This window comes from Anolis sagrei, chromosome 5 (genome assembly GCF_037176765.1).
Source record: "Anolis sagrei isolate rAnoSag1 chromosome 5, rAnoSag1.mat, whole genome shotgun sequence".
Taxonomy (NCBI): Eukaryota; Metazoa; Chordata; class Lepidosauria; order Squamata; family Dactyloidae; genus Anolis; species Anolis sagrei.
Genome location: NC_090025.1, coordinates 116,755,959 through 116,828,047, shown reverse-complemented (window position 1 = coordinate 116,828,047; position 72,089 = coordinate 116,755,959).

Here is a 72,089-nt window from a genome sequence, read left to right as displayed (position 1 = left end):
CCAAAAGTGTAATTCCCAGGGTTCCATAGAAGAAAATATGTCAGTTAAAGTAGAATCATAACGCTATAATTTCATAGTGTGAAAGAACCAAAGGACAGATTGGACTCTTAGAAATATTATCAGTTGTTAAGGATCAACCAAAGTATGAAAAACTTTTTACACCTAGAAATCAAATCTTCAGTCCAAGATTTAAGCACTTGTGGCACCACAGATGATTAATAAGCCCTTGGATAATATATATTCTGTCAAGGGGGAAAATTGAAACAGCTCTGTATCTTCCTAAAACATAATACATGATATGAGAAGTTCACAAAACTAAACTCAAAAGTGATGGATAAGAGTAATGAATCAAGACTCGACAGTATGTCACATGTATGCATATAAATCATTTCATCATTATAAATGCAACCATCTAAGTAGTGCATACATACAGTGGAGGTAAGCAAACTGTGTTATGAAACTTTAAAAGTTTTGTGCACTAAACTTCAAAATTTATAGAATCTGATACCTATAATTAACATTTTCTTATTCATTCTCACCCTTTTCAATGTAAATATACTGTTGCTTTTTAAGTGCAGAAATAAAAATGTATATGTCAAAAAGTTTTACTAGCTCTGCTCAAAATTCTATATAATGCTGAATAAAACCCCATAAATATACCTATGTTGGATCTTGATGAAACCACATCAGTTTTCTTGATGGTCTGTCTTCCTCTATTCCGATAATCATCTTTTCCAAATGATCATGTAGGAGACCCTCATGGCAATTTCACCTACATTCCTATCTTGCTGGAGGCAACAGGAAGGAGAATGGGGGAAGGAAAAAAGAGAAGTTGCAGTTCAATCATATCTTCTGTATCAGTGGAATGTATGTCATGCCCATTTAATACTAAAGTAGCATTGTGACCTGTCTCTTAGAAAATTTCCAAGACCTGGAATCTCAAGAGACAACTCAATAAGATCCAAGTAGGATAATCAGGGCCTGATCAAATAATCGCCCTTGGACAGGTTAAAGCCTAATGGCTAAACATTGGCTGCCAAACCTTGAGTCCTTTACTCTGAATACTTTCAAAGTAAAGACCACACAATTAAACAGAAAATAACATTTTCAAAGAAGAAACATATTTTCTTTATTATTAACAATGTGTTTATAAAAAAAAAACTTGTGAAATGACCAAATCTGGTGGGCTAAGAGTGGTAAATGTGCTCTACCGTGGTAGAAAATTTCACCTCAATAGTTTTAAAAATGAGGAAGATAGGAGCCCTGAAGTTTCCCTAATTACAATCATTTAATTATTTGCAATTACTATAACAAAATAGTAATAAAATTTCATTACTCTCATTATAGTAATGAATGTTTCACTAAGTATACTTTAGAAACACTTTAGAAATGAAGCACACACACACACACACACCCTCGGTTTTGTAATGACTTTTGAACCATTTTTAATGTATTGCACATCCCTATAGTTACTGGCCCTATATGTATTGGAATAGGCAGTACAGATCCACCTCTCCAGATCAAGTTCCATGACCTGCTGTCTGGGACAACTTATTGTAATCAGAGGCTAAACCCAGGTTACCTGTACCAATGCCAGGGCCACAATCCTGCAGCAATTAGTTACGTTTGGTATCTAAAGCCAGCACTAATGGCAAAAACAGCATGCTCTAACATTTCCCTGTGTGTAGGAATGAGATCCTGAAAAGTCCTACTGACACAAATCTTCAACTCCAATAGCAATTGAGTTGGTAGTGTTGGTCATATCATGGGAATCCTTGCTACATGTAATGAAGGCAATGGAATGATATTCAAAAGGGGACAGATCCCATTAACTCTGTTTTTTCATAAAGCATGATAAAGAAGTTGGCAGTCACATAGGGCTCAAACTGTTTCATGTTAGGAGTCAATTATCTTCTTCTGGAAGTGACTGCTCATTTCAACAATGACACAATACTATAATAATTACCAAATAAATAAGTATTTCAGCTTCCTCCCAGTTTGAGTCCCAATAAAATTTTGTAGATTCTGGTTTTGTTTGGAAATTGCTCTGACTTAACCAGAATATACATAAATCTCACAGATGCTGGTCTGTTTCTGGGAACAATGGGATATTTGTGGGCAAAGAATAATGCCAATCTATTCCAACAAGTACGATCTATGAAAACTATTAAGAACAGAACCAATTGGTTCAGTATGATTCTTATATGAAATAATTATAGATTTATTTCTTATGACTACTTCATTAGTTCTTAAAAGTGCTAGTAGATAATTAAGGGAAATAATATGTTATTTTAGTAGAAAGTATTATGATTCCCATTCTAAATGACTCTCTCTCTCTCTCTCTCTCTCTCTCTCTGTGTGTGTGTGTGTGTGTATGTATGTGTGTGTGTGTGTGTGTGTATGTTGGTGTCTTACATCTTTTAAATCTTCAGAAATATTAAGTAAAATATTTATATATACAAGAATTGTACTTGAGGAGAAGGTTGCTAGAAGTCATATATGCCTTCATGGTAACTGCCATTTTTTTCATTGTATGATGTTTATCAGTAACCCCTTGAAAAGCTTTCAGTTGTAATAGAGAAGGTTCTTGTTGGAAGCAAGAACAGTATGTTCCCCCTTGAGCTTCTGATCTTAACACAGTTTCTTAGAAAAAGTACTTCAAGGGCTTTGGGTTCAGAAGCCTCAATCTTTCTCTTGATATTCCTCAGTTTATAGGCTAGAGAATCTCTTTTCTGCAAGCTTTATCTCAAAACATATTTTTTTCAACCTTTTCTCTCTTTGTAAATGCCAGTAATAGCCTTTAAATAAAATGATACCATGCCATGTATTATTGGAATTAAACGTGCTGTAATAATTAAAACAGTCATACTGAATTCAGTAGTGACAAACATAATGTTTATTAGATATCAGAAATCACAACAGTTTGCCAAAAATTATGAGATTCAATAGAAATGGTATAACTGACTAGCTTCAAGGTTTATTTGAAAGGAAATTTGCACATAAACATTTAAAGAGTATGTGGTTACCAATAAAGAATTATATATGTTGAGAGAGCCTGAGTTAGCACATAAACTGTCTTTCAATTTAAACCAAAAGATTATCAGTAACATATTTTGTCATGCATATTTTATATATGTTGTAAGTACTATATATATATCAATCTCAAACTGACTACAGTGTAACCCCAATATCCAAATAATGTGCAATTTCACTTATCAGTGGATTCACTGACTCACATTCTTCTGTACAGGATACATCCTCTTTGTGGTACCTCATTGAAATTCTCGCCACATTCTCCTGATCACTTCAGATATTTTAGGCTTGGTGACCTCTCCTCCCCTACCAATCCAGAAACGAATTTCAATCATTTCCAGCTACCTATGCGTAGTCTGTTTTTAATGTGCTTAATAAGTCATATGGGCTGATTCACATTATTCCCTAAAAGCAGTCTGAGAGCCTGTCTATATAATGACAAAATCTGGCATAGGAAACAGATTAGCCTGTCCAAACAATGCTCTGTAAACCTTGGTTTATTCAAACTGGAATCAAACTGAGTATCCAAGTTTATTCCAGATTTCCCTCCAAAGTTCTGTAGTTTCATTTTCAAGCCCTATGAAGCTAAGGTAGGCCTCATGCCACCAAATGGAGGCTTTGTCTCTATTTTTAAAGGTTAAACAGAGAGCTGGGAGGGGTTTAATGCCCATGCCCACCAGTGTCAATTGTGAATTCATCTGAAATTTTGGGCTGTGCAGAAGGGCCCTAGGACAGGATTGAGACACTACACTATGGTGGGTAATTTTCCCACTACACCTCATACTACAGGCATGCAGTATACACATCTAACTATATATGCATAGTGGTCACTAAGGAAGATACATACACACATACATGCACGCATACATCTGATCACTTTGGGGCAATGCATACACAGCATCCATTAGTAAATGAAATTGCCATCCAGCTAGAAACAAAAGCTTTTTTGTGCCCATAGTCGCTGGCTGGATCAAGCAAATATTAGTGAAGGCAGTCATATTTTCCTGAAGTAATACAAGATTCTCATGTGGTGGTAAATGATTTACATATCAGACAAGAGTGGGAAAGGGAGATTCATTTGAAATTAGGGAGAAGGAAAACAAGCATTTTAAAATTTAAAACATGGATTCTGAAGATGTTATAAATCATCATTAAACAAAAAAAGACACCATCTGTTGTGGCTCAGCAGGAGCGTCAGGAAGAGCAGGAAGAGGATGATGGGTTTCAGATTCCTGAACATGTTCCTATTGTTGATACAGATGATGTTTATGCTGAAGACGAGGAGTTCCAGTTTGCCATGGGAAGGGATGTAGTCTTAGAAGATGTTTCTGATCTTAGTAAAACTTCACAGGCGCGGGTGGAGGAGGCGAGCCAGCCTGTGAGTTCTCTGCCTGCTGATTCTCAGGCTGCCGATTCCCAGCTCCAGGATAATGAGTTATTCGACCTTGAAGGCTCTGCAGATTTAGATAGGGCAGATCGCTTGCAATTCAGGGTTTGCCGTAGCATAAGGCTTACAAACAAGAGAGAGGTTAGAGGTCAAAGGAATGCTTTCATGTTGGGAAAGTATATTTAGTGAGCTGATTGAAGGCAACCTTTTGTCAGTGCAACTTCAGTGAACACCCTGATAACTTCTTTGGATTGCCTGGGCTTTTGGGTAATGCTTTTGGTTTCTTGGGACTTTGATTTTGATCTTGGCTTCTGGGGATTCTGTCATGCTGCCATGGAATCTTGTTCGATCAATGCTTATGGATTATGCTTCACGTTATTTGCCTTTGGACTTTGGAATGCCTTTGCATTTAAGACTATGTTTGGCTATTGAACATTTGCAACTTTACTTTTGTGTTTAAGACTTTGCCTTTTCTTTAATAAACTACAAAACCTACAGCCTTGGTGTGTGTGGTGTTCTGAGCAAGCTGAATCTATCCTGAGCTGCGATATTATCCGAGAATTCTGGCCTCTAATAATAAAGGTTTTATAAATAGGGTTGCCAGTGGAATCCACAATAGAATCCTCTGATACTAGATTTTCCTTCTATGGGGGAGCAGCAGCCTCAACTATGTTTTTTTTTCAACAGACATGGGAATGATTCACAACTCTTGAAATGCACATTCTTGTAGGATTATTTCCTACAGGCATATACAAGTATTATCTATATTCTTGTAGGAAATGTTTTGTTTCTCTTTAAAGTGATGGATGATCATGAAAGAAATGAAAATGATTTCATTTCTTTCAATGATTCCTCATCCTGGAAAGAAATGAGGAGTGGAGTGCCGCAGGGTTCTGTCCTTGGCCCAGTCCTGTTCAACATCTTTATTAATGACTTAGATGAAGGGTTAGAAGGCATGATCATCAAGTTTGCAGACGACACCAAATTGGGAGGGATAGCCAATACTCCAGAGAACAGGAGCAGGATTCAAAACGATCTTGACAGATTAGAGAGATGGGCCAAAACTAACCAAATGATGTTCAACAGGGACAAATGCAAGATACTACACTTTGGCAGGAAAAACGAAATGAAAAGATACAGAATAGAGGACGCCTGGCTTGAGAGCAGTATGTGTGAAAAAAGATCTTGGAGTCCTCGTGGATAACACGTTAAACATGAGCCAACAATGTGATGTGGTGGCAAAAAAGCCAATGGGATTTTGGCCTGCATCAATAGGAGCATAGTGTCTAGATCTAGGGAAGTAATGCTTACCCCTCTGTTCCACCTTGGTTAGACCACACCTGGAATACTGTGTCCAGTTCTGGCCATCACAATGAAGAGAGATGTTGACAAGCTGGAATGTGTCCAGAGGAGGGCAACTAAAATGATCAAGGGTCTGGAGAACAAGCCCTATGAGGAGCAGCTTAAGGAGCTGGGCATGTTTAGCCTGAAGAAGAGAAAGCTGAGATGAGATATGATAGCCATGTACAAATATGTGAGAGGAAGTCACAGGGAGGCAGTAGCAAGCTTGTTTTCTGCTTCCCTGGAGACTAGAACGCGGAACAATGGCTTCAAACTACAGGAAAGGAAATTCCATCTGAACATGAGGTAGAACTTCCTGACTGTGATAGCCATTCAGCAGTGGAACACTCTTCCCCGGAGTGTGGTGGAGGCTCCTTCTCTGGAGGTTTTTAAACAGAGGCGAGATGGCCATCTGTCAGGGGTGCTTTGAATGCAATATTCCTGCTTCTTGGCAGGGGGTTGGACTGGATGGCCCATGAGGTCTCTTCCAACTCTATGATTCTGATTCTATGATTCTATGATAAAGAGGAGAGAAGCACATTGTAGTGTGTATAAATACACATAAATGACATTATTTTAGCATGTGTGCATTGAGTATTATTTATTGCCCCAAATTCACTAGAATGAGGAAGAAAAAGATGTTCTGTGGATGAAGAGTGCTTGAAGTGCTGAAACACTGTTGTGAGTGGATTATGTCTGATTTGGACAACACGTATCAATCTGTTTCTGTGTATTAAGGCAGTGTCTCATTAAGAATGAGAAATTTTGTAAATACAACATGACCCCTGTGTCCATGCAACTAGTATCTTCGGTTTCATCTATCCACATTTAACAAAATTTACCTTTTGAAGAATTTTCTAAGTCTTATGGTATTCTTGGGGTTTGAGTCCTTTATTTAAGTAGGTTTCTCTATTATCTACAGTTTTGAATATCTCTGACAAGTTCTGGAATGCATCCCCTGAGGATATAGGGATTGTTCTGTATTATTAACATACGTAATATTCACATGCATGTGTTCCATTTCTCTATTGTCTCTGATGTCTGGTATCTTTTTTCACCAGTCATAGTGAGAGCAAGGAACTAAATGATAAATCTTCCTCTTCCTCTATTTTCTATAAAACTCAAAAGCAACTAGAAATCCAAATTTTATAATGGCTATCAAAAGAAGAAGCAGCTATGAAGCCAAAATAGTGAAGACTTCCCAATATCTTTCAACCAAGAGTTTTTCAGAAGAGCAAAAGTATTTTATATATTTTATTCTGACACATGAGTTGTGGTTCTTTTATATAAGAATGAGAATATGTTTGTTATTCTAATATTAACAGCCTCTAAGGAAAGTATTTGGTGAAACAGTTTAGGCAATCTTCTCCATGTAATAAATTCTTTTTTCACACACCCCCCCCCCCCCAAATGTTTCAGGTCTATTTCTTGTTTTGTCCAAGTCTTGCTAACCAACCATATTCTGTGATTCTAACCAACTGTACTGTTGTGTGGTCCATTGAGAACTTAATGAAAAAGAACATATTTCCTATTCCATCTTGGACAATAAGGATAAGTGCTACCTTGAGAAATGTGAATATTTAATCTTATGGGCTCATCCAGTGGAATATTTGCCTGCCCTATGTTCTCTCTGTATCCCTACACTCCTGAGATCTCCTCTGTAGAGTCTAACAAGAAACTGGAGAAAATTAGGAATATGTTAAGACGACAACTCCATAATCCTTTGGGATAGCATAAGAACACTATTGCATGTAGCTTTTATTTAGGAATCCTTGATTATAGTAATTTAAAATGACACCAGTATCTACATAAGTACTTAAACCATTTTCTTATAGTGCAATCTAAAAACACAGTTATATTTTCTGAAATGACTCCTTCTTAATGTGTTAATGCTACATACTATCAGTATTATGTTCATTTTCTTCTATAAAAATACAGTCTATTGATTGATGGACTTTAAGGATTTATTCTTTATTCCAGTATGCTGTTTTAGGAGAACTCATCCAAGTATTCAAAACTAGTTTTTTAAGAAATGCGCAGTGAAGAGAGCAATAATGTACTTGTTCATAAAGGTTTTATGTTACATATAAAATGTTATTGCTTTTAGTACTTAGTGGCAATGTGAATAGCAGACTAGATCAGAAATCTATGGTATAATGCAATGGAAAAAAGAATATAAACATAATTGAGAGCAAACTTTTTTTAAAAAAAATTGTATTCTTAATTTCATGAACAAATTAGATAATTCAATGAAAAACAAATGTGTGTTTAAACTAGGGTCTTTTTGTTTAAACTAGGGTGTTTTGGGGTTTTCTTTTCATTTCATCTAAACATGAAGGATAAGTTAAATCCAGACAATGTCTAAAACTTTCTACATTGTAACTCTAACTATGTGTGACTAGTTCTCTGTAACTTTAATGGGATTTTTAAAAAAAAATCACCAAGGAAAAGAATAGGAGAATTTAAAAAAAATTATCAATTATATTTACATCAAAAACAAAATATTACTATTCTTTGATTCATTCAGTTTTTGAGGTTAAGATTATGGTACATTACTTTGCTGGGATAAAGATGTATATAGAAATAGTGAGAAAAGATACAGGAAACAACAGGCATCTTAGGAAATGGTGTAACAATAAAAGATGTAAGAGTAGGAAAGCTCTCATACTAGTAGTAATCACAATCATATCTAAAGTAAAAGCCTTCCAAATTACAAGCAATTAAATTCAGATCTAGTAATGAGAAAATACCAGTTTAGACTGATAGTGTTCTTAGAAGAGATTCCAACAACACATGGAAAAACAACCAGAACTCCAATAATAAAAACTACGCCTCTGGAAGGGCAGATGGGCTGCATGACTGAATGGTAGCATGAAAAGGGGTGGAGAAAGTGCAGATATGGGGCTTAGTTAGTTAATTAATTAATTAATTTCATATACTTGTACCCCACCCTTCTCATCCCCGATAGGGGACTCAGGGCGGCCTCACAGCAAATTTGGTGCCATCATAATGATAAAAACAATCAACAAATTCATTAAAACAAAACATTAAATAAACAGTTGTTAAAACATGCCAATTAAAATCCAGGTCTGGGTCAATTCATTGTCACTTCAAAATTGCTTATGTCTTCTTCATACAAGCCGCTATTCATTCGTCAAATGCAAGGTCCCACAGCCTAATCTTGAGTTGCCTTCTAAAGGACAGGAGGAATATGGCCAATCTGATGTCTTTGGGGAAAGATTTCCACAGACGGGGCCACTGTTGAGAAGGTTTTGTCTCTCGTCTCCACCAATCGTGTTTGTGACAGCGGTGGCATTGAGAGCAGGGCCTTTCTAGATGATCTTAAACTTCATTATGATTCATAGCAGGAGATATGTTCAGACATGTAGTCTGGGCCAGAACCGTTTAGAGCTTTAAAGGTTGAAACCAGCACTTTGAATTGTGCTCAGTAGCAGATCGGCAGCCAGTGGAGTTGGCATAACATGAGAGTTGTATGCTCCCTAAACGCCGCTCTGGTGAGCAACCTGGCTGCTGACCGTTGGACTAATTGAAGCTTCTGGGCAGTCTTCAAAGGCAACCACACGTCGAGCACATTGCAGTATTCTAATTGGGATGTAACAAGAGCATGGACCACTGTGGCCAAGTCAGACTTCCAAAGGTATGGGCGCAGCTGGCGCACAAGTTTTAAAGGCGCAAAAGCTCCCCTGGCCACCGCCACCACTAGAACTTTGCCCAAAAAAGGGGAGATTGGAAACTGGCCGAAAGTTGTTCAATTGGGTAGGGTCTAGTGATGGTTTTTTCAACAGTGGTTTTATAACAGCCTCTTTTTTTGCAGACACAATATTGGCTGCGAACGAAGATTTCTTTGCAGCTTCTATTGCTGCGGCATATGCCTTTAGATAGGCATTCAGCTGTGTTCGATTTGACTCGCTAGGCTTTTTCTACCATATGCCCTCTAGTCTCCTCTTTGTTCGCTCCACGTTGAACCAAGGCTACTTGAGAGGAGATATTATGGAGCGATCGTGTATATAGTCCTATTCCAGTGAGTGACGAGAGCATCGACAGAATCACTTACTGAGGTGGCAGTAAGATCTCCAAGAGCCACCAGGAAACCGTCTGGATGTATAAGCCATCTTGGACCCTTCACCCCTGCAGAGATTAAAGGGTTCAGTGAGCCTAAACTTAATCAGGAAGTGGTCGGTCCATGGCAATAGAGAGATGATTAACTTTTCAACCCCACCACCTTCCTCTCATCCCTGACAGAAAACCAGATCTAATGTGTGTCCAGCACAATGAGTGGGGCCTGATATCAGTTGGTTGCAATGGAAGACATGAAGTCCTGAGCCGCTCGTGACAGGACAGACTCTGGATGGACATTGAAGTCCCCCAGCAGTATATGCTGTTGGGACTCCAATGCCAGGCCCGAGACTACCCCAGCTAGCTCAGGTAAGGAGACTGTAGTGTAGCGGGTTGGTTGGTACTCTGTCCACAAACTGGAACCAGCTACCTTGAAATGCAAGCTTTAAAATTTAGACTAAAATCCAGAATATATTCAGCACCCTTCACCATCCTGCACGTATAGCAGCATGCTCAGAACACATCGTTGTTCTTTCCTCCACAATTGTTCTTTTCTGTTCTTACTGTTCTTTCCTCCACAATTTAACTTTCTTCTCAAGAGGAATATTAATGGAGCCCCAAGAAATGTATGTGTGCGTGTGTGTGTGTGTGTGTGTGTGTGTATCAGGCATGGGCAAATGTTTTGATGCAAAGCACCTCCAACTGATTGCTATCCAGTCTTTGTAATAATAATTGAAAATACATCACACAATCCTAGACACTTGGGAAGTGTTCAACTTGTGATTTTGTGATATGAAATCCAGCATATATATCTCATTTGCTGTGACATACTGTGTTTCGTGTCAGTAAAAAAATAACAACAACAATAATAATTACCCAAAACCTCTGAGGCCATCCAGTTCAACCCCCTTCTGACATGCAGGAAAAACACAATCAAAGCACCCTCAACAGATGGCCACCCAGCCTCCTTCTGGGGGAAGTGGGAGGAGCAGTAAAGAGGAGGGAACTTTTGGAGGGGGGAGGGAAGAGGAGGAGGGAAGAGTGGAGCCCCTCATTATGCTTCACGGAGCCCCAAGGGCACCACAGAGCACACTTTGTGGACTGCTGATATAGAGATTTACATTGGGCAAATGTTATTCTTGCTGCCAATTCTATCCTTGCAAGAGTGACATTTGATTTATTTGAGGATGTACTAACTAGGTTGGACAGATAAGCAGAGTGGAAAATTCAGATGAAAAGTTGTGAGAAAGGCCTCAATGTTGCTATGACTGCAAAAAGAAAATTGCTAATGTCCGGAAGTAGAAGTTATATTATTTTGCCTTCTCAGCAGCCTCAGATAGTATAGCAATTAGCCAAGTTTTCTCCCTCTTTGACCAGCTCTACAAAGCACTCAGTTACTGCTATAAGGCAGAAAGTATAAAAATGGACTGCTTCTTCTAGGTCCCAGCTTTCTTCTACCTTGAGCATGTAGGACAATTGGACATTATGCTAGTCTGAGGGTGGAGTAAAACTTTTCAATTTGAAGATAAGCTATATACTCAATCACTGAAGTGCCTCATCTGTTTGTTTCCTTTGAATATGTTATATGTGAAATTGGTGATTGACTACCAATATGAGGACACACAGTGAGGAAAGAAAATCTTTTTTTAGTTTTTCCCTCCAAATTCCTCAGATGTTTACCATATGAAGCAACCTTAAAATTTGTTTTGAATTCAGTAAAATTTATGTGACAAAAATATGAGTAAGAGAACAAGAAAGGAGGAGAAACTTTCTGAAGAATATATCAAACAGCTACAGGAGTTTTCAATCAATAAAGTTCTACTGATAGAAAGTAAACATCCCTGGTGTGCATCAAAGAAAATATACAAATGCATGAAGTTGCTTTATAGTGATCACTGGTCTATCTAGCTCAACATTATCAAGTCTGGCAAGAAGTAGTTCTCTAAGGACTCAAGCAGTTTTTCCCAGCCGTGCTACTTAAGAGTAAAACTTTTGTTGGTTGATTGGTTGGGTTTTTCACTTGGAGATAAGCATGTGAGCCCATGATTTTAACTGGGACTGTCATACACAAGATGTGAACATTTAACTAAGTTCTCTGCTTCCTTCTCCCAAATCTTCCACACGTGGTGTTTAGCAATCACTATAATAAAAGAATAGCAAAGGAACAATAATCTTGTCTAACATCAGTAGAGACCTTAGGCACCTTTTATAATCTGTCTGCAAGTGGAAGAAAATATCAGGAAATAAGTAGTGATGGCAAATATTGCATTTAAACTCCTTTGATACAATATTCTTTATTTGGAATAGGTTTCTCAGTGCTTGCTTTCAAGGGTTGATTTATTTTATAAAGGAAGAAGTTCGGTTACATGCCACAAAATGAACCAAATGCAGGATACAAAAACCAACATATGGTAATAGAATGCAAATCCCAAACTCATGATTCAAAGTTGATAGGGTAGGCCTGCCAGAAGAAAATGCTCTTCAGTTGTGTCTTAAATTCTGATAGCTCGTTTAGCTGTTGCATCTCTTCTGTAGGTCATTCCACAGTCTTGGGTGGCTGATGAAAAGATCCTCTGGGTGACGGTTGACAGTTGGGTTCTGGCTGGATGGAGTAGGCATCTTCAAGAGGATCTCAGTGTCCTAAGGGGCAGATTATGTGGGAGAAGGCAGTCCTATAGGTAACCTGGACTCTAACTGCATAGGACTTTAAAGGTTATAGCCAACACTTTGTAATTTGCCTGGAAACTAACTGGCAATCAGTGGAGTAACTTTAGTATGGGTGTGATATGCTCAATTCTAGAAATTTCTGTAACCAATCTGGCTGCTATGTTTTCAACTAACTGGAGAGTTCGAATTTGGTACAGAGGTAGCCTAATGTACAGTGCATTTCAGAAGTCCAGTGTGTGTGCCACCATCTTTTGGTCCTTCAATTCTAGGAAGGTGTATCAGCCAAAGCTGGTAGTAAGCATTCCTGACTGTCACATCTATCTGGGTTGACATTTGGAGAGACGGATCCAGAAGAACTCCCAAGCTGCAAACTGCAAAGTCTTTCAGGGAGGAGTGTAATCCCATCCAGAACTGGTTGCCAAATCTCCACCCCCAGTTTAGGACCCTATACACTTCTGTCTTACCTAGATTAAGTTTCAATTCTTTTTTCTTCATCCAGCCCATTATCTCCTCCATGCATTCATTTAGATGAGACACACGATCCTTATTGCAGGTTATCACCTATAAAGCCCTATATTAGGCCTGGGTAACAACGGAAAAATTTGTTTCTAAAATCGATTTGTATTTGGGGGGGTTTTTTGTTTCGATATTTAAAATAATTACAAAATTTTCCTTTTAAAAAGTTCGATATTTATGAAATTTCGTAAATGTGAAAAAAATTACAAAACATTAACGAATCAATTTCCGAAACAATAACGAATCGATTCGTTAATGGCGTACGCGACCGTGAAATACGCTAAAAAACCTCCAAAAACTTCTGAAGCTTCCCTCTCCCTCCGTTGTTGACTGTTGGTGTGATATTATAATTTTTTTTCACTAATTAAACAAAAAACTTGCCCCAGACATGCGGAAATAATAACGAAACGACCTCAGAACAATAACGAAACGAATACAATAACGAAATACGAAGCATTTACAAAACGTGTTTAAAAATTCGTTTTTTAAAAAAATTGCTCCAGAATGGTTCGTTATCGTTTTGTAATTGGAAAAATTAACGAATTATTAACGAATTATGAATTAACGAAACGAAACCGCCCAGCCCTACCCTATATGATTCGGGTCCAACCTATCTTCAAGACTGCATCCCCTTCTATGAACTGGCACTGGCTTTGAGATCTACAGGAAGGCCCTTCTCTTAGTCCCACCACCGGCTCAAGGTTAGTGGGGATGAGAAAGAGGCCCTTCTGGTTCTAGAATGCTCTCCCTAGAGAGATTAGGTTAGCCCCCACTCTCCAAGCCTTTCAGGCTAGTTTAAAAACACGGCTTTTTAGACAGGCCTTTGGCTTTATGTAATTTATGGCCAGATTTGAAGACTTAGCAATTGCTTCTACTTGGTAATTTAGATTGTAGACAGCAAGTCTTATTCATAGATTTTACTGATTTTATAAAGTGATATCCAGATGGCACTAGACGTGTGTAATTCAGTGCAAAGGCATCCTGTTTTGGGGTCCATTGTTTGCTGATATCTAATTTTGTTTATCGGGAAGTTATTTGAAAGGCGAGGGGTGTTTCTGTTTTCATTTAGCAAAAGTTGGGCCCATTACTACAATAGGAAATTCTCAGTCATTTTAAGGCCTATCTGCATGAAACCCACCTCAGTTTTAGACCTCATTTACAATTGCAAGCCTGTCAAGTTTCAAAACAATCCACCAATCTAGTGATTTTTTGGAATTATTTCATGTTTTAACCATAAGATTTTTTTAAAATAAGACAAATCGCAGGAGAGGGCTCTGGGAATTGTAGTCACCAGTTGTGTCCATTCTCAGCCAATCGAACCATCAACACAACCAGGCTTTTTATTGGCTGAGAAACAGAGAGAAATAAAAACTTCAACTCCCATCATGCTCCGAGAGGAGACTTTTCAATGCCCACCCTATGCAACTGCTGCTGGGAAAGTGAGCTCCCAGCAGGGCCCTCTCTGGGGAAGGCGCCAAGGAAACTTTCCAAACAGAACACTGCTGCTACTGGGGAGGGAGAAAAGGCATGGCAGATCCCTGCCTCAGGTATATTGCAAATTTAACCTCTTTGGGAACTGAATAAAATCTTGCTCCCTTAATCTGTTTTGCAAGGCTTTTGGCTCTCTTCTCCCCATTCTGTTTTCGGAGATTATATAAAACAGCTCACCAAATACTACAAATCATTTTAGTTCAAACTGATTTGGGTCCAAGCCTAGATGGTACACTTCATCACTTTCCTCAGATGGCCCTGGAAACATATGGCTACTGCTGCATCTTGCTAATGCTCTTGTGAATATTGCATTCAGCGATGTTGATCATAATTTTTAATCCAGGGAAGTTCTTCTGTATAAATGGACTAAGCAAGGGTTCTTTTACTAACAGTATTCTCTAGGAAGCTCAGAGGGGTAAAAAAGTGAGGTGGGGGAGAGGAAAAAGAGAATTCTTAGTAATACAAACAGAATACTTTTACTTTTAGAATATGTTAACTGTATTCCCCAAAATATTATAGAAAACATACCATACTGAACATAGAGAAGCTTTGCTCTCAGAAACGTGTTCCATTAATCGAAGTGGGTGAATTCAGAGGTCTTGGAGCATTATGTTAATTCTTTATATCTTTAGAAAGTCTGCATTGTTATCATGGTTTATACCTGTAATATTCTATAATTTACAGGCAAAGTAACTCCATAAGATGTCACTGTAGATCCAAGACTTGAAATACAAATGAATTCTTATCCAAAGAACCTAACCAAATGGGAAACAATACAAAGCAGAGAAACTTCTCCATCATAAAATCTTTAACATTACAGCATCTGCAATAGCCTACCAGCTTTAAGACCCTTATTAAACCAAAACATGTAGCTAATTTGATTTTAATGATGCCTTATTTAGTGAGCACCATTTATGTTTGTCATAAGTCCTTCAATGATTTCCATGGCAGAGTTCTTCCTCTACAGGTTTTATTACTTTATAATTTATTATTCCATATATAGTTCAAGAGAGGGACTTTATTAACTTTTGTCAATCTTTTGCTGCCTATAGCTACCTAACAATTTTTTTTGTATATTATTGCTCACAAAGTATTTTAAACTAGGGTAAAGACTATGCACTCTAGAGATCTCCTATTGGTCTCAACTAGATCTTTGCAATAGATTAATAGATGACCCAGGAAGGTACAGAGTTGATGCATCCATGACATTTTATACATTATGTCCAGGCTGCTTTAATATATAAAAATATTTGCATAAAAGACAAATTTCTAAACAGTTTCATGGGTTTTTTTCCATTCACACAGGGAGAGTTTTCCCTTGCATGCACAGAAGAGAAGAAGTGGTAATAAAGAGATGTGGGTAACCCTGGTTATCCTCTGCATTCTTACACCTTTTACTGAGTAAGAAACTGTCACACTCCACATGCTTCTATCCAAAGACCGGCTCCATGCCAAGTGACCCGTTTTTTTTCCAGTGCTTGACTGTTCATAGTCATCAGAGTCAAGGCATTATAGCAGGGGTGTCAAACATATCTCACCAGGGTGCACATCAGCCTTATGGTTGTCTTCAAAGGGTTGCTTGTAATTGTGGAGTGTCTAAGTGTAACTATTTTGCTCTGGCATTAAATACCTCATGAGCCACATAAAGTGGCATGGCAGGCCAGATTCAGCCCATGAATCTTGCATGTGACACATGTGCAGTATAGAAAGAACAGCTTAGAACCTGGCCTGTGCTTCCTTAAGAGGCCATTTTACAAGAGGTTTTTTTTGGCTTGTTTATATGACACCTTTCTCCAGGAGTGTGGCCCAAGGCAGCTCACAAATGAAATTAGTTATGAAATTAGAGTGAGGCTAAAACTGAACTGTGACATGGTCATTATTTCAGTGCTACCAAACTTTGTTATTTCAAATAACTTAAATTTGTTTTCAATTACACAGAAACACACACACCACAAAGTGTCAAAATGGAGAAGGAAGAGGAAATTTTAGAGTGCTTGGCAAAGCTTTCCTATACTGTTCCCAGTTCTCTATTAACGATGGTTAATTCGTTTCCAGAGTGATCACTAGTTTGACAAACTAGTCTTTATTTACCACTGCACCCAACTAAATCTGGATTAGGAATGTATTCTTCAAAACTTATTGGAAATAGGGAAAAACTGCTCCCACAGTTTTGTAAAATGTCTCTATTACCCTAAATCCTCAAAAACCTATGGCAAATTTAATTTGCCAATCACAATCTAATATATGTATCAGTTTAAGATTGCATACAAGATTGTAGCAAAGATTGTAGATAAATGAATAACTCCTACATAAGGTTCTGCATGTATCTTTTTGAAATTGTCCACTTTCGTTACCTACATTTTGAAAGAAGAAGAAAACATGCTTTGTAGTGCATAATAGTGAATAAACCACAGAGTAAAAGAATAGGTAAAGGTAAAGGTTTTCCCCTGACATTAAGTCCAGTCGTGTCTGACTCTTGGGGTTGGTGCTCATCTCCATTTTTAAGCCGAAGAGCCTGCATTGTCCATAGACACCTACAAGGTCATGTGCCTGGCATGACTGCATGAACCACCATCAGCTTCCCGCTGGAGTGGTACCTATTGATTTACTCACATTTGCATGTTTTTGAACCTCTAGGTTGGCAGAAGCTGTGGCTGACAGCAGGAGCTCATGCCGCTCCCTGGATTCAAACCTGCAATCTTTCAGTTAGCAAGTTCAGCAGCTCAGTGGTTTAACCCACTGAAGCACTGGGGGCTCCCCCGAGTAAAAGAATATTACATGATATTTGAATACTGGGGAAAATATTTCATAAGTCTCCAGAAGCCTTGATAAAGAGAATCCTGAAGTGTTTACAACCTTTCCAATTATGAACATATTTGCATGCAAAATTTGTGAATGTCTCTTTTTGCACAAGAAATAACATTTTCTGGACAAAAACCAGCATTTTGTGCATAAAATGATATTTACATACAGGAAATGTTTTAACATACACATACAATTGTTTTCTCTGAAAAGAGAATTTATATATACATTTCATACAGCATATGTGCTGTATGAAACATTTTCATACAGCACATATGCTGTATGAAAATTTTTCTACAACATTTTTCTGCATGGAAAGAAGGAATATTTTGTAAAAAGAATATCCTGCACAGATTATGTTTTTTTTCCCTCTGTTTGAAAATACTGTCTGATACTTTTGCTCAAACCTGCACAGTTTTCAAATATTTTCTTGCATTGGAAAAACAATGATTGATTATTCATTTTTTTGTGAACAAAATTTGCCAAGCATAACATCATTAGAGCGAGCACCTCAGAATACAAGCACTTAAAAACAAAGCAGTGTTTCTAGACTGCAAAAATATTCCAGAGTCAAAGGAGAAGAAAGTGGGCCAGACAACAAATATTAATTTAAGTGGCATACATGATGTAATGGATTATGTAAAGTCCTTAAATACCATTCTTTATAAGTGCAATTATGACCAGAATGGCTCTTGGACTATGGTTTTGGATTGTGTTGTTTTAATAAATGGTTTTAATGTGTAGATGTTTTAAACTTTATGATTTTTAATGTCAATGTTTTTCTATTTGTATGTCTGTTTATGCAACAGTGAATTGTTGCCTGTTTGTAAGCCACTATGAGTCCCCTTCGGGGTGAGATAGCATGGGGTATAAATATAGTAAATAATAATAAAAATGCTGGATGCATTGAACAAAACTATATCATAAATGCAAGTAAAAACAATCTGAAATGTCTTTCTACCATAATCAGATTCAAAGCACAGTTCATGACATTTGTTATAACCCATTTGATCTGTTTATGTTTTTGTCACAAGATATGCACCATATTGTATTTTTTAATGTAAAAATCCTAGCACTAGATAGAAATGAGTGAAAACAAAGCCTCCTCCTTCCCATTTTATAACACAGTTGGCAAAAATCCATCATGCTATCACTCTTTTTTTCAGGTGTGAAGATATGAACATGTGCTCAGTTATCCCTTTGAAATCCCTGTCTACCTATGCCAATAGCATACCTCCATAAGCCTAACATGGGGAATTCAATAATCAGATGTCAGTTTCCACTAGTTTCATTATCGCAGTGTGAATGTTTTCACTTTTCCTGGTGTGAGGCCTTTTTAGACTGCCTTGGCAGATGGTGAGATGCAGCATGTGACTTGGCTTGTCATTTTGCATCAGCCTGTAGTAATCCTTAGGCATTGTTCCTTCCTGAAGGAAGCAACAGTGACTCCAAGCACAACATGTGTTCACATGGGGACATAGCCAGATTCTCTCTCACACTGATGCAGTAGAAGAAATTGTAATATGGGCCACAATTATTAGCATTTTTTCTGGATTTTGGCAGTGTTGAAACAGCATGAGATTTCTCCTTGGGTGCTCTGCCTTTTTCTCATTATATTCATGATATGTGAAAAGTGATAGCCCATCTGCATTTCCACATGATTCTCATGATTTTCAGAATTAAGAATTTTGGAAAACAGAACTGGCCTATTCAGGCTGAAGAACTAAGACAAATAGCAGTGAACAGCATAATACTATGGAATGTGTTCAGTACCAAATTCCCCCTCCTCTCTCTCTCTCTCTCTCTCTCTCTCTCTCTCTGTGTGTAGGGCTAATGTATAGCTCAAAATGTGATTCTCTTTTGGAATTTTCACTTGAAGAATCCAAATGATGTTTTTTTTAAAACAGCAGAAGCAACAACGACAACTACAAAATGATAAAAGATATTCTGAGCAGCTAGGAAACCAACCTAATGCTATAGATAGCATGATAAACATTATTCACGAGGCTCCAAATGACTCTTGGAGCAAAAGAATCATGGTGATGTGCTATCATTTCTAATGACATTGTCATCCCAACAGGGATATGAAGATGAGAGAACAAAATTGGATATAAAAATGGGCTTAATTTAAATGAAATCAATCTGCAATTAGGAAACTCTAAAGCCCCAAAAGCCATTCTTAAAGTAATTTTGGGTGAAACGTATCAACCTCAAAACATTGATGGGTCAGTGTCCCATCACATACAACCTCAGCCAGATTCCCATATCTGGTAAACAAAACTGTGATGTTGATCAGTGAGTAACAGTAGGGTGAGTTATCCCTTGTTAGTCCTTCTAGGAAATACCTCCAATTGAGGATTCCTTGCTGGATGAATGAGAAGGCATCATGATTTTTTTTATCATGCCGTGTCTCAAAGGTGTTCACCAGGAACTCTAAAAATTAATATTTGCCTTGGCCTGTACTATAAGGCTTGATTTCAAATAAAAGACAAGTGAGTCAAAAAGTTCCTTCACAAAGACCTACTTGGCCTTAAACAGATTTGACTAATTGAACATATACTACAACCTCAAAGATATGAGAACATAGCTGTAGGAAAAGATATAGATCTGTACCTGTGTGATGAATGGCACTAGAGGAAAAGTTTGCATTTGATAGCCTCCAGGAATAGAGGCTAGAGATCAAGGCATCTGGATCTGTACATCAAGATGCTGTACATGATAGCGGAAGATACAGAGTCTATTCAAGGCCTCACCAAACCATCACAGGCTCTCTGTGGAGCTTCATTTTGCAGGCCTCTGGGTGATGATAGGAGCAGTTACTGGATCAGACTATTTCTTGGTTTGTGTTTTTTGGGAAGGGAAACCGATCAGAACAGATCATAGATGCACAAATAGTTAGGGAACAGGGAAAAGGGGAGGCTAAAAATCTATGTTAAGATATGCAACTACCTTGTGTCCTTTTATTGGCATTCTTTGTTTTACACTCGACTAAGAACCAAGAGGAATCTGGAATGATTTTCCCCCTTAAGCGTGTTACACCTGTCCTGAAGGAATCAAAGGAAGCATGTTAATCTACTTCTGCACATAGCCAGATGTTTGCTCTTGTAGCAAGTCATTAACTTTCAAAATGAAGAATCTAAATATAAAACATCTGCTCCATTGATTTTGATTTTCTTCTTTGGACCACAACCTAGATAAGAAAGCATAAGTGAGATGAAAACAAAAAAGTATTTCTCTTCTAATGCAAAATGTGAGATAACCATCCAGGAAGATGGTGTATTTCAGGATTGTAAAACCACAATAAGCAATTGTAAGTAACAGAATTTTTGTAGTCAACTGGATTCTCAAAGTGTTCACTTGTATTTTAGTTTACTATTGGCTTAAAGTATTATAATTTCCAAACTAGACTGTATATTAACATATTTGCACACAAAAATATCAATAAGAACAGTTTCTTGAAGTACACAATGTGACGTTGAGTAAATCATTGCCATGTATGGAAGGTAGTAAATAATATTTAATTAGTATCAATGTATTTCAGAAATACATACATGCAAAAGTACAACTCCAACACCCTTATACCAAAAAAATGTTTTAAAAGACATTTCTTTATTATTAAATGTTGATTCATATGTTTATATTATATCCCCGAAGTCATGTAAAAATTTCTCCCACAAAAGAGGCCATGAATAAAAAAGTTGTCAAAGGCTTGATCTAGATCTTTTGAAAGCCCCCTGCTTGAGGAAAGGAGGATATTGAAATTATAATTTTATGACCCCCTTATCCACAGAGTTGTTATCCATAGTTACTGTACATTTATCTATGCTCAATAAATTATGCACTCTGAAAGTGTTTGTAGGCCTTTCTAGGTTCTTCAGTGTGATTCTATGATATATTATTTCAAACTAGAATACTCAAAATATAGGGTATGCAACCATCTACAGTTTCAATTATCCATGGGGGTGGGGGATAATTGTCTTTGAATGTATCCCACACAGATACATTTTATATTTACTTTGTATCATGGCTGAATCAGATGTGCTATATCTTCATGTTTATCACTCTCTGTGAAATAATTTTTAATAAGCTATATACTTTCTTGGCTTTCATTCTATCAACCTTGGTGTGCAACTTTCAACAGGTGTCTACAATGGATTGTGAAACTTATGCACAAGTACGAAATGAATCAGAGGGTGGACTCTATCCCTATAGAGATGACACTCACAGTCTGTTCTCCAGGCTGTCAATGTAAACATTGCTTTCCCTGTTGTCTCCTACCAAAGTACCAATGAATGTACACATATGTCAATATAACAGGTGGAGAAGACTGTGCACAGAACGTGTGTGTGTGTGTGAGCCTGTATATGCATGTATGGTGAGTCCCAGCAGGAAACCACTGTCAAGAAAAAAATAACATTTGTTGCCAGTTTGAAATCTACTTACATCTCTATGAATAGCAGAAAAGATGGCAAAACAGAGTTTGTCAATGAACAGAGAAATTCCATTGTAAAGGAAAGAGGCAAATATTTAGCAAACCAAATATTTTGAAGCAGTAAGCATTATCTTTTAACATATATATTAAAGTTCTTTCGTCATTTATTTTAGAAACACGGCATGAATCCCAGGAAAGAATGTAACCGCTCAAATCCTTCTATCAGCCAAGACCATGAAATAATGGAGTTAATTCTGCATAACAAAAGGGGACCTTGGATCTCATCATACTTACTGAAATTAGTGGGTGCTTCCACATCATCTTCAGGATGGAGCCCCACTCCGATCATCACTTAATAATAATAATAATAATAATAATAATAATAATAATAATAATAATTTTATTTGAGTAGTCATATGACCATTTCAAAATACAACATGAATAAAATGCAAGGCATCACTTGATGTCGTGTGACTTCCAGCGGAGACTCTGCCCCCAACTGGGGTGGAGGTGTTATTGGATGCTTCCCCAGAACACAGGAGGCTTCCCAGGAGGGTGACACTTTCTTTGATAAGGAAAGCATTGCTCTAAGGGAGCTGCTAGCAGAGTGATGGATTCAACCTTGCTGCCCTTCTCTTTTGTCCCGCTTTGCCTGGCCTTTCTGACGGGACCCCTTGTGTTTGTTTTGTTGTTGAGTTCAGGTTCCAGGAAAACTTATGAAATCTCCCTGTACTGGACACAACATTGTTGCCATTCCCACTACCTCCATCAGACTTGCAAAATAGAGAACAGATAAAGGTAGCTCAGCAGGTATTGTACCATATTGTCTATTGGCATTTAGAGCTTGGAGAGAAAGTAAGTATTATCAGCAAAGACTGTAAATGTAATATGTTACCTTATCAGGTAATGACAAACCAGAAATATCCCTTGCATAAATTAATATAATGATGTATAATGGGGAATATTTTATCATGTAATGGATAACATTTACTAATCGCTTTTTCTCATTATCTTTAAGGTCATTTTTAAGTTTCTCCCTCCCCACCACAAAATAAATAACCTCTCCTCTCCTTTAGATTGATTTCTCTTTAAAAAAAGTGGGGAGGGTCAGAAAAGTAAAAGGAGAGCAATTATTAAAATATTGCGTAACATGTAATGGACTACATATCATATTGTTAATGATAATAATAAAATGCTATTTTCTGGTGGAACAGGCAAATAATAATAATAATAATAATAAGAAGAAGAAGAAGAAGAACCACAACAACAACAACAACAATTTTATTTATACCCTGCCCCATCTCCCAACAGTGAATTACAGACATAAACATAGTAAATAAAAAATATAATTAATAACATAACCAATTACACAATCAAAAATAACACAAGACAGATAAGCCACTATAATAAAACAAGAAACAATTTAAACAATTAGACAATAAAAACAATTTAAACAATTTAAACTGCTGTTAACATCCAATCCATTGCATTAATCAAAATATGCCATAAATCCATTTTAAAAGTTAGAGCAACGTTCTTATATAGCACCTTTGTCAAAGGTCTGTTTGAACAGCCAAGTTTTCAGCTCCTTCCTGAAAGACATCAGTGTGGGTGCTTGCCTAATATCCCTGGGGAGGGTGTTTCAAAGCTGAGGACCAATACTAAGAAGGCCTTCTCCCTCATCCCCACCAACTGTGCTTGTGAAGGAGGTGTGGCCATGAGGAGGGCCTTCCTGGTAGATTTTAAGGCCCACACAGGTTCATTGGGGGAGATGTGGTTGCATAAGTAGGCTGGATCCGAACAGTGTAGGGCTTTGTAGGTAATAACCTTCATTTTGAATTGGGCCTAGACTCATATAGGCAGCCAGTGAAGCTACTTTAATGGGAGCAGGGTATGTTCCCTATTACTCATTCCTGTGAGCATCCTGGCCGCAGATCTTTTTACCAATTGTAGCTTCTGATCCATTTTGAAAGGCACCCCCCCCCCCATGTAGAGTGCATTGCAGTAATCCACACAAGATGTAACTAAAGCATGGACCACCATGGCCAGATTTGGCTTTTTGAGGTATGGTCACAGTTGGCACACAAGTTTTATTTGTGGCAAAACACTCTCAGCCACCACTGACACCTGAGTAGCCATGGTCAGCACTGAGTACAAGACCCCTAAATTGTGGACCTGTGTCCTCAGGGGGAGTGCAACACTCTCAAGCACAGGTTGCCACCATATACCCCAATAGGCTTCTCGACTGACCAGGAGAACCTCTGTCTTGTCTAGATTAAGTTTCAGTTTGCTAGCCTTCATTCAATCCATCATAGCTGTCAGACACTGGTTCAGGACTCGAGGAGCTCCCTTGGATTTTGGTGGAAACAAGCAATAGAATTGTGTACCATCTGCTTAAAGATGACACCGAACTCCAAAACCCCAAATGACCTCACCCAATGGTTTCATGTAGATGTTAAAAAACATGGGGGAAAGAATAGAACCTTGTGGGACACCACAGACCAATAGCCAGGGGTCCAAGCAGGTATCTTCAGCACCACCATCTGGGTCTGTCCCTCCAGGAACAAGCAGAACCACTGCAAAGCTGTGCCTCCAAGTCCCATCCAAAAGAGTCAGCCCAAAAGGCTACCATGGTCAATGGTATCAAAAGCCGCTGAGAAATCTAAGAGAACCAACAGGGACACACTCCCCCTGTGTAGTTCCCTGTGGAGGTAATCGCTCAAGTTGACTAAAGCTGTCTTCATTCCATGACAAGACCTAAAACCAGACTGCGATGGATCAAGATAATCGGTTTCATCAAAGAGTCCCTGGAGTTGAGTAGCCACAACCCACTACAGAACCTTGTCCAAAAAGGAAAGATTAGAAATAGGTCAGAAGTTGTTTAATATTAATGGGTCCAGGGAAGTTTTTTTTAAAATGGTCTTATGACAGCCTTTTTTAAGCATGATGAAATTTTACCTTGTCTCAGTGAGGTGTTGACAATGCTCACAATCCAATTGGACAGTGCTCTCTGGCCTATTTAATAAGCCAGGAAGGACAAGGATCTAGAGGATATATGGTGCCCCTCACTGCTCCAAGGATCTTGTACACATCATCAGGCTGAACAAACTGAATCAAATCAATGAAAATGGGACAGATGGTGCTTCAGGTACATTTATTGGAACTGCCACAATGCTGGTGTCTAAGTTGGAGCGGATCTGAGCGACTATGTTTGCAAAATGATGAGTGAGCTGCCAAATGGTCAGGGGCCTCCCCCTGAGAACCAGGTGGAGAAGCACTCTAACTACTCAAAACAGCTCCCCTGGCCTATTGGCTGCAGACAGAATGGAGGCAGCCAAATGGGTTTTCATGGCTGATCTCATTCCCACGTAGTAGGCCATAAGAGAGCCTCTAGCCCATTCTTGGTTAGAGTTGTCCCGAGTTCTCCACTAGTGGCACGCCAGTCTCAGTCTCACTTGCTTCACTGCTGTTATCTCCCTAGTAAACCAAGGAACAGAATTGGCTCTTCTAAGTGAGAGGGGATATTCAGGAGCTATCGTGTCTACTACCCTGATCATCTCCTTATTCCAAAGATGGACGAAGGCTTCAACAGGATCACCTGCTTGCATGACAGAAAAATCTTCAAGAAACATCAGGAATCCATCAGGATCCATATATCTCTTGGGGTGGACCATTTTAATTGCTCCACTACCCTTGTAGGGGTTAGGAGCCATGATTAGTGTAAACCTGATCAGGTGATGATTGGTCCATGACAAAGGAACAGTAGAAAGTTCCCCCACACCAATTCTATCAATCCCTCTTACTTTAAAAATCAAGTCTAAAATGTTTCCGGCCATATGGGTGAGCCCAGATATTATTTGAAACAGCCCCGTGGTTGTCATGGTGAACATGAAGTCCCGAGCCACACTTGACAAAGTGGTCTTGGCATGGACATTGAAGTCTCCAAGCACAATAAGCTTGTGGGAATCCAGTGCCAGGCCAGAGACCACCCCAAGTAGCTCAGGTAGGGAGAGTGTTGTGCAGCAGAGTGGCCAGTACGCAAGCAGAATCCATATTCTGTTCCAGTTTCCCACTTTGACGTGGACACATTCAAACATGGATGATTGTGGGAGTACTTATAGACCACTGCGACTCCACCTACCAGCCCCCCAGGCTTCACCAAAACCTGGGGGACAGAGCTGAGTGGCATTCACTCCCCTCAGCTCATTCAACTAGGTTTTGGTAATGCAAGCCACATCGACATGCTCATCAAGGATCAAGTCCTATATGACAGCTGTTTTTTTTTTTCATTTACAGACCTGGTGTTTAACAGCAGGACTTTTAGCTCAGCGGGCCTATTATGTTGGCTATTCAGTTTGTTTATAGTTGGGGAGCATTTCAGGCCACAAGGACCCTGTTACATTTCCCAGATTGATGGTATCACTGACTGCATCTCCTCCTCTCTGTAAAACTTTTATAGGCCTAGCCTGGTTCCAGTATCCTCTCCCCTCCCTCACAGGCTGGCTGAGAGCAGATGGACACCCTTCCTTTTCTCATTGCCCTTCTCTACCTCTTTAAAATACCTCTTCCCCAAGCCTTGTTAACAGATCTTCCTAAATGGAGTAGCTTTCAATAGCGGTAGGTAAGCTGGCATAGAGGTTAACTGGTTAGCTGGCATAGAGGTTAAGAACCTTCCCCCAGATCACCACATCTTTGATAGATAATTTCTGGTCAGAATAAACAAATTCACCCTTCCAATCAATAGTAGCTTCCTAATTCATCACATCAATTAATCACTAATGACAACAATATGCAACAAAAATGAAAAAAAATGCACAAAACAAATGGACCAAAGGAACAAAGTAGATGAAAATGGAAGAGGAAAAGCTGTTATGTTTAGAGAACTTTCAAGAAAGGTCACACTTCAGTAATGCCACACATTCTTTTAAAAAAGGGTATGCCAGATTGAGCCCATGATCTTCCCATTCAGGACTAGCGACTCTTCACTTGGGGCATTTTGCACCCTTTTGCCACTTTTATGCATGGTAAGGATGGGGTCTCCTGGGCTCCATCACACAGTGCACGGCAGGTCCTGCCCACATTCCTCCCAAAGTGGAGGAAAGTGTCATTTGGGTAGCTCCAATGGTGGTGGGGCAGCATGTGTTGCTGCCTTTTTTGCCATCTGATGGGGAGGGAAAAGATGCCAAAGCATCTTCTTCCATCCTCTCCATGTGATGGGGGGAAAAGGAAAGGTGTGTGGGACACCATGATACACCTTGTGCCTTCACTTTTGCTGGCAATTCCCAGTGCAACGGCCCTAAAGAACCATGTGAAGAGGTCCTAGAAGAGAATCTTGCTCCATATCCCAAAGATCCACTTACCTTCAGTGTACAACATATACAACAGTTGGTTATGGAATAAGGACTCTTTCTAGGTTTTGTTTCCTTTGTTAAATGTTTTGCTTCTTTTAAAAGCCCTATCATGTCAACCATTGATGCGCATTCTGGTTTTCTCCTTGCTTATCACCAGCTCCCATCGTAGGTGGTAACTGTTACTAAACTAATGATATTTTCAGAATGAAAAGAGAAGTCAATAAGCAATCTTTGACCTGTCTTGGGAGGGATATGTTCTACTGGGGAAGAAAAAGTCAAACACTACTGATGGAGTTGCTGAAACCTTTAGCCATGAACTTAGGAGAGGCTTGAAAAGGCAGCCAAGCTTCATTGGGGAAATAATTTGAACCACATAATTCTCATTTTGTTTATTCAGAAATAAAGCCCAAAGAGTTCAATATGTCTTGCTTCTTAAAAAGTGTGTTATGATTGCTGCTTAGATTCTCTACATTTCTGAACTGCAAATGCATTCTGTACCTTGGCAAATTATAAACAGAAAGGGCTAGATGTTGCTTGTGAAAACAAGGAAGCCTGCTGGGTTTAATCACCCCAAGCAATAAGTCACTTTAAATCTGCTGCTAACAGCATTTTGGCATCTTTTATTAGTAGCTATATAAAAGCCCCTTTGAATTTTTAAAATACATTGCAACCCTTTTCTTTACAAGTGTCGGTACAGCAATATTCCAACTGACCTACATTCTTGAGATTACTTTTATGTTGTGTAGTTTCTCTCCTAATGTCTAAGAGAACATACTCGGGCAATGAACTTGGAAAATTAGTCATTGGCCTTTCATTTCTAGGGCCAGAGTCAACTGCATCCTTTACTGGAACATCATATCCTGATAAGATGCCTGAAGGCTGTTGATGAAATAAGTTTCAGTGAGCTACATTCCTACTAGACCAGAAGTTAAGCTTTACATATAACAGCAACATACAATTTTCTGCTTTATGAACACTGAACATTTCCTCTCATCTCATTTCACCACATGGTGGGGTCTTCTGCCAGATAAGAAATTCTTGATGAAATAAAATCTAAATGTTTGTATGAAAGTGTGTGAGTTTAAATCAAGAGATCCCAAGATTTTCAAGGGTGGATTCATGATAGTTACAGTGGTATCACTATCCAACTGCTGTGACAGTATTGTGTAAAAATATATGTATTGTTTATTTCTTATTTATAGGCTTATATCTTCTGCTTTGACCAGATGCTGCAAGAAAAGAAATGATTCTTAGAATAATTTCATCAGTCTTCTGAAGATATCATGCGATATTGGACAAACTGTCAATGTGTTACACCCTTCATCTGTTACAATCTCCAGATTTTGGAACAGCCCAGTGAACTGAGAAGTATTTTCCAAACAGATTTGGTTGCAGCTCTGCACCTTTGCTCCATTTTTTCTAAGTTAAGGACAAGATCTATGTAGCTAATATTTTAAAAGCTACAGGGGGGAGCTAATCTTGAAGAGAGACAATTTGGGGCTATTTTCCCAACAAGTCTTATACTTTTTAATTGAAATCTAGTCTCAGCATGGTTTTTTAACATATTTATAGATAGATGACCAAGGTAACCTTGTAAAATATGACCTTATATGTAAAGTAATAGACAGATTTCACCAAATATTGAAGAACCACTTTTATGAAAAAATAAGAATATAACAACAACTTTATTTTTGTATGTTGCCTCCATCTCCCCGAAGGGACTCGAGGCAGTTTCCATGGGGGACAACCCCAATCAACATAGTTAAAAGAAACACATTAAAATACATAAACAATAGCATAAAACAACACATCATCATTATAACAAAATATAAAAACAACAATCGAACCTGCAGCCATTTATTTATTTACGTCATTTATATCCTGCCCATATCAGCCCGCAGGCGACTCAGGGCAGTCTACATACTGGCACAATTCAATGCCATCAATGCAAACATTAAAAAGCAAAAACAATTAAGTGCATTTAAACAAAAAAGACAGTGTAATAACAATGTAAAAAGAGCTATGTGCTCTCATTCCAATCCTCGTCCGTTTCATTGTCTTGGCCGTTCCATGGGTCATTCTCCATCTCAAGCTTGACTATCTATTCCGGGGTTCTGAATGCTTGCTCGAAGAGCCAGGTTTTTCCTCTCTTCCAAAAAGTCAGGAGGGAGGGGGCTGATCTAATATCCCTAGGCAGGGAGTTCCACAGCCGAGGGGCCACCACAGAGAAGGCTCTGTCCCTCGTCCCCGCCAAGCGTGCTTGTGAAGCAGACGGGATAGAGAGCAGGGCCTCCTCAGATGATCTTAACTTCCTGGAAGGTTCGTAGGAAGAGATGCGTTCGGATAGGTAGGCTGGGCCGGAACCGTTTAGGGCTTTATAGGCTAGAGCCAGCACTTTGAATTGGGCCCGGTAGCAAACTGGCAGCCAGTGGAGCTGATGCAGCAGGGGAGTTGTGTCAATGAACCTGAAATAATATCCCATTTTGGATATCTTTCAAAACATTATGCACTTGATTGATGGAACATATAAACTGAAACATATATTTTCTCTTTAGATACAACATCCCTGACAACTTTGAGGGAAAGTCCAGTATTTCAAAGGAAGTGCTGGTTGAGATATCAGATGTAACTATATTTGGGGAAACCAACCTTGGAATTTTTCTGCATAATGCAGTAAGTATTACCACATTTGATTTTTATATACAGCATAACACAATTATAATAAGTCATTTCCTCTACTGGAATAAATCATTTTTATCACTATAATAATAAAGTATTAAATGATCTTTTTATTGTGATTGTAGAAATAATTCCAAAATATTGAAGATGGCTGATAGTGCTGCTGTGTACCCATGCATATGAAATATACTTCCTAAGACACATTTTTTTATTTTATCCATTTTCTAGTTTTATTAGCTTTTTTCCTTCATTGTTATCTAATAAAACTTATAAAAACACACTTAGAAATAAAACCTAACCTTTTATCATAGGAAAGGTCTGTCCAAATAATAAAAAAGCAGAGAGCTATACTAAGATACTATCTTGAATTGTAATTCATTTGAAACATAGAAATCTGCACTGATTTTAAGTATAGCATTAGTCCTATAGGCGATGAAAGCTGAACACCCTTACTCAGGATAGTTGAAATAAATAACACACTGTACTATGGCAATAATAAAAGCAAAAGAGTATAAATCAGTTGAAGAGGGATCTTAATCAATTTTCTGTACAGGAAGGGCACAGAGGACATGGTTTCAGTTATGACTTTTAGGACCTAACAAAATATAGATTGACCTTCTTTCCATGTAGGCTGTGCAATCAGTTCTTGGCTTTTAAATATAGCACCTTAACATAGGGAGCCATTTCATATCCAGCTAGAAAGACTTTGTAGATACTTATTTGAAATAGTTCACCTTATTTAGTTGTCTTTTCTCTCATAAACTGGGATCAAGGAATTAAACTATCTCTGTGTATGCGTGTGTGTGTGTGTGTATACCAAGAAAAGAAGAAACAAGAGGAGGAGATGGAGAATAGTATTCTGCTATCATAAATGCATACTGATGCATGTAGCTAATATCATTCTACCATCTCAAATCTCAGCCTGATTTAAGTGAATTCCTACAAATGGGATAGGGGGATACATTTATACAACACTAAATCTTAGGCTTGTCTAGAGTTCTGGTCCAGCTGTCCACACACACACCAATGTGTGGAACTGCTCCAATCTCTCACTCTTAATTTTATGTAAGATGGGGCAAAATTAGGTTAATGAATTTTACCTTTTATTTTAGACTGGAAATTGCTGGACATTGTTTGTACATTAAAGAAAGACTTCTAACCCACTTTGGTGTTCTGAGCTAGTGCAAACAAGCCCTAAGGTTCTCTCCCACAAACAGGTAATGCACTGAATTAACCCAGGGTATTGCAGGCCAAAGTTGCTCAATGTGGCCTTGAACTGTGTTAACCAAAGTTTCTAGTTGCTCTGAATTCTCCACAGAATCCAGAGCAAACCACAATTTTGGCCCTGTGTAAACAGTTTGGTCACCTCTGAGATAGAAGGAGCTGCAACTGTTTACTAGGCTTGTTTGATCCAAAAAAATTGGTTCAAAACTCATTTCGGATGTAGGGGGTGCTGGTGGTTCGATTCGGAAGTCACTTCTGTTTTTTTTTTAAAAAAAAATATCAAAACTTTCTGAAACTTCCAAAACATCCAAATCGCTTCATTAATGGCAGACACGCATGCACAGTAGGAAAGAAACAGCACTGGCACTGGGGAAACTTCAGGGGATTGTCCCCCCCTCATTTTTAGACCACATGGACCACTGTTAGCTCACCAAATTTCATAACCATTGACTTATCCATGGATTTTTGGCGAATTTTCAAAGTTTTTAAACAAAGTTTTTATAGACTGAACCAGCTTCCCACTGGTAAGTGCAGTACAAGTTCTGAATGGAAATTTCTATAGGGAGCTGTGGCTCAGGGAGAGTGCACTTCCCCCATAAGCAGAAGGTCATGAGCTCAATTCCCTCTGCCAGGGAAATTTTTTCAATGTTTTTTAAAAAGTATTTTTTTAAAAAATAGTAAAGGAAATACATTCCTGGTTCGAATTTTGAAAGTGTTATTTCCTGTTTCTTTGGGTGTTCTTTACTTTGAAACTTTGTGTGGCACAAACTGTTAATTTGGGGAAAACAGAAATCAAATCATATACAGACCCCATCAAGGCTGACATCTAGACTGACCCCCTTTTTTGGGATCAGGAACACAGTTTCCCACCAAATGGAAGGGAATGGGGTTTCAGAAGCACAAGACAATGAGACAACAGAAAACATAGGAAAAAACACAGAGCTTTTGAGGCAATTTTATATGCATGAGAGATGTAGTTTCCCAAAGTAACTTAGCAAGCCAGGCTCCCTGGTGCATCAATCCTAGGGGACTCTAAAGGCAGGGATGAAGGAAGGAATGTCTTCAAGTTTTGGGAGAATCAGGGCTGGAATGGCCCCAGTACTGGGAAAATAAGAACTGGCTTTCCACTGAAGTATAAGTTCTGACTTCTTTTTACTACAGAGCAAGCGTGGTTCAAAGAGAGCACACCGCCCCCATAAGCAGAAGGTCCGAGGGTTTGATCCCTGCTCAGGGAAAAATGGCAAAAAGAAAAAAATCATGTCAAATTGTGGCAAATAATGGCAAACAGCGAGAGGCAGGGCATGGGAAGCCAAGACACACATTTTGCTGAAAAGGAAGGTGTGGAGAGTCATGGAGGCTCCCCTTTTGTGGTGGAAACATACTATCTTTATTGCAGGGAAAGGGTTGGGGTTGCTTATTGCTTTGCTGCCTTCTCTTTAGACACCTTTGTAGATTCAATCAGTTTATTTTATATTTAGACAAAGGCTTAACCATTTTGGCTAATGAGCAGCAAGGCAGTGTGGGAAATGTAGTTTAACAGCAGGACCTTTTGCAATCACTACAATTGGAGGCATGGCCTTCAAGAATGGCTGTGCTTAGCCACACCCACCTCATCCCTCTTTGCATTGCTGGGGAAGGGAAACCACTTGATTTTAAAACTCTTTAGGCTTTTTTCAAAGTTGCTTAATGGTTCTGAAAATCAAAATAACCTTGAGAGACATCCAAACATTACAGAATAATTCTGAACAAAATGAGTAAGTAGTTCAAATTCAGATTTGCCCCTTCCACTTTTCCTGCATGGTTCGAAACTGCTTCAAAAGCCCAAATTTGGTAGATTTTTCTGACTTTTATTTATTTACTGTATTTGTATACTGCCTTTCTCAGCCATATCGGCGACTCAAGGCAGTTTTTCTGAACCGAACCTAAACAAGCCTACTGTTTACATAGTTGTCTCATATTTCCTGGGGTCAGGCAGACTGGGGAATGAGCTGGTGTTACTGTTCTCTCCCTTTCTCTTAGGTGCAGCAGTCTTTGGGCATACCATGGGTCCTGTCAGGTGATTGTCATCTGGAGTGACGCTGGTCAGAACAATGAAGTGATTGAAGAAGGGAGGTGAGAGGAATGGGTGATTTCTCCTGTCCCCCAGCTCTAGCACCCCAGCTGATTTCACTCCAGCAACTTCATCACATTATTTATATATGCTGAGTCACCCATTTAAGAAATGGCAACCTACTGTGTTCATCATATGACGTAGGCTTCAGGTGTAGGGTAGATATATCCTATCTTAGTGTTTAAAAATGGTTGCAAAGAGTTGTCTTTTTAGATGCTTTCTAAGCTAGTTAGCAAGTGACTTTTTTGAAAATTATCTGTATAGAGATGGGCAAAATGGCTAATTCTGTCATATGATTGTATTTGTTATTCTCAACTTTAAAATTATATGGTTATGCAATTTGTGGGAAAAGCCAAAATGCCACTTTGAGAAAAGCTCCACCATTATCTTTTGCTCATGAAGGAGGGAAGATCAACAGTATGTTGTGTTCCTTTCTGTCTCATGCACTTTCTGCGGGCTTTCCTTCCTTCCTTCCTTCCTTCCTTCCTTCCTTCTGTGTGTTATATGTGCCATGTGTTACCTCCTCCTCCCCTTCTTTCATTGAGAAACTCGAGCAAAATATGCTACAGCAGAATGTCCCTCCTGCAAAGACAAAGTTTTTATAGTTTAATAAACTTTTCCTGTGTATTTATAATAGAACCAATTAGGAAATGACATTTATAACTCAGGAACAAAAATCATAGTCTAGGGGAAGAGGTGTTTCTTTTCATAAAGAAAACGGGGGAGGAACAGTGGGTGGGAACAACTCTCTACAATGTGATGGCAAATCAACTGAGAACTCCTAAATAAAATGGATAGTTTGCTAGTATGTGAGGAAGGTAGGAAAAATATCCATTTAATTTGAAAATAGAATATGCCTGAGCTGTATGTTAAAGTGGGATGAAGTGGTAGGTGATGAGCAACCAGAATAACCCATGTCATGCCCATTGGCTGACATGACAAAAAGAATGAGGGATGGTGGCAGAAAGAATGGCCATCTGATGGCCAATTACCTTCACTACACTGGATCAACCCTGAGATAAGTGATCAGTGTAGAACTGTCCTCAGCTCCTTCTTCAAAGTATTGGCAAGTAAAATCAAAGGATTTCTTCCTGGCGTGAGGAAATCTTTGAAGACTATGCAATTTTTTGTGTAAAATTTTCATATGATAATTTTGAGTAGATGTCTTTTCTACATGAAATAGCCATATTGCACAGAATAAGTTCAGAACTGCCAAGATTCCTGTTGGTCCTGGATTCTTCTTGTAACCATTTCTCAACACCCTCAAAACATGAGTTTTGAGTGGTTTTTTTCTGAATATTTTTGGATATTCTTTCCATCCTTAGTGGATAGTGGAGAATCTCTTCTACACATAGAAGCTGTCCATGGGATTACGTAGCCTCAAAACCCAGGGTCCCAAAGCAAAAGAAAAGCCTCCTGTAGAAAAGATTCTTCACACACTGGGGACTTCAAATTGAATGGGGTAGTCCATCCATAACACCTATATTCAAAGGGCCCCTAAATAGGCCCCTTAGAGAGCAACAGAAGAGGACTCTATCTCAGAGAAGTTAGATCTGGAAGAGACCCTGATTTGATCCTATGGTGTAATAGAAAGAATACAAAAAGCTTTATGGATATATATGCAAACCCTTGGTTAAACACGTTTTAATTGCTTCCATTTGAAATTATATTTAGTGGAAGTTGCAATTATTCAATGTAATTGCAGAAGCAGCATGTGATGCTGTATATAGAAATTGTTCTTTTTCAGTTTGTGTATGAGAAAGCACACGCATACACACATATGGTACTAAATCAAACATTATGCCTGCAGTATAGGAATCCTTCTATGGTTTAACAAATAGCAAATGGCCACAACTTGATCCGTAAGCACTTCTCATACAAAATTCATATAACATTCTTGATATTTCTTGTCATAAGAAAATAGGCACTAGAAAATTATTTTTCTTACCCTACACCTCTAAGTCTAGGTAGGCATTCTAAGTGGTTTATTTACGTATAAGTACAGCATTGACAGTGGTAAGCATTGTGAGCATACTAATGATTTTACTAACTCATTGTCAACACATCAGATCCTTGGAAAGGTATATCTACATGTTGTGTCCTTTGAATTCCCATGAACTTCCCAGTCCCTTTGTGCTTTTCTCTCTGTCTCAAACTTCTATTTTTTTTCAATCAATGAAAAATCCGCCCTAGGAGCCTTAAAATATCTCTCATGTTTCTCAAATATCTCTTCATCTCTCCTACTGAACAAACATCAATTACTTACCCTGAGGAATTAACCAGTTGTCTCCTTAAAGAAAAGTGTTGGCAGGTCAATACAAGCTGGTTGTCACTTTAATATCTGAGCAGGGGAAAAGAACCACCTTGTTCAGATTTGAAGTGATTTGTTGTTGCTGTTAATTGCTGCCAAGTTTGCTTCAACATATTAATAACAGACCTTCAAAGCATCCCACGATAAGTAGCTCTATAAAGGTCTCACTAACTCTAGACTATGGTTTGCTAATTGAGTCAATCCACCTGTAGAAGGTTCTTCCTCTTTCTCTGATTTCTTTCACCTTACCAAGCACCATTGTCAACTCATGCAATGTTCAAAGTACAAAGTGTGTTCATTTTGGCTGCTAGGATGAATTCAGGCTTGATTTGATCTTGCACCTATTTATTTATCTTTTTGAATCCACAGAACTCTCGTTCAAATTAGCGGATTCTCTTTCTGTCAGCTTTGGTCATAGTCCATCACTCAGACTCATACATAGAAACAGGGTGGTATAGAACAGCTATGATTTGCTATTTGGTGTGCTATATCTTTACTTTTAAATATCCTGGTCAAAAGAACTGATTAATTTGTTGGAAGAAAAGCTTATCTTTATTTTTAATACCTTGGATGGACATTTCTCTGCAATTCTTTATCTCTGTGTTTCCTGTAATAGTATGGATTTGATTGGAACACCCCTGGAGTTCTTTCCAACTCAACTGTTCTATGTTTTGATTTTTCTATGGGTATCATTCTTCCGGCTTATGGTGTACATTGCAATGCTTGGTCCTCAATTCTTCTAAGGAAAAATTGCTAAATACATGTATGAATATCACTAAATTATGAATGGAATAGCACAAGCTCCAGGTGTGCATTAAAGCTGTGGGGAAAAAAAAACAGTTGGGTAATGCAGCAATACAGCAGTAGGCAGTTTCTGGAAATAACTTTAAAAAGTAGAGAATAAATGAATAGTAAAAAAAATGCATTAAAAGGAGAGCAAAAATACAGTATTGTTTTACTGGTAATACTATAAGAAAATAATGTATTCTGAAGTTTATTTTTAAAATACAGTTTCAAGTTTTCCAGTTGCCCTGGAAAGAATGAAACCATATTTCAGTTCAATTCTTTTTCATAATATTGTTTACATTCTCAGATTTCTTCATTTTTGAATTATATAGAAAAATAATAGTGAGGAAGTAGAAATTAATGCCTATTTATTTCATTTGTTTGTTTGGTGCCTTTCTCCCAGAATGGGTTCCAAGGTGGCTCCCAGAGAAAGCAATTAAAATATTCACAATAAAATATGAAAGCAACTAAAATCACCATATAAACAATATATCAACTATGGCCAACCCTAACAAGGAAAGCTCATAAATCAGGATGAAAATAATTTGAGTTTTAAATTTTGATTTCAAAGGAAACCAGACTCTCTCCTCCCTGGTGATGCCTTGGCATAGGGACAGGAGCAGGTTGGGTGCTCCTAAATGCATAAAAGATCTTTCTCTCCTCTGGGATGATGTGATCGTGGTTTCCTCAACAGGCATGAGGGTGATGCTTATTTCCTCTATATCCATGAGGTTCATCATGTCCCTTGTGGTGATGTGACTCTATAATCTAACCGATAACAGAACCTGGTAGCAAGGTTTTATCATATCTCTGGTATCTACATCAGTCTGTTGTGTCTGGACCAGGCTGCATGTCTGGCACCAGTTCTTGTATCTAGAACTAGCACTGGCAACTAGGGTCAGAGCTCTAACTTCTCTCTATGGACATCAGAAAATTATATTGTTAACTTCAAGGAGAGTAAAAAAGGAACTATGTATAGATGAGTCATGTTAAGAGATTTTTATAATGTTTCTTTCAAACGTGGCTGAATGTGACCGAACAATGCTTACTAACTTCTCTAACTTCTAGTACTATGCCTGGGGGAAGGTTGCCTTCATGTATATTATGTTTTTAAAAATGAAACAACTACCTATTTAAAATAAAGACTTTCAATACTTTTTAATCCTTGTTGTATCCTGACTGCTTGATGTGCTTGTGAGATTTCCTTTCTTTTTTAGAGCTCTGGGGAAAGTCAGAGGGGACAAAGAGACTCCTTGGAAACAATCTAGCCCCAATGCCTCTTTGGAGGTACTCAGAAAATGAGAACTTGTAGGTAGGAGGAAGGGAGAAAATCCACAAAAGGTGGTTAATTATTATTATTATTATTATTATTATTATTATTATTATTATTATTGCAATCACTTTTATTCTGCAATATGCAACTGTGGAATAGTGTTGAGCATGATGCATTTTTAATTTTCAGGGGCAATGACAAATCACTATCTGAGTGACAAATCTCTGAGTTTTTTATTTTCTCTTTTCTCACTGCTTAGGGAATTTTGTAATCAAAATGTCATGAAAACTTCTTTTCACAAGTACAGAGACTCACATACTTTCCTTCATGTAAATAACCCAAGACAGGAAGCTGAATAATATAAAATTAATATAGATATTGTCGGCCATTTGAATCTTAAAGTGTGCCAGAAAAACATCTCGGCATGTTCTGTGATCCTTTTGGTAATCCTATCACAGAAAATAAAACTCAATGGAAGTTAGTTGAGACAGTGTATATCTCATTCTTTTCTTTAAAAATCAACTTTTTACTTGCAGTCACTCCTGACACGACAAAAAAAAAACTTTTTACTTTTTAAATTCTTACAATAAAGGTTTTAAATATCAAACAAACACTTTAGGCTCTGATCTCTGTGTCTATAGACATCTCCTTTTCCATATACCATCATCCCCCCATATTTGTGGGTTGACTTGTGTTGATCTGATTTAATGAAGTTGATTAACGTGTTCTCCCTTAGCATCCCTAGATCTTTAGTATGATTCAATGTTCTTGTTTATTTTTCACTATAATGTAACAGTTCCCTGTTTGTGATGTCCTCAGCAAAGTAATTAATGTCAAAAGGGTTTCCTGAAAGCAGGAAGTCAGCAAAGTGGGAGCAGGCAGAGGAGGGTGAAAATAAATCTTGCCAGCATTCAAACAGAATCCTTGCCTCCTAACTTGTCAAGAATTATTCACGGGAAGTGAGATTTAGCTTCCTACAATGAAGAAAAAAAGAGAAAAGGAGGATATAACATTTCTTGCATTCAATTCAAATGAAGGTATATGCATGCTTAAAGAATTCAGACTTTATATAGTCTTGTCTGAAGCAAAGTGCAGCAATTGCTTTTAGAAGGAGATCACTTTAATTATGTTGGAACCAAGAAAGCATCAACACTTTTATAAAGTTAATAATATGGGAGAGGAGTTTAGATAATGTCTGCCCTTTTTCACCTCTCTGAATCTTTTTATGTCCTATATACACAAGTGTTTAGCTTCCTGTGTATTTGCAGATGTATTTCCTTTTTTCAAATGTCAGGGTTTTTTTTCCCTTTGGCTGGGAAGGACCATCCTTGGCACTCCAACTCCCATAATGAATGCTAGCTTAGATTCATACATTAGAGCAAGATCTCAGGGACTCTTCTTATCAAGTTTGTGAGTTTCTGTATATTGAATCCAAAACCAGTACTCACTGAGAATAGACCATTAATAGTCTTCAAAATGCACAGTGGCTTATGATGAACATTCTGGGGTTTTGTGGGGTGAGGGAGGTTGTTTTGTTTTGTTTTCACTTTAAACTGACTTTACCCTGCTTCTTAAAGCAAAATTGGGATATACTTTGGGATTTTCTTGAAAGTAATGGGATATTTGGGAGTTTTGGTTTTTTTTTTTTACATCTGGCCTCAGCCTAATTTGCAGCCCACACAGACACTATCATTACTCATTCCCTGTACTGAAAGGGGATGGATTGTGCTTATATTTTTACCACTCCTAGTGAGCCACAGACCCACTGCCACCTGCTGTTTATGATACCAAAAGAGGGTGACTTATGACTAGCAAAAAGGGAGGGAGATTGACCTCCTCTTTCTTGCTGTGTGGGCAACTAGGACTGGCTATTGGATGGAGCTCTGTGGCCAAGCTAAGAGCAGCAATGATGGTGACATGGAAGTGACACTCCAATTGAGCTGATGTGGTCTTGGGCCATCTTGGCAAATTCAGCACATACATGATGGATATGGAGTTGTTGTTGACCAGATTTATACCATACGAACCTGTCCAATATAGATGAGCTCTAGGTCAACTTTTTTGGCCTATCACTAGTCCACTAGTTTAATAGCCCTACAAGAAATTCATCTGATTTGACATTGTTATTGCATTTTAATATATTTATTTAGAAAGCAATTCATTGGCTAAATTCCAAGCAAAGTGAGTAAACTTAGTTTTGGTAATGCCCCCTGAAGGCATGGGGTGGGGCAGGTTTTCTCATCATAAGGTGTTCAGAACGCTCAGGTGATGCAGGCAGAAATCAGGCATTAGATAAATAGATACCTCTCCTAGCCCTTCCCAATCAGCAGGATTTTTCCCCACAATAACCCATCCTTCACAAGATAAAACTTTGATCCTGAGAAGTGATTTTTGTTGTATATGCATTATAGTGGTGTGGTGATGGATAGAAAAGAAGTTGACAAGGATGTTCTATATCCACAGGCCACCCAGCCCTCTGCCTTCCAACCACATGCTAAAAAATGAAGAGAAATTTGGGCACACAATGATTACATTCTAGTATTAAACATTTTTTCACTGACAACAAACTGATTGTGGGGCTTAGGGGAGATAGAGAGCACAACCTCCCTCCAAAAAACACCAAAAAGACAGAAACTCAAAAACACCCGGGTCTATCAATATTGCTTCAGTGCTGGAAGCTCCAGGAAGACTTTATATGAAATGGAACCTTCAAGAGCAGAGCATTTTTATGATCCTTACCCTTAGGACTGCAGTTTTAAAACATACAATTTGTCACATGATTTTACACATTAATCATGATAGCTGTTGAACCAGATTAGAGGGTAACTTTTTATCTACCCAGTTCTTTGGTTTATCAGGTTGTTCTGATCTATGCATACTTTGAGATGAAGTGTTGTAGTAGAGCCTGTGAGTAACATTACAAACAATAGTGTGGGTGCCAGAAGGGGAAAAAGGGTTACTTGGGAGCAGGAATCTGATGATGAGCAGCAGAGAAAGATGATCCGGGACATATTTACAGCGCCTACAGATGAGGAGTCATTTGAGGGATTCTCTGGGGATGATGGGTCCATGAGTGAAGGAGAAGAAGGAGACACCTTGGATTGGACTAAGATAAGAGAAGTGCAAGCTATTTGTGAGGAGCCAACAACTAGTGATACCTTTATGGTGTTCTCTGGGGATGAAGACTGGCAATCAGGGGATCCAACTGAGTCTTGGGGGGACCTAAGTCTTGACAGGAGATGGTGTACTTGTAGGGAAAGACAAGGGGGCTCACATGAAGAGCTGGAAGCAGCTGCGGGGGATAATGGTGGGGCGGTGGTCAGTTCATCTTATGATGAGTTGTAAATAAAAGTCGGCTCAGGAGTGAGGGATCCTGCAAGGTGTTGGAGTACGTTCGTGTTTTGGGTGCTGTGTGACTTGCTGCTGCCAGTTTCGTGTTCGGTGTTGGTTTGGGATCTGCAGTTTGAATCTCTTGATCATTTGCTTGTTATTGACCCGGATTGGCCTCGTGAGTGTGGACTTCTCCCTTCCTGGACCTGGATCGGTTTGGCTAAAGACGCTGCTTCTACGGACTCTGGACCTGTGCTGTTTTGGATTTCTCCCGCTTTGACCCTGGACTTCGGCTAACGACACTTCGCTTCCTGCATCTTCACCTTTTGTTAACTAGTTGTGTACTGTGCCTTTTTGTTTGACCTAAGAACACTTTGTTAGAATCATAGAATGTTGATTTGTTTCTTTTATCCAACTAATCCGGATTATATTTCTGTAAACCTTTTTGAACCAGGACTGGTTGTTTCTTGAGTTTTTGACCAGTGGCACTGCATTTAAGTGCCTCTGCGTCCTTTTTCCTTTGTTTTAATAAACTCTGTATTGAAGTCACTTTTGAGTCTGGTTCTTTAAGGTGTCTGTGATTCTAATATTAAGTGTTTCATTATTTCCCCAAAAATAGAATTGCAAATTTTAAAAAGCTTATTTTTGAACTTGTTATTGTTTATATATCTGGACCTTCTACAGATATATAAACCTCCCTTGCTTAGTTTCCAATATATCTCACAATTTTTGAGGATGCCTATCATAGATGTGGGCGAAACATCAGGAGATAATTCTTCTGGAACATGGCGATATAGCCCAGAAAACTCACAGCAACCCAGTGATTCTGGCCATGAAAGCCTTCAACAACAAAATAAAAGTATTCTTTAGAAAAAAAATCTTTGAATATAAATTGTTATAAATTCTCCATGCTGTCATTTCTATTCCTGAATTTAAGGAAAGAAGTAAATGAAACTTGAGGGGGAAAAACCTAGAAATCAAACTTTAAAATCTGTTGCAATCTTTACCCATTTGGAAATAGACTTCCAGAATAGCAAGAGTAATTTGCTTGCTATCAGTCCAAAGATTGCATGTATTGGTACAAATTATATTGCTAGGGGTACTATTATTATTATTATTATTATTATTATTATTATTATTATTATTATTTGTTGTTGTTGTTGTTGTTGTTGTTGTTGTTGGGATATTGGTGGGGAAATGTGATTAAACATTAGATTTATAAATATTATTGGTAGTTTGTTAGAAAACAAAAGCAATTTCTTTGTGCTGTAACTAAGCAACTACAATGAAAAATAAAGTAAAATATTTCCTGTGAGAATCTATTTCCTCCTTCTTCCTCTTGTGCATTATTTATTATCCAAAAAAATAAGATAAGACAGGTTTGAAGAAACTCATCATAAAGTGTTAACGCACCAGGTAACAAATCAATGGTTGTTTAAATGATTGTGCATGGCTAGGGAAAAAATATATTTCAGTTTAAAGCCCTAAATTCATTATGCCTCAGTGCATACTGAGTGAAAAACACTGCCATAGTCATTAACATATTTATAAAAAGGCTGTTGTGAAAATCTGAATCAGATGGTTGCTTGTAAGTGATTTCATTATTTATTTTCCTTTTGATGTATTACTTGACAGTAAAAGCTCATGCACTTAAGGAACATATTTGAAGCATTTGGATTGATTTTAAAATTTTGAGGTATGAATTAATATTACAATGAGATTTACTCACAATGCAATGAACAGTCAATGAATAAATATGAATGGCAGTGTTTTCTCATTCAACAAGCATTGTTTTAGTCATTTTCATTGCAATCATTGGCCTCAATATTGTTGATAGTCTAAGTACAGCCAATGGAATTTAGGGTTGACTCACAAATAGACTGAAAAGGGCTATTCTCTCGGGGGATACAAAAAGAATCCAGACTCTGGTCTCCTGCAGTAACAGGTAATGAAATATTACCTCCAGATCCCTCATTGGGAGAAATTTCCTGATTCCATGGGCCTGTGATATGACTCCTCAAATGAACAGCCTGACCATACCTTGTAGTGGGAACAAGTAACCTACTTTATCTAGCAACATTTTGGGATCTAGGAGGAGAGGAATACTACAACTGTTACTGAATGGTGTTCATCCTAATAAGGAAAGATATTTGTTTGACCCCAATTTGATGCAGCAAACTATTATAGGCTAACAGTAAAGGAAGCAGTATATGAAATATGTATTCCTGCACATCCAGACTGAATATCTAGAAATGGAGGAAGAAGTAGCACAGACTGACTTGACCTATCTTTTGGTATTTTCCCCCAATGCACATAAACTGATTCAAGGACATAGATTGTTGCAGAGAAGCATGGAATAGGCCAATCCGGTTGGTATACCTTATTTAGAGTGGGGTGATATTTTCTCAGGACACAGCCTCTTAGATTCTCTAGCAATCATGGATTTTCTTGAATATGTATATGTGCCACTATTCCATGCCTGGATATTAGGATCTGCGTTTCAAGAAGATAACTTTTATTCCAAACTCTGACTCATCTTCATACACTTATGGCTCTCTTATTGCCATCCCTGCTTCAATGGGATTTCTCCCCAAATAAACCTATGTTTTTCAAATATTTAAATTCTTAATTTTCAAATGCTTAATCAGATTTTTTTTTATAAAAAAAAACACAAATGATTACAGAATTGAGTATGAGGTTATCATTTTGATTATTCCTCAAGAAACCTAAAACCATGAATTCATTAATGTGAAGATTAGAAGTTTCAAAAAAAGGGGAAAATGCAGTAAGAAACTACTTCTCACATTTATCTTTCTATCATGCATAGGATATAGGGTTGGAATATATATATTCTCCTTTTGCTTCTCTACCACCAACTGCGTATGCAAAGGCCAGAATACACTACACATTACTATACACTGTTCAATGAATATATGCAACTATTCCTGCATACATAGTTATTCCTGCATACATACAGGAATAACTATAAATGGAGAAGATATTTGTTGTTGCTGCAGGGAAAAGACTGGCCGTTTGGTTAAGGTTTGGTTAATCACAAGCACATGAAATTAGGAAATATCTCCCAGTAAGGTAGATAGAATTTCTATTTAATAGACTACCCCTTTTCCCAGATTCCAGGGAACAAGGCTGCTTTTGTTCCCACTGGCTACAGGTGTGTTTTTATATCTCTGGTAACTTGCTATAAACTACAGCTGGTGGTTTACACCATAATCCAGGAGCCACCTTTGACTAACACCAAATTACTTTTTTTTTCTAAACAGGCTCACAGACCTATCTGCTTTTCCTAGAAAAGAGTTAGATAAGCTTGTGGTGTGAAATTTGTTATAAATTAGCTTCATATTAGAAAACTAAATTTAGCAACGCAACCAAAAACAGATTTCCTAACACCCCCCCCCCCTTAAAAATTACAAATCCAAAACACTTCTGGTTCCATGCATTTTGGATAAAGGATTCTGAACCTGTTATTATATCAGTTCCAACAGGGTCTTCTCAGTTCCATTCCCACCACTGGGCTAATAATCTAAGCAGTAAGAATATTCTTTTCCTTGCCTCCATTACCTTTCCTTACTCAACCTATATCAGGAGAAAAAGGAACTAAAATAAAGTAAAATATATTTCCCCATCTTATGTACTAAGATGGTGTTTACTTTTTTCTTAAAGTAAACACCACCCACAACAACAACAAAAAAACCTCATCCATCTACTTGAATTGTGACAGCCCTGTCATGAAGAAATTGATTTGGTTCTTTTGCTCCCAAAACACCGCTTTTCGTTTTCCATACCTTCTTGCTGTGGAACATTGCCCTTCATCTGGCTCCCACAGGGCTCCCCTCTGCTTAATTTTTCTAAACCTCTTACTTAATATCCACTTTTTGCATTTCAACAGACTTGTGAACTGAATGGGGTGGTGGAACATGTTCCTAGAACCAGCTTATTTACATCATTTACATCAATATGGAGTAAACACATTAATAATACTTCACATGTATTAAATTAATAGCAAGGACTAATATCTTGGGGTTGTTGGAAAATAATGAAAATAATCAAAATAAATGAAATCATTTTTAAGCCTACTGCTAGGGAAATGTGCAACTAGTAAATCATTGCAAACTTCATGCTTGGCTTGGCTTGGAGTGGGCTAACTCCTCAGAGTAAGTTGGTCACATTGGCTTCCCACAAAACTTTACTGATATAGTGGTTTGAGCATTAGACTACGTCTTTGGAGACCAGACTTCACCTGCTTGCTTGGTCATAGCAAGTAACATGCTTTTAGCCTCAGGGGAGGGCAAAGGCATCTATACAATCTTGCAAAGAAAACTCCACAAAGTATCTATCAAAACACACTGAGCAAGAATTATCTTACTTTCTTAGCTGTCATCCTCTACACCCCATGACATTGGAATATAGGAGCCAAGCTGAATATGGAATGCTTGACCTTCCCAAAACCTTGCTTGGTTCCTTCCCAACTGTCTTACAACATTAAGAAGGGAGTCCAAGGTGATCATTGAAGATTATAAGCTTCCCATTCAAACATTGCACGGGGGACATATTGAGAGAGGACTATGGAAGACAATAACTTTTATGATCCCCATGCTTCTCCTGGAGATCTCTCCCTGTGGGGATCTCTTCGAAATTTTAACAAATTATTTTCAAAGATATCTGGTCAGCTGTGTGTGTGTTGTGTGGCGGTGGTGGGGGGAAGACCTGTATCTTTACGTATATACTTCCATAATGTAGATACAGTGCCACTTTGCCCCTATAATTCTTTACTCCAACAATTTATCTCAATTGGTTTTGAGACTAAAAATATACCATACTTGTAGAAAAGCAAGAATGAAAAGGCCTTATGGTAGCAATAAGGCTAGTTGTTTGAAGAAAGGTCATTTCTATCACTTATTTTTCTCTTTTTATTTGAAATTATTATCCCACTGTCCACTTTTCATATATTAAACACCTTACTACTTTACATACAGCTCTCCCAGTATGTTTTATGTGTCTTACCTAAAAATGGAGCCTTAGAGGGGACACCAGATTTCTGCCTAGTGTCAGATACATAACCTGTCAAGATCTGGATTTAGGTATTTTACATTCTTCCAGTGTGTACAGCATTATGCATCATGGGAGAAGGAGAGCTCCTGCTGTCCACAATTAAGAAAGAATAGCTATTTCCTAACTATTAAGTTGTGTTGATCATTGCTGATTGCTAAGAGATAGCAAAACAAGTAATAATGTTCTGTTTATGGAATATTTTTGTTTCTTGGTATAAATTGAAAATACCTCTCTATCCATCTGTTTGCCCATCTGAAAACAAATACATAATTATGCTTGTTTTAGTTAAGAATATAACCCCAAATGAGAATTCACAGAGGGGTGGGGGGAGGAGAGGGAGAGAGAGTACAGAACATGACAAAAATATTTAACAACAAAATGCTGGAGCTGCAGAATGAAAATGTGCAGTCATTAGCATAGTAGCGAGGAAATTAATAACGATACTGTCCTTTGTGAAAACAGTACTTTACTCCAGTTACTGCTACGCATTAGGCAAACAAGAATCTCAACTAATTTCAAGTTCCGTTGATTGGAGAGTTACGTATCCAGTTAAAGCTTTATTTCTGAAAGATCCATGGAAATGAATATACCTAAGAGTGGTTAGAGCAAATACAAATAGCCATTCAACAAAATTGTGTTTTTACAGAATGTTATGGTGGATTCCAGTTATTCTTTCTCATTTTAATTTCACTAACAGTCATAATTCTAAGAGCACAAGCCTTGTTCATTCTTGGTTAGATACCCTCCATCCACTTAGTACTTGGTCATTCTTGGTTAGATACCCTCCATCCACTTAGTACTAGAGATAGAGAGAGTAATAAAAATTATTCGAAAATATGTTAGCCAAGTTCAGGAAATTCTGTGGGAAGAACACTAGATGGTTTTTGCAATTTGATGGTTTTTGCAGTTTTGGCATTTATCATATTTTGGGGATAAAATAGAATTTTTGGTACAGAAAATTAGATTTCTATGCAGAAAGACCGGCTTTATATCAGAACCTGCTTAACGTATGCCACTTCAATACTGACAGATGAAGTAGACCCAGAAGGTAACAATGACCCATTATGTTGAGTTCTAGTTTATGTAGGCATGATATTGGAGTATGTAGAAGAACACCCAACACACAGTTTACAGATATCATTTTTGTTTTATTAAAATAGCTAGCTTCCATAAAACTTCAAATGTTTGGGATGAACTTCCATTTACAATTTTACTTTAGGTACAGATAGCCATTTGTGTCTGTTTCTGGTATCTAACATTCACACATTTTCACCCTTAATTCCATTCCCTTTGTCTATCAATGTGTGATATTTTTAAAGCCAATTCATGTCAAAATACATATTCGAGTGTTTTTGTAAATATTTTCTCCAAAAGTATATATAAAATATGTAAGTTATTTCAAAAAACATATACATTCCTTTTCCCATCAAAGAATTTGCATTTAGACATCTAATTTCTCTTTAATTAAAAACACTTTTTTAAAAAGTTGGATTGCCAGGGAATGTATTGTAACATTAAAAGAAGTGTAAAAATCTGTTCAAAAACAAATTGCCAATATGTATATTAGTCTTAAAGGTGTCAGTCAGATAAAATCAAGTCTTCCCTGAGCATCTATAAATTTGTGTGATCTCTGACAAGATGCTAGGGAATGTAAGCAAATCATCTTGATCCCCTAGAAAAAGAAATCCTTAGTCTCGTTCAATCATTCTGATTTTGATACACATTCCTTAGACATTTCATCTGAGGAGAAACCTTCAAATTCTCTTAAAATGTTAGCTTTATGCAATATTCAGTGCCAGTGCTAGGAGTGATTGTTTTTCTTTGTTAAAATAGCACTCTTTCCAAGCTCAGCATTTTTAAAACAACCAAAAATATGACAATACACATCAGTGTAATAGTTTCCAGCTTCTACTATATTCCGAATATTTTTGCTTTATTTAAGTGAGATTTCATAGCTTCAGACCCACAAACTCTCAGTGTTAGTTGTTGTTCCGCACTCCATTATTCTATTTGTCATATACTTTTCTGGTTAATGGTCAGACTGTTTGCATGAAGTATCACAAGTGAGGGGGAAACATCAAAGTTATTAAACCTCCCTGACAGTTGTTCTTTGGAGCTGTTAGAAGCCTCACAGGGTTCATTTTGTAGGCCAACACTTTCTATTCCTTCCCACACTGATCCACAACCCCGAGGAGCCAAAGTATTTCAACTTAAGAGAATTTAGTCCTGTTGAAGTCAGGAAGCCTAAATGTGCTTAGTTCAAATATCTGGGCTGAAGATCAAACAGTTAAGAAAGGATAAGTAAGAAATCCCTCAATTCTCCTACTTCTGTCAAACAGGCTAGGGCTTTACTACGCTTTTGTGTGTGAAGAGAACAGGGAGGAGACATACTCCATGAGTATAATAAAATAACTATATATATATATATGCTTCAGTCCTGTGGATTTGAAAGGATCATTGGAAATAACACTAGTCCAGTTCACATGAAATGTCAGATAGGATAGCAAAACCTCAGAATGACTTTGTCTGTGTATGGGCTGGAGTCATGAGATAGTCAGTTATTCCAAGTTAAGAATGTCTAGACATAGAAAACTGAAAGCCAAAAAGGTGAGTTGTAATAAAGTTTTCCGAGTGATATACTATTTTACACGGGATATGAGGTATAACTACTCTTCCCAAATACTACACCATGCAATATATCATGGGAAGTAGAATAATTTACATGCTCTTTCTATGCTTTTGCACACATATCTCCAAACTACCTCTTTCATATTGCCAACATTTGTAACCATCATTACCCTTATCCGAGGAATTAATTCTGAAGATCCAGGTTTCAGCAGTGACCAGAAATGCACATTTAAAACTAGTGTGCCATTTATGCCTGTTCTTCAAGAAGTTGGGTTACAGCCACTTAGATTAATGTATTCTATGTGGGGTTGCCTTTGAAAAGTGCTCAGTAAATTCAGTTGGTCCAGATATTAATTTTAGCTGGTACAGGGAACACACAACTCTGTTGTTGCAGCATCTCAATTGGCTGTCAACTCATTTCCATGCATAATTCAAAATGCTGGTATTAACATATAACAACACCCTATATGACTTGGGTCTTGGTTATTTGAAGGACCAAATCTCTCTTTAGGATATCAAGATCATCTGGAGAGAGCCTTATCTCTGATCCACCATCCTCTTAAGCTTGTTTGGTGGGAACAAGAGAGAGGGCCTTTTTGGTGTTTGCTCTCAGACTCCAGAACTCTCTCTCTGTAAAGACCAGGAAGTTACTATCCCTGCTTGCCTTTTTCCGGTAGATAAAAATGTATTTCTGTCATTAAGCATTTATCGATTTATCAGAGATGAACTGGTGAGAATGATTTCATTGTGATTTTGGAGCGGTTGTATAGTTTTTAATGTATATTAATATTTTTGTGTTTAAAAGTTTAGACACAAACGTTTTAATTTTTTAAAAAGTTATACTTACATTTTAAGTTACATTGTTTTCATTTGCAAATATGGAAATAGTATTTTTGTTGGGGGGAGGGGAGAGGAACACTCATTAATATTTGCATCCTGAATGACGCTTGAGAAAACCCATCCGGGAAAATGACACCAGCCCAGGGATTCTTCACACTTTATTGAGAAATTTTTCAGACTAAAATACATTTTGTTTCCTAGTGCAGAAGACATCTTTTCTGATAAATAAATATTTGTGCAAAATATGCTGATTTGTATACCCAGAAAAACTGTTTTAGCTAAATTTTTTTCATATACAGAAAAACCCAGTCTATTTTCCCGGATGGATTTTCTGTGCAAAGAAAGAACAATATCACTGCAGCCCAAAAAATGTTTTCTGCTGAGGAACCAAGTGGGCTTTCCCCATAGCAATCCAAGAATGTACATAGTACTGAAAAATGTACACAAAGCCTTGCATTTTCACAAAGTGGGGAAAATCTCTGAAATTGTTCATAAAGTAAATATTAATACCTCTGATATGGGATTTGCTGTTAGATCTATTATAGTTGATACATCCTTTTAAAGTGGAGTTAACATTAAAAATATTAGATCAACAATGAAACCTGATAACCATGCAAGTAATTATGGTAGTAAAAATAGCAATGATCAAACCAGCATAATAATTAAGCCCCCTTAAATGTTTACATTGCAATCCTATGGATGTCTGTTCAGATATAATTTCCATTGAATTCAACTAGTCTTGCAAGCAGTAAAGAATGTATAGGACTGCTACTTTAAAATATTATTTCACTATTTGCTTGTTAGAATGCTACATCTTAAAAATTAATTTGAGTTAGGGGGACTACTCTTGGAGAGTTATTGATATCCAGCTATATAAATTCACTGATTTGGCATTCTCACTAGAACGAGTCTATTCTTCATGCCTGTTAGCCAATTCATTTGGCAACTATCATTTATAAAAGTGTAAACTGCAGTAATTTAGTTAGATCAGTTGCATCCCTTCAGCCTCTATCTATGTATCTATCTATCTGCCTGTCTAACATGTATATTCAGCAAAGGCCTTGCATGAACGTAAAGCATTTCATTGATATTCCCTAGTACCAAACATTTTGCTAGGCAAAACATTAAACATTACTATTTACATGAATATTAAGATAGAGCCAGTAAAGTGCTAGCATAAAACGGGGGGGGGGGGGGGGGGGAGTGAAATAGATATATGAATCCCCCCAGTTACATTTATTATATACATCAGTTTAGAATTTTGGAGAAAACCATTAAACCAAATTTTCTTTCTGCAACCTATAGAGACAGCAGAAGGCTGTGAATAGTACTGTTGGGAGAAGCCATGTTTACAACTATGACTTTCAAGAGCTGCAAATCTGAAAATGTGTTTTTGACTTTGATATATAGCTCAGTGTAAATTTCTATGATCAAGTTATGAACCTTGGAAAATGAAGCAAAACGCTGATGCAAGCGGAAAGACTGCCTCATCAACTCTGTGGGAACAGGACCAGTTCAACTATTGCCTGCACCTGGTTATTTATTATTTAACCCTTTTCACTCTAAAGGTGTCTAAAATCAGATAGAGCACCTGGGGTAGAAAACTGGGACAGTGAATATTGTATTCCACTATCTAAAATTTGATTTACACTGTAGACGTAATGCAGTTTGATGTGACTTTAATTCCATGAGTCAATACTATGGAATCATAGGAATTATAATTTCACAAGATCTTTAGCCTTCTTTGACAAAGTATGCTGGTGCCTCTCCCAACTCCAATGATTCTATATCATTGAACTATGGCAACTAAAGTGGAGTCAAATTGTACCTGTACAGCATGTTTATGAAAAGCTACTGCTCTCCACATACAGGATCTTTCAGTTCCCTGTTGGCATGAAACCACATGACTTTTAGTGGCTGGAGAAGGACAGGTGGTCCCAAATTATTTCTGAACTAGGAGAAGGCATCATAGGATAGCAGCACCAGGTGCTCTCCAATTATAGCTTCTCTTTTCTCCTAGATGGAGAAATACACCCAAGAGGTCTACATGCCTCTTGCCTCTCTCAGCCATTCAATGGCCATGCAGGTACATGCTGCTAACTGTAAGAAGCTGCCATGCATGGGGGTGGGGGCATTGGGAGCCTTTGTCACAACATCCCAAAATGCATATATGGATGTAACCCAGGCATGGACAAACTTTGGCCCTCCAGGTGTTTTGGACTTCAGCTCCTACAAACTCCTTCAACTGCTAACAGAATTGTGGGAGCTGAAGTCCAAAACACCTCGTCTGCTAAAGTTTGCCCATGTCTGATGTAATCACTGGTCACCCTAACCCTAGCCATGTTCCAAATGTTTAGTTCTGCTTTGTAAAGCTAGAAGGCTAAAACTGGTTGTGGGAAAATGCCAATATCAGTTTATAGTGGAGTCACTGTAAAATTTTGTGAACTTTTAAAAGTTGATTTTCCAGACTATTTTCTATATATATTACTCCAAGAAAGGAAAGCCATTATTACAGCCACTTGCCAAAACAGTTAACTAATAGACTTTCTAATCTTCTGAAAAGCACAAAAAATGGTGTCATAATGACTTGTTTCCGTTAATTTTGGTTTTAGAGTGGGAAATGCATTCATCTTAAACACTACCATAATATTACTGAGGTCATGTTAACCTTTTTGGTCATCATGAGCTACAAAACATTTTTTGGAAAACAAATTATTCAGAACTTCAGTAGTAAGGTTATTCATCATGGTAGACTTTATCAAACAATGACTAAGATCATTTTGATACTGGTAGAAAATAAAATTCTCCCAGAGTTATTCTCCTGGGAGTCTGGAGATAATATAGTTATTGTAGGGAATGGAAATGGCAGTCAGCTGGGCAATAGCAAGAGGCAGCTCTTGCTAGTCTCCCTATGGAGAGTAATGGCTGCCTTATTACTGCCACACTCACACAGAGACCACACTCACATTGGGGCTTTAACATGGGAAGTAAGCTGAATTCTTAGAAATTAAATTTAGGTTGGGGCCTTTTGAATTCTCTCACGCTGCTGATCTGGAGGCAATGCAGCACCTATGTTTTAAAAGTAATTTATCCAACTTGGAGAGGGAAAACCCAAGCCCTGCTGACCTGGAGACAATGCATCATCTCCATTTTAAAAGTAACTTCTTGAACTTGAGGAGGGAAAAACCAAGTGCTTTTACATGGGAAATGAGCTGAATTCTGGGAACTGTAGTTTTTAGGATGGCACCTTTTGAATTCTCTGCCACAGGTACTTGCCTCCCCAAACTTCATTTCCCAGAATTTTGCTTACCACCTTGTGCGTCCTCTTCCTCCTCCCTGAAAGTTTTGGTGGGGGAAAACCCATGTTCATTTTCTTAAGGGATTTCAAGATAAAAGGGAGTTGAATCAGATCTGTGAGATACAAAATCCAAGGCCAGTCCAGAACATTTCTGCTTTGAACTGGCTTTCAGTTTTGATGAACTGCTTATATACTCCTCCCCCAAACTACAGTACTGGGGGGAACAGAGTCCAAACTATCCAGTCAGCCTGAACTCAGTTCAGCCCTACTTCATGGTTTCTTTTACCTCTGTTGTCCTTTGTCACCATACCAGCTGGCTATGGAGTTCCAGATAGCCCCCCTTCTTTTACCAGGTAACATTTTCTGATGTCAGCAAGTTGCTTGGTGATGATCAGGAGCTCTCTGTAGCTCCATGACTGGCTATCACAAGGACAAAGGACAGTCCAGATAAGTTCAGGGAAAAAGTGTATGGAACTTACCTGGGCTGTCTTTTCTCAGTGTGAAAGCCAACTATGGAGCTCCAGGAAGTTTTAAGAAGGCATTGTGCACTTCTTGTTTTATAGGACAATGTTCCCCTTACTTCCAGAATAAAGAAATAGTGGCACTTTGTAGACAGCAGACCAGTTCAAATTTGAACTGAGATAGTTTTGTGGGATTGTTCTGGAGATTTAGTGGAACTTCAGAACATTTCCCGACTTTTGCTAATGTGGCACAAGACCAAAATAATTTGCCTTTTTTTTTTGCAGTAAAGGTTAAAATGTTCCTGGATGTTGTGTGGATGTTTAGGAGCAACCTCTAGTCCAAATCAGAGTTTTTAACCAATGTAGACAAGCCCTAGGTATCCTCAAACAGATGGGTGATACTTTTTGATTAATTTGTAAACACTTTCTAAAATAGGTACATTTTATCATTGATTTTATGGGATACCCCAAGATTAACCACCACCCCACCACCCCAGAATATTTATAAAAGTGAAACTAGCAGAGTTTTCCATCCAGACAGAATGGCTTTGAGTGATTAGTTCTTGAAAATATGACTTCTAATATTTATATATTATCTTGTGTCTGTGATGCTGAATTAGAGATGTCACCTCTCTCTCTCTCTCTCTGGTTAGCATTGCTAATCATTGGATATGAGATGGCATTAATTAGACTTGTGTGTGGATCCATTTTAGCCATTTTCCTTTGGCCAATCCAGCTTCTTCAGTTTGGTCAGATGACCATAATGGCAAGGGCCCAGCTGTCACTGTTTCCCATCTATAATGGGACAACATGGCAGCCTATCATGGCTCCTTGTCCATTTTTTGAGAGCACACAGTGCACACAGAGGCTGCTGTGTGCTCCTTGCATGGGGTTTCCCTGTGAGCCCTGCCTGTTGGGCCAATTGGAGTAGAAGAATGCAGTGACATGTCTTAGACAAGCTGAGTCTGCTCCCTTAACCCTGTTGCTGAAACCCAGGTTCCCTTGGAGGAGAAAAAGGGAAACAATCCCAGGAAGGGTGCTTTCTTAATCCTTTTGTGGAAACTCAAGCTCCCTTGAAGGGAAAAAAGGAACGTTTCCCCGGAAGAGTGCTTTGTTAAGCCTGTTTTTGAAATCTAAGCTCAATTGAAGGGGGAAAAAAAGGAAAGGATGCCAGAAGGGGTGCTTTCTTAACCCTGTTGCTGAAATCTAGACTCCCTTGAAGGAAAAAAAGAAAAGAAAGGAAAGGGTCCCAGGAAGGGTGCTTTCTTAATGCCGTTGCTAAAACCCAGGCTGTCTTGAATCTACAATGGGCTGGATTTAACCTCATTTTTTAGCTGCAGACTGAAAATGGCTATCCGTCCCCCCCCCCCCTGCATTTTCAGGAGGCGCGTGAAAATGGATACAGGGGTCTAGCAGAATTCGGCAAGCAGAAACATGTTGAGATTCAGCCAAAATGCTCGAGACTAGCATAAAAAACCTCCCTTTCCATGTTATGCATGTTTGTACCTATTGACCTTACTAAGGATAGACAGTAGAGGTGTGCATTTTTTCGTTAGTCCTCATAATTCAGATCAAATTTGTTAAATCCATACTTACGAGGTAATATCTGATATGTGGGCATGGCACGCACCAAAAAATTAAGAATCAAAACTTACACAATTCCTTTTGTTTTTGTCTTGTAAATCTCAGAAGGTTCCCAAAGTCATATTCAACACAAGGGAGCAAAGCTAAAAGGAAAGCCAAAGGCTACCTCAGTGTCACTGTAAATTAATGAAGTCTTGGTATTAGGAGCAGGGGAACGAGGGAGCAGTGTTTTCTGGAAACAGCACAGAACTCTGGGAAAGATAGTTTAGGAAGGGAGGAGCCATATGTCAGTGAATTCAAAAGGCCTAGCCCTAAACTACATTTCCCAGAATGCATTGCATTGCTCAGTATCAGATTTGCCCCTTTGAAGAGAGTCAGAGTTCCAAAACATTATGATTTTGTTCCTGGGTTATAAATGTTTTGGACTTCAACTCCCAGAAATTCCAGCCAGTTTACCGGCTGTTAAGAATTGTGGAAGTTGAAGTCCAAAAAACCTGGAGGGCCAAAGTTTCCCCATGCCTGGTGTAGAGGCACCCATATTTCCTTGAATCAAAAGGCAGAGTGCAGGCGTAATAATTATAATGATTAAAATGATATCATCTTTGTGATCATCACCTTTATCTCTTATAAGAAACCAGGAAGGGCTTGTGTCATTAGAGACAGCCTAGGCTAAATGTGGCAAGGGACATTCAATTTAGAATGGAAAGCCTATCTGGTTACTGTTAGCAATGACAGGTGTTAGGTGATTACTAGTGTAGGATTTGTACTAAAGGAGTGGGGATTTGTTTGCTTATAGTTATGATACTGACTTGCTGATCATGCATCAGTCCCTGTCTGAAAGCCTGATCCATCTTATACATATAGTTGCTGTAAGGACAAAATGGAACAATCACCATTTACATTACTTAAGAGCTCTTTTGATGGGCAATACATATAATTATATAAAATAGCCTTCTGTGTTTACTCCCAGGCCAATCCTCCTCAAGGCTATAATATAGAAGAAAGTATCCACATTCTCTCATTGAATAGAATATATCATTTCTCTCCTAAATGATATATTTATATGATATATTTATCTTCGTAAAGGATTTTTTTTACTGCTGTTGTTAAAAATAGAATTACAGGTGCAAAGAAGAGATACAGGTGATGGAGGCAAAACAACATTGTCAAAATACTTCAGAATATGACAATGTCTTAGAAAAATATAGTACACAGTGAACCTTGCAGGACAGAAGCAATAGTTATTACCTAGATACATTACAATCTGTCTTGCTACCCTGCCATCCCTGGCACAAATAGCCATGCTGACTGCATTTGATATCTGTGAATTCTGACCTGTCAATTTCTGGCACAGGATATGTGGTGCCCAAGGCAACACATTTAAAATATTTGTTGTTTATCATATGTTGATGTTTTCGCTTTACTCATGAATAGTGGTTCAAGATAAGCAGTGCCAATCATTTTTAATTTTAAAACTCTGACCAGAATGCTTTTCTTTTTAAAGTTTAACACATAAAGTTATTGCATGCCTAATGTGACATAATGGAATGATATGATTTCATCCTAGGGTTGATGGCCACTGTTCATGAAAGTTCCAATTGCAGTACTAAGCTAAACCGTTTTCTAAGTGAGAAAAAATACATTTTAAATCTACTTATGTTTGTTAACTTTCATGTGGATTTATATTAATGCATAGGAACATAGTCTGGAAATTGACATTTTTTTCTATCAATTCTGCATGAAAGTACAATTTGTATGAACTAGTTCTATGTGAGTGTTGTATTGCTCAGAAATCTAATCAAAGTTCATATACATTCCATAAATTCCTAACTTGCTTAGCTGATGCTCTCTCTATATATACACCTGCATTTGTTTTTTTTTAATTGTGTCAGAAGTGACTTGAGAATCTACAAGTCACTTCTGGTGTGAGAGAATTGGTCATCTGCAGAAACATTGCCCAGGGAACACCTGGATGTGTCTCTATCCTGTGGGAGGCTTCTCTCATGTCCCCGCATGGGAAGCTGGAGCTGATAGAGGAGACCTCACCTCTTCTTGTGGATTCAAACCGCCGATCTTCAGGTCAGCAATTCAGTTGGCAATTCAGTTTAACCCATTGCACCACCGCAGGTTTTTTCCTGCATAAGTTATCAGCCTTTATTCCCGGAGGCCATCAAAGTGGTTTCCTGCCATGCACTGTCCATAAACTCATCTTTTTTTATGCCAGCCTGGATAAGAGCAATATTTGTTAGCAATGATACCAATGTGCATTCAAACTGTAAGGTGTTCAATTCAATCTTTTTTTTTAAAAAAAAGTAAAGTTGAATTCACGCACACCCCACAAGAAAACAAAACTGTTCCTGAAACAATTAGTTTTAGACTTCTATGGCATCACTGAAAATGAATATCTATCAGCCAGGCTCATCTTTTTGAAGTTATCTGCTGAAAACCAGCTTAAATCTGTTTCTGTGACACAACACATATCATGTACCAATCTCCAGGAAGAAGAAAAAAAACTCTGGAGATTTGTTACAAACAGGCCTGAGCGAAACAAATCTCTGAAAAGCCTTGGGTTTTACAAAGAAACTCTGGTCCTTTTTCTTTGTCTTTTATTTTCCACATACTGTATGCTTTGCTGAGATTCTTATAAGCCAGCTGCTCATCCAGGTGGAACGCAGCTTTATGATACTTTCTGTGTGATTGAAACCACAGAAAAATTCAAGGGACTATCCTGTACTGCTTCATATTAATAGACTGTAAGCATGCTGATCTGGCACCAGTTTGGGCTAGAAAAGCATTTGCAACGGAGACAACCACTATGTTAGTCCTTTTTTATTGCAGACAATTGTTATGTTCTTAAGTAGCACTCTGAACAGATCCTTAAGAGGGGGGACATCCTTAGTTATGCTGATAATAATCTGTTCCCCAGTAAAGGGAGTACACATCACAGTGCAAGCCATAGCCAGAAATTATGCATATGGATAGAGGAAGGCTAAAAGTTACAATGACAGGCATTAATGTTACACTAGTGAGAAATTGGATAATTTAATTGTCAATGCTGCAAGTGATTTATTATGTTAAAGCATGTCAATAAAATTAATGAAAGAATGCTGCCAAATTGAACATCCTTGGAGCTTCTTCGCCATCAGAAGGACTAGAGCAGGGGTCCACAAACTTTTTAAACTGAGGGCCAGGTCATAGTCCCTCAAACTGTTGGAGGGCCGGATTATAATTGGAAAAAAATGAATGAATTCCTATGCATAGTGCACGTATCTTATTTGTAGTGCAAAAAAAAACTTTAAAACAATACAATCATTAAAATGAAGAATTTTTTTAATAAATATAAACTCATTAGTATTTCATTGGGAAGTGTGGGCCTGTTTTTGGCTGATGAGATAGGATTGTTGCTGTTGTTGTTTTGTGCTTTCAAGTCATTTCAGACTTAGGTTGACCCTAAGCAAATGACCTAGGAGGGCCGTATTCGGCCCCCGGGCCGTAGTTTGAGGACCCCTGGACTAGAGTATAATGCCTAGGGACTGTTATTAAAGATGAAGTTCAACTGCAATGCTGATTTGATTGCCTTGTGCGATAATGTCCATAATTTCCATTCAAATCCCTTCCTGTTTGACTGGCACACTGACTTTTCAGACAGCTCTCTCCCATGTTGAGTGAAATAAGAGAGGGTTGTTGTTGTTGTTGTATTTGCCACTTTTTCTCTCTGTATTGGACAGAGATGGATTTCTTCATTTTTATTAAAGAGTAATAAGTACTTTTAGCAATTTTCTTCCTGCTATGAGAAAGATCTCCAAAGCCACACAGTTTTGGGTGTCCATTCACAATTTGGGACTCATTCTGTGTAACATTCACCTTTAATTCTTCTCATCGGGATTTCTTGACACTCAAAAACAATCATATTGACCATTTATTTCCAAATATTTTGAAATAGTTTTTCAAATTCTACCAATAGCCAACTATCATCTAGAATGGAAGGGCACAACAATATTTAGGTATGTTACAGGGAATTTGGTGAAAGTGGCAAATCTGGGAACTTGCAGAACCATCATGGTTGTAGGTTGTCCATGTGCATTTTATTGCATTTGTAGGGACCATCCACACAAATAGAGGGGGGAGGAGAGGGAGTGGGGATGGATTTCTTCATTTATTATTAAATGAGGTGGGGGGGGGGAGGAGAATTGGGGAGAATCTTTCTCCAAAAACACCAAGCAGGATGCAAATATGTAAAACAAGATGTGCCCCCCTCCCATACCTTCTTTCTTTCCAAACTACTTCCTTCAGAAACTCAAAGTGCAGCCTGTGGACCTTACTGAATAAGTGGGAAAGGGGAAAGTGTAGACCTTCAACTTCATTACAACCATTTGTAATTATGCTGTTTTAGGAAGAAATCCAGTTCCCATAGTTCTCCTTCTCCCTAATCTGTGTTCTCATTCATTAAAAAAACCGAATATTTGGAAATGACTATGGTGACAAATTTATTCTGGGGAGGGAAAATGGAGGAAATGATACTTATTATGAAGTCACTATAATATTAACCAAGTCTTATTTCTTTATTCTTCAGTCTTTTGACCAAAGTTGCTTCCCTGTGTCTAGGAACATAAGGAGGAAAATTCCCACTGGTGCTTATAGATGGTGTTCCAATTAGAATGTGACTTGTATTGAAGATATAATACCACCTTCATTGCATCCTAGTGAAAATAAGAATCATGTCACTGTGGCATAATTAATTTATCAGTAAGACAACAAGCTGTGAGATGTAACTACATTCTGCACAATGAGATTAACAAGCTATTTGTCCCTGGCTGCTATCACAATAGAAAACTATGATCACACTAGAGACAGGTGAGCTCTCCCAGGATTACCTCTCATACTTGATTTCATTGCATTTCCCTAAATACCACCTGCCACTTTCTTCCTCTTTTTACTTAGTACTGATATGAAAGACTAGACTAGAAATTGTGCATATTTAGTGTGTGTTGCTCACAATGAATTCCATTTTTATACTTTTTCTGAATGTCTTTATTTTTCTAGATATTTCCCCAAGAGTGTTTCTGTATATTTTTCAAAGATGTACATTTTGAATTTTGCATATTATTTTCATGCATTAAAAAAATCACCACTTGAGATTTTTTTCTTCCAATAATGGGAAACCTAAAGAGTCTATGCAAAGTTTTGCTCAGGGTATTTGAAGCCACCAACTGGATTTTTTTAAAAAATGTTTCTCTGCGATTTCTAGCTATCTTACATTTGATGTGGCTGAGGTTTTTAAATCCTCTCCTTTGAGGATTTAACAAGCCCCTATATTTCTTTCCTGAGCCTAGCTTGGAAGCAACTCGATGGCATCTCTAGTCTCAATTATCCAAGCATGATTTTTTTCAGGTCAGCACTGCTGTGAAGAATCTAGGAAGCGTATGTCAATCATCAAGCCAGAAAATTTATGCAACCCCTCTGATAACCACACTTACAGTATGAATAGCATTAGTCAGCATCAATAGGTTGCTTTTTATTTCTAGTAAGAATCATCTCCATACACACATTTCCAGAGAAGTACAACTACTCTGAGGCAATTTATCCCAAGTGAAAGTTAAAGTGATCATTTTTGCTGCATACCTAATAGGATAGACCTGACACATTCAAATAGCATACTTTGATATTTATGAATTACTGCACCAATTTTCATTAAAATTAGAAAATATTTATTGCTCAAACTATTTATTATAACAAAACCTGATGAATAATGAATAGGGTGTGACTTTTTCATTAAACTACTCTCCTCCATTTAATCAGTGAAGTATGCTGTGAAATGTGAAATGATTTAGTACATACAGCACTTCACAATATATGGCCCACAGGCTGAATGTGTCCCACAGAGGGCTTCCCTGTTGCCTGCAGAAAGGGTTGGACTTCCCCTTTGCCAAGCGTACATTCCCATGGGAATGGCACACGCTTGGTGAATTCTGGAGGAGCCTGGACTGGCCCTTCACGGCTCTTTTGCTGTTTTTTCCCCCATGGTTCTCACATGGTAATGAGGGAAGAATTTAACAAAATGAAACCAGAATGAGTCAAGACCTTATTTATTTAATTAAACAAAAAAGAGACTTTCTAAGGTCTAGCTAACAGAACAGAAATATAGCATATTCCTGGGAGTGACACAAATCAAAGTCCCAAGTTCCAAAGTTACAATCTATTGTCAGAGTTTAAAAGTCAAGCTCAGATAATTAAGGTTAAACTGAAGTCCAAAGTCAATGACACAAAACCTAAATTCAAGTCCATAAATCAAGTAAGAAAGTCTGTCCTGAATTCAGATTTAAGGTTTCATGGTATAATGAGGTCCAAAGCATTGGCTCAGGATACAGCAGAGTCCATAACATGATTACAGGAACAAGGTTTGAACAAGGGGTAACTGTCAAGAATGAGGACAAGAGTACCAAAGTATTCTCTCAGGGAGCATACCACTCCTCTGCTGAGCCAGCTCCACTGGCTGCCAATCCGCTACCGGGCACAATTCAAGGTGCTGGCTTTAGCCTATAAAGCCCTAAACGGTTCTGGCCCCGCTTACCTCTCCGAACGCATCTCCACCTATGAACCGACTAGAACATTAAGATCGTCTGGGGAGGCCCTGCTCTCGATCCCGCCTGCATCACAGGCACGCTTGGCGGGGACGAGAGACAGGGCCTTCTCAGTAGTGGCCCCTCGGCTATGGAATGCCTTACCGGCAGACATCAGACAGGCACCCTCGTTGCTGACGTTTCGGAGAATGGTTAAGACCTGGCTTTATGAACAAGCGTTTGATTAAGCAGTGCAACCAATCAAAGGAAGACGGTAAATGGAACATAGGAATGGCACAAGGATTATGAGAACGGATCTGATTTCAACTGAGGCGTTATGTTATGTTTGTTTTGTTGATTTGTCTTGTTTGATTGTTAATTGTTGTGGATTGATGCTGTTGATCCTGTTTGTTGCATTGTTATGTTTTAATTGCACTGACACTGTTTGATAATTGTACCATGTAAACCGCATTGAGTCGCCTATTTGGGCTGAAAAATGGGGTATAGAAATAAAGCAAATAAATAAATAATAAATAAATAAATTCTTACTACTTCTTAAGAGTATCTCTTATGGACCCCTTTTATCCAGTGATTCTCAGCTGCTGCTCAATTCAGCAGGCCTTCATCAATAACCCCTGAAGCCTGTGAAGTATTCCTTGGGAAGAAAAGGTCAATTTGACCCCTTCCAACTAGTCAAGTCAGAATAATCCCTTCCAAACACTCACCAGCAGCCAAGCCAAACCAGAAAAACTGTTGAATGGATATGGAAGGAAACTCTCCTTCAGTTAACGCCAATGAAGGCTTTCTTTCTTGGCCAGATTGAAGCTTTGAAGGGAACTTACAACATGATTGTGTTGGGCTTTCATCTCTTGCAATGCTTCACATGAAATGCACTCTGAATTCTGGTCTTCCACCTTCTCTGAAACTGCTGCTTAGAAGCTATTGTTTCTCTGTTTGAGATAACTTGGCTGTGGCTATGTTTTTCCCCTTCCAGGCGGCAACTACTTTACAGCAATGATGATACTTCAGTGTTAAATAGGGATGGAAACATATTTTAAAAAAATATCAAATGGACAAAAGCCATGTTTTTTGAGTGTTGAGAAAGCATGATGACCAGAAAATTGAACTATGATTAAATTTTCAAATGGGAATTTATTTTATACAAAAAAATATAGAATTTATTTATTTATTTATTTGTGTTGCAAAGAAAATGGAATTTTCTGGACAAAACAAAAAGATTCTGTGAATAATTTACTTTGCCAAAAATTTTTCCTGCTTTTTGAGCAAAAAACAGAGAGAAAATTTGCATATAATCAATTAAAGAGTTCTGATGATTTTCAAAGCTTTCAAAGTTATTCAAAACTTTGCTGAAGCAAGAAATAAGGGTAAAAATGCTTCTTGTTTGCTTCTTTTGTGAATGAAATTAGCAAAGCATTGCACAGGTTGATGTTTGGAGGAGGTATCCAAGGCACAGAATGTGTTTTAGAGGAAAAGCTCAGAATGTCAGAGCACATCTGCATGGACCATTTATTGTGGGGCTAATCCACCCTGAAATGTCCATGTCCACCAGGCTATTTCCCCAATTTCTCCAAGTCATGTGCACACATTTACTGACCTCCACAAAGGTGCTGAGTTACAGCCAGAAGCTCTTTGGAGCTCCCAGGCTGCCACTATAGTGACAATGACAACAACAACACAGGTAAATGACATCCCATTTTCCTCACACTGTGTAGGTAGGTTAAGTGAGGTAGTGGCACCAAGTCAGAACCAGTTCGTGTGTAATAACTACAGGCCAATCTCCAACCTCCCTTTCCTGGGCAAGATCTTAGAGTGGTTGGTCGCCTCTCAGCTTCAGGGTTTCCTCGATGACACCAAGTTTCTGGATTGTTCGCAGTCTGGCTTCAGACCTTGGCACAGTACCAAGACGGCTTTGGTCGCCTTGGTGGATGACCTCCGCAGGAACTGGACAGGGAGAATGTGACCCTGCTGGTTCTCTTGGATATCTCAGCGGCTTTCGATACCATCGACCATGATATCCTTTCTGGGGAGACCCGTTGGTATGAAACTCGGGGGCACTGTTTTGCTGTGGCTCTGGTCCTTCCTGGAGGGTCATTCCCAGTTGGTGAAACTGGAAGACACCAGCTTGAACCCCTGGCCTTTGACCTGTGGGGTCCTGCAAGGTTCTATTCTGTTTCCCATGCTATTCAACATCTACATGAAACTGCTGGGAGAAGTTATCCGGAGTTTTGGAGTACAGTGCCACCTCTATGCAGATGACACCCAACTCCATTACTCTTTTCCACCAGATTCCAAGGAAACCCTTGGATACTGGACTAGTGCCTGGCTGCTGTGTGAATCTGGATGAGGACGAACAAGCTGAAGATTAATTCCGACAAGACAGAGGTCCTCCAGATCAGTTGTACATCTGACTGGGGTATTGGGGTCTAACCCATGCTGGAAGGGATTGCACTCCCCCTGAATTCTCAGGTCCGCAGCTTCGGGGTCCTTCTGGACTCAGTGTTGATGCTTGATGCGCAGGTGTCAATGGTGGTTGGGAGGATCTTCGCACAATTAAAACTCATGCACCAGTTGCGACCATACCTCGTGAAGTCTGACTTGACAATGGTGGTCCACGCCTTAGTTACCTCTAGATTGGACTACTGCAATGCACTCTACATGGGGCTACACTTGAAGATTGCCCGGAAACTTCAATTGGTCCAATGCTCAGCAGCCAGGTGAAGAAGTAACTCTCTGAATGAGGGTTGTGTATGAGAAAGGATACTTCAGTTGTGTCTACATCAGTAATAATTGGGATAAAGAAGTCAGAGAGTGAAGTCCATAGCAAACATCCCCAGCCCAGTGTGCCCAAACTGAATAATATTTAATGACAATAGAACTATTTTGGCAGATAAAATGCAAAATCCCACAACAATCCTGCCCCACTCTCCTGGCAGTAAAAATGCAATAATAACACATTAAATAGCAAATTTATGCCCTGGTATATGGGATGGCTTCCTTCCTGTGCCTAATTGTATAGTCACTTCTGGTATTACACGTACCCATAGGCATATTTGCTTCTAAAAGCCCTTCCACATGAAACAGAGAGATGGCAACCAAAGCAATGGCTTGGTGATGGGAGGATAAGACCTATGTGACTAACACTTAAATTTTTAGCTCAGTATGCGTATTCACAAACTGCTTAGAAGACACTGCTACCAGAAGCTGATAATCCAGCATTAAATGCTGCTTTATGTAAGGAGATTAGAAGCAGATGTTATTTATTTTTCAGCCACGATGATTCCTTACAAAGGAAAATTCAATGCATTTCATTGAACAATGGGAGCATAATCAGCTGTCTACTGAAATTCTGGCTAATCAACAAGAGATCAGCAGTAGTTGTTTTAAAATCTGAAAAAAATTAATGACATTTATGCAAATGTTATCTTCATCACAATACACTCAAAATTTCTAAGGAATCTGGGGATATTTAAGCAATTGGAAAGGCTGTCCCACTCAAAACAGTAATTACTCATGCATGGCTAGTCCAAGATATGTGGCTGTCAGATCCAAAACTTCCTCCCTCCTTATCAAGTTATATAATGCCAAAGACCAGTTAAATTATTTTGCACTAAGGCACCAAATTCTGTACTGATACATTAAAAACCTAAATAGTTGGCTTTTCTTTCATAGCACTTTTTAAGAAGGAATTCACCTTCTTTAAGAATGAGTTGAACTCTATATGAATTCAACTCCCTTAGCTTTGGGGCTGTAAGAAGTTGTTTCATAGGTTCAATGCAGGAGAGAAGGATGTAATTCTGAAGCAACTCTGAGAAGAACTGAAGATATGTGATGAAAGCTGAGGCATGTGGAGAGTATTATTGAACTCTGCTTGAATTCCATGCTGGGAAAAAATGGGATATGAAATGATCAAAAAATAAATAGTGGTGAGTAAAAAGGAGCAATCGCAGAAAAACTTCACACATCGCATAGGTAAAATACTGCACATATCAAGTAATGAATATGTTGATCACAAGCATTAATGTTGGAAACACTGAAAAGATAATATTGCTATCATGTGTCTTCTTCTGTGGTCCCTTTGGAGATCTCTGGTTTTCGTCCTCTAACATGTGGTTTTCCAAATGCGTGCAAATTAGAACTTTAAGTAATAGTTATACAATATTTCTTTGTTGTCTTGAGGGAAAGAAACCCCAAAATAAAACCTTAGTTAAAAAGGGGGAAGTCCATACATGAAGAAACCCTTGAGAAATTTTCAAAAATCTTTGTAATTTAGGACAAGAGCGAGATTATTTCTTTTCCTTAAAAAAAATCATTCTTGCACATAAGCAAACTTTACATCCCCAAAACAAATTCCATAAATTAGCTTGGAAGGACTAGTAGTCTAACAAACCTGGAAAATGTGGAATTCGGAAACAGTATCCTAAAGAATGATATCTAATAATATGTGTTGTTCAGTTAGGCTACTCCTCTAATGCATCTCATCTGTCTTACTCCCACCTACTACTGGTGGCAACTTTCCTTTCATTCATCTTGCAAGAGAATCACGTAAATCCCGTAAACAATAATGTTAAAAAGGAGCTAGGAAAGGTTCCTTACTCCATCTGTTCCATATTTCATTTCAACTCATTATAATAGTTTGGAGCAGTTGTGTTATTATCCTAAAGTAATTTATTGCAACTAATATTTAATCCACAAAACGGTGATACTTTTATTGGGCAACCAAACTGAACACAATGCATCACACAAGCTTTCAAAGCTTCACTAGCATCTTTATCAGGTAAATATGTTTAAAAGTTACAGAGGATAATAAAAGTGGAAATGTTAGTTTGTGCATTTTAGTAGACCAATTGAAAGTATCACTGTTTTGCAGATGGTAAAAGTATCTTAGGTAGGATCTTCCATGCTTTTACTGAGAAGTCAAGATTAAATGGACCAAACAATGTCATGGACATAGAAGTAATAAGAATGAGGTTAGTTCAAGATCTCTCAGGAACAACTGGACTGGCATCTTGGCTAACACCTATGCAGAAGGAAGCATCAGTAAAACAGATTTGATTATCTTGAATCTTAAAATTGTGACCATGATACAATCCAAAATGAATCAAAAGATAGTGCCAGAAAATGGCACTCCCAGGTTGGATGACATTCAATGAGCTAGTAGTCTATTGGACACTATGAGTAATATTGCAGCTAATTACACAACTGGACTCAAGCCAAAAGAACATTCAGTTTTTGAAATGCTCAGAGAGAAAATGAAAGTCTGAAGTTGCACAGTAGATATTGTGGGAATATGGAATGTGAAAAGCACAAATCATGTAAAGTTAGAGATTGTGATGAAACATATAAACATTGTAATGCTTAGGTGAGCAAATTAAAATGGGCAGAATTAGACATTTTCAGCAAAATTAGTATTTTATTTAAAAAAATCTAAGAAGATATGGGGTTGCATTGATAGTGAGGAGAGATGTGACAAAAGCAGTCAAAGGATTATGACCAGATAATATCAAGAAATCTTTTAGAGAAAACCCACCAAAATAATCATAATCCAAGTGCTGTGCTGGAGTCCAGGAGAAACTCCTGACACAAATAATAAATGTTTGGAATGCAAATTATTATTATTCCACTTATTTCAGAATTGAGACCTAAAGTGATTTGCACTTAAAAAGCAAAACATGAATAATAATAATAAAAGGAAGCAAAGCAAAACCAAACATTGTTAAAAACAAAGCTAAGGGAAGAGATCAACGAAGAATGCAAAAAACTACTATCTGTAGACAAAGAGAAATCAAGGTCTTAGATAAAACCCTGCAGACTGTGAATGATAGATGAGAAGTACAAATTTAAAGGGTCAGAAATAGTGTTGGAGTCCTGAATGCAATTGTTTAGCAACTTGTGCATATGGTCAAGGATAACTGAAGTAATAATATAGAAGAATGGAAGACAACATTAAAAGGGTAGAACAAGAGATCTCTTCTACAAGATCACAGAAATCAAATGGAAATTTAAAACAAGAATGGAATGCTATATGTGCAAAAAACACACAGCATGTCCAAGAAGAAATAAAGAGGGATAGAATCAATACTCCAAGGAACTATATAAAAGAGATGAAAGAATGAAGATTAATTTATGGTAGAACTGTTTGAACATGAACCTAAAATTTTATAAAGTAAAGTGGAAGCCAGACTCAATGAACTCAATGTGAAATAAATCACCAAGAATCTATAACATAATCCGATATAGCTACTTTAAGATACAGAGACAGAATTCACTTACCGGTGAATTCTAACTAAAATTTGATAACAAGTATAGAAAATAAAAAATAACCAACACATTGAAAACTCTCAAAATATATTCCAGTCTCCAAGGACTTGAACATCAGGAATTGGGCTTAATTTTATCTAACTATTCCTCAAAATTTTGACATAATTTGTTCTGGGGCTTATTACTTTGGTCACAACAAAGAACTTGTACATAAGATGTTATGTAATATGTGGTGTAATGTATCTTGAGAATCACAATTTAAGTAAATTCATTTACTTAACTCACAACAAGAAATCCCTGAGGACAGATGACAAAATGTTATAGCATTTTTACCAAACAGATTCCTATCTATCCAGCACTACAACCCTTCACATTGTTAATCATGTTTTCATGTACTATAAAGGGAAAAAGAGCACAAAGAGGTCATATAATTTAAATTGTTAGGTTAACACTATAAAAAGAACAATTCAAATTATATATAAACAGATATTTCCCAAAATATGTAAAGACATGTTACTTTTATATTGAGCACTGCAAATACGATGTGTTGAATTGATGTGTTAATGTGGGTCAAAGAAGGTGGGAATTATTGTGAGCTATAGGAATACTATATTCACTGCCAGAAAATATCTTCTCCCTTGTGGCAGGGGAGGTTTCAGTCGCTGTACCTTCACCTGGGCCAAAAAGATTGAGCTGTTTATGACATGTCTCCCACCCTACTGCCTAATACTATTACTGACTAAGCTGGCTGGTGTCAAATATAATGCTAGAGAAAATCCATACTGAAGCCACACTGACTAGACCAGCCAAGGACACACTCGGCCATAAACATGATTGTGCTAGATCATCATCATCATTATATTTGGTTGAATGGTACATAGAAATGGTGGGGGAGACACATGACATTGGTTGGGTTTCTAAATGCTGCTAAGGTATTCCAAAAGCAAGAAGTTGTGATTCTATTGGACAGCTAGCCTTGCTATACAATGATAAGTTTTGATGATCAGTTAGCACAATGGCTTCAAAATATTCTAACAGTGTAGACTCTTAGGATGCACCTTGACAAGGGAGATACATCATTCTGATGTAGAGTGGGATACTCCACAACAACATTGCTGGGTGCTATAGTGTCTACTCCCAAATCAGCTGGGAGTTGCATGGAGGCTACAGTCCTGCCTATGAGGCACAAAAATAGTGGTGGATACTGTTTGGTGCCTGGAGTTACAATATCCAGAGCACCAAGGTGATGTAGGAGGAGAAAGGAAGGAGAAGAGAATTAATTCCCTACCTCTCTCCCCCCCCCCCCCAGCCCCCTCTGATCAGTCAGTGCTCTGGATATCATTACTTCAGACACTGAGCAGTGTCCACTGATATTATCATGCTTGTTGATTAACATTAATGGAACACTGAGGTGAGCGAGGTAGGTAGCATCCTCTGTCCTTGGGCTGTCTGAGCCCAGGAAAAGTGATATGGTTTGTGATCAACTGTGCTGGTTCCTGAATAGGAAGCCACACACTTGATTACATGTGTTGCTAGATACTCTGGGGTTTTAGGAAAGCTCTGGAGTACTCAGAGACTTATGTTAATGTGGTTTAAGGTTGAATTAAGTGACCTTGGCCCATGATGATCCCTGAATCATCCCTGTGCATCATGCAATGGCCATGGAAGTAATCCACACAACACTGTCACATATTTTTACAAGTAGATAATGCCAATCACATAATCCAAAAGTACCTGTACATCTCTAGACTGATTGTGCATGTCCAGCTTTCAATTGGACAATGGATCCCCTTCTCTAAAAAATATATTGGACCACATGAACACAGTAGCCAACATGAAAACTTCCCTCACAAGCTAGGGATATACAAGTGCAAAGCACTCCCTTTTCAATATCTTGTAAAAAAAGACACACGTGAGTGCATGCTTATGTATTTCTGAATAAATGAACACTAATCAACTACAGAGACAACTGCCTGTTTGTGTTTCCATAAATGCCTGTCTCCCAGAAGGATTGGCAGTTAAGGGATGTCAAGAAACCATGGGACTTCCATTATTTTACTTGAATCTAGCTGCCTTACATGAGACTACATTGAGTACATCAATACAATTCTTCAATTAATCTTTGTTATGACAGAAAATCATAATATTAAAGGGCTGTTTTTTTAAAAAAATGTAATTAGTAAACATTACAAATGTAATTTCTGCAAAATTCCAAAAGTGTGTAAAATTACTAACATGTCAAACATAGCAAATGAAATGGCAAATATGATATTACTAAGACATTTTTTGGACTAAACAAGATGATAACATTGAGATTTTTCTCTAGGATGGTCCAATATATAATGAATAAAAATATAAATTTACTTTCCCAATTTAGGCACATACTACACATTTTACTAAATGAAGGGGGGCACAAAATGTGCACATTTATTTATTTATTTGCCTAATCAGCCTTGACTTGTAATTATACTGAGACAAAGAGGCCAGTTACTTTGTTATGGGTTGAACATGTTGGCATACCCCACAATCATGGACCAGATATATTCATAATTAACTAGCATCTTCCTTTAGGCACAGTAAGGCCCCTTCTACACTACCCTGTATCCCAGGATGTGATCCCAGATTATCTTCTTATCCCAGATTATATGTCAGTGGAGACTCATATAATCCAATTCTAAGAAAATCCTGAGATATAGGGAAATGTTGATCCAGCCTAAGTGTGAGATGACACAGGGCCTGATGATTTCAAGCTCAAGCACAGCTGCAAGCTGGACAGGTTAGCTATCTACCATGCATTTAGGGCCTTATAGTCTGCTCCACTTGCCTACAGTCTCATGGGACTTACAGATCCATGAGAACTCATCCCAAGATCTGGTGATGATATCATGCCTATTCTCACTCACAAAACTTTGTCCTGAGTCAGCTCCAGCCACAGCTTGAAACACTCATAGTGATGATGGCTGGCCATGGTGCAAACATTGGGGGAGGCCATTTTTACAACTCCCACCATCTTTCAAATATTGTTTTCCTCTCCCCCATCCCAAAAGCCACATTAAGAATCTATCCTTACAGCACAATTTTGCACTAATATGTGTCAGTCAACTTTCTCAAAGAAAATGTGACAGAACAAAACCTGCCTTATTCAAAATATTTGATCAATATACAGCAGGGGTCCTCAAACTAAGGCCCGGGGACCGGATATGGCCCTCCAAGGTCATTTACCTGGCCCTCACTCAGGGTCAACCTAAGTCTGAAACAACTTGAAAGCACACAACAACAATACTATCTCATCAGCCAAAAGTAGGACCACATTTCCCATTGAAACACTAATAAGTTTATATTTGTTAAAATTGTTCTTCATTTTAATCATTGCATTGTTTTTAAGTGTTTTTTGCATTACAAATAAGATATATGCAGTGTGCATAGGAATTCATTCATGCTTTTTTTTTTCAAATTATAATCTGGCCCTCCAACAGTTTGAGGGACTGTGACCCGGCCCTCTGCTTAAAAAGTTTGAGGACCCCTGATATACAGTTTAGGAATGTTCTTACTACAAGCTATTACTGTTATATCACTGTATCTTCTCAACACCTCTCCACCCCACAACATTTGCCCGTGGATTGCAATTGCTGAACAAAGTATGTAGCCATCAATGAAATATAATAATCACTGTCAATTAAGCTAAGAACCTGCATAGTATGCTGTCATTTGCACCTTTATTTTCCATGATTTCTTCAAAGAAAAAATGCCCTTCAAAGAAGATGAACTGTAGCATTTTCACTTATTCAGTTCACTGCCCAACCTTTTGAGACACCTAGTGATGAACTTATACTTTAAGCAAACTGAGTGCACATGCTCTTATTTAGATGTGCTTTGAAGGAGAGCAGGGGAAATAAGGAAGTATTCTGAGACTATCACACAACTTTGAAAGAAAGGGCAACCTCTGAACACTGATCTTTTCATCCAGCCAGCTGGAGAAAACATCACATGGAAACATGTCTTTCTCTTTCAAGCTGGTAGTCCCTTTACAGGATGACAGATGGTGCCAGTGATAGCAACCCAGTTTGTGACCTTGTCTTTCTCAGTGAATCCCAGGGTGGTAGCTGCTCTTTCTCTCCCTTCACAAAATCTATAGCTGTTTCATAATTGACTCACTGATGCAAGTAGTAAAACTTTTCTTCTCATATGTCCTTAGGTATATTTTTTTGTATTTTGTTATATATATATATATATATATATATATATATATATATATATATATATATTTTTGATGCAAGTTAGGCTAGAGACCTGCGATAATCTGAGCATTTGCCAAAAGAGAAATTTAGCAAAAATACAGTGCCATTTCCATGTTTCAGTAAGGCTAATAAAAGGATTTTTTTATGGTGGAAGTTACAGCACAAGGAAAAAAATAGCATTGGAACACTATATTTTGTTTTGTTTTGAAAAATCAAGCTCTTGCCTTGAATTTTCATTCCACACCTAAACATCTTTGTGGCTTGCTAAGGAGGCAACACATCTGCTGGGCATTGAGTAATGTGAATGTGTTTTTCTGTATA